At 35.8% G+C, this 72,089-nt stretch overlaps 3 protein-coding genes across 4 annotated transcripts; 2 read left to right on the plus strand and 1 right to left on the minus strand.

Moving 5' to 3' along the window:
• The first annotated feature begins 26,487 nt into the window (after positions 1-26,487).
• On the plus strand, positions 26,488-34,489 carry LOC143564698 (uncharacterized). 2 transcript variants are annotated; one of them, XM_077051895.1, is made up of 27 exons: positions 26,488-26,550; positions 26,731-26,866; positions 26,961-27,032; positions 27,115-27,186; positions 27,258-27,329; positions 27,780-27,851; positions 27,962-28,033; positions 28,119-28,190; positions 28,262-28,333; positions 28,416-28,484; positions 28,564-28,635; positions 28,739-28,810; positions 28,896-28,967; positions 29,334-29,405; positions 29,496-29,567; positions 29,653-29,724; positions 29,802-29,873; positions 29,963-30,034; positions 30,113-30,184; positions 30,267-30,338; positions 30,419-30,490; positions 30,580-30,651; positions 30,745-30,818; positions 31,729-31,860; positions 31,930-32,268; positions 32,962-33,332; positions 33,906-34,489. In XM_077051895.1, exons 2-27 carry the CDS (start codon positions 26,742-26,744, stop codon positions 34,260-34,262), a joined length of 2,835 nt encoding a protein of 944 aa, XP_076908010.1. In that variant the 5' UTR covers positions 26,488-26,550; positions 26,731-26,741; the 3' UTR covers positions 34,263-34,489. The 2 variants fall into 2 exon arrangements, with proteins under 2 accessions (XP_076908010.1, XP_076908009.1); XM_077051894.1 differs by having other exon boundaries at positions 31,729-32,268.
• Positions 34,490-36,928: 2,439 nt separating this feature from the next.
• Positions 36,929-39,928, minus strand: LOC143564696 (uncharacterized). The gene is made up of 6 exons (XM_077051892.1): positions 39,757-39,928; positions 37,990-38,136; positions 37,385-37,532; positions 37,204-37,309; positions 37,032-37,083; positions 36,929-36,942 (listed from the first exon to the last, which is right to left on the minus strand). Exons 1-6 carry the CDS (start codon positions 39,926-39,928, stop codon positions 36,929-36,931), a joined length of 639 nt encoding a protein of 212 aa, XP_076908007.1.
• Positions 39,929-48,106: 8,178 nt separating this feature from the next.
• On the plus strand, positions 48,107-48,544 carry LOC143564697 (uncharacterized). Its single transcript, XM_077051893.1, has one exon. It carries the CDS (start codon positions 48,107-48,109, stop codon positions 48,542-48,544), a length of 438 nt encoding a protein of 145 aa, XP_076908008.1.
• Positions 48,545-72,089: the final 23,545 nt, after the last annotated feature.

Here is a 72,089-nt window from a genome sequence, read left to right on the forward strand (position 1 = left end):
TTATCTAACTATTTTTCAGATAAGAGCACGTGTTAAATATGTTTATGAGAACGTGGATTGCAACGGAATATAACTTGAACTCCGTCAACCGACAAACGTGGAAGCTAACGGCTTGTTGAAGAAATAGTCTAGGGTTTCCGGATTTTTCGGGATAACAGTTGTAATCTCTTATTATATATTGAGCTGATAATATAATATCATAGGTCACACACACTCTTTCACTACTTAGCTACTAGCAATCACTGTAACACTTAGCTTTCGATATTCAATCAGCTCCAACCCTTGTAACCACTTGTTTTCGATATTAATAAACTTGACGGTGATAGTTTTCACCGTCCGGGGGTTTTTTATGCCGGCGATCATAATAATCAAGCATTAATTCGACCAAAAGTTACGTTCATAATCCTTAACCGAAGCAAATTCGACTAAGGATTAAGTTGCAAACTCTTGACCGAAACGAAAACTATTAAAATCAAGGGTTTTTTTCCCTCGTGATCATATCTTTGTGTCCAATCTATTTACCATTTAGCACCTAGCCTCACGCACTAATTTGATCAAAAGTTAGTTGTTAATTTTTGACCGAAACAATTTGGCGCCCCCCGTGGGGCAAACGGTGCTTTGATCATTATTCATTCTCAAACGAAACCCTACTCTCAATATACACAACATGTCTTCATAACCCAAGATTGTATCATCTTCTGCCGCAGCCTCAGAATCCTCAGCGAAACCTTCCATGCCTCCTCCTCCTTCTGTTGCTGTTATCCCAAAGAAACCTGACAACATTCAGAAGAAAGCTGCTACTCCAGTATTTTCGAAATCGAGACCATCCCCCCAGGATCCCGTTATGGTATCTAATAATGAACTTTTGTCTATTTATAAGCGATTACAGGAATAGATGGATCTCCAGAACAAGACCAACCAGATGCTGGTGAAGGAACTAGAAGATATCAGGAAAGCCAAGAAGCCGGCGGAAGAATTCACGCCATTAATCCCAAGATCTCTGGATTTCACTCCTCCAGGATCCTCAGGATTGGTGCGTCCAGAGTCAACCACGGCGTACAACCCTGGATCCTCGCTTTTCCAGCACTCAGGGTCCACGGGATTGTACTCATCCGGATCCCAAGGATACTTGCATGCATCCATTGCTGGGCCGTTTCAACATGCAGGATCCTCAGGATTGTCACAGCAGGGAGGATTCTCCGGTCCTTATCAACAGGCGTTATCCTCAGGATTAGCGCAGCAGGGAGGATCCTCAGGTCCTTATCAACAGGTGTTATCCTCAGGATTAGCGCAGCAGGGAGGATCTTCAGGTCCTTACCAGCAGGTGCTATCCTCAGGATTTCCATAGCAGGCAGGATTCTCAGGAGTACCTCCATCAGGATTCTTCAATCCTCAGCAACCATATGCTCAGACTCAGCAATTTGCAGGGTCCTCTGAGGTGCACCAGGGAGACTTCATCCCGATGCAGGCTAACACCTCGAACACTCCATTTGTCACTCCAGGAAATACTATGTTCGGGGATGCCAGCTACAACACCCAAACCGTTCCTCAGAATATAAATCAGGGTAACACTTTCAATACAATTCATTTTAATGCTAATCAGGGATTTTTGCAGGATGCAGGCTTAAGTTCAAGTTTAGCCCGAGAGTTACAGAAACTCAAGGACATGATATCAAACATCCCTGGCGTAATCCGTCCCATAGCTGAAGTTCCTACTGATAGCCACAAGATATCCCGGTTCGTGCCACCGATTAGCGACGTGCAGATCCCAAAACGATTTCAAACCCCAAATATGAAATTGTATGATGTCTCGACAGATCCTGAGGAACACATCGCACAATACAGAGAACGTATGGAGATCAATCCAATCCCAATGGAAATCAAGGAAGCACGTCTTTGCAAAGGGTTTGGGTCTACCTTAACCGGAGCAGCCATGAAATGGCTACTGAGTATTCCCCCTAACACTATCAATTCTTTTTCTCATTTAGTTAACATGTTTAATAACCAGTTTTCTTGCAGTAGAACTTTTGAGAAAATGACAGGTGATCTTTATAGGGTTACCCAGAATCCTGGGGAATCCTTGAGATTATATTACCAGGTTTAGTAAGGAGTCGCTGGAAATCCCGAACCTAAACCCAGCTTCAGCAGTGGAAGTTCTCAAGTTGGGGTTAGAGAAGGGCTCCTCTTTCTATGATGATCCCGTTATGACTCCATGCAGGTCATTAGATGAAGCAAGAAGCAGAGCTCTGAGGTTTATCAGGCTAGAAGACGATAAGAAAAATTCTAAGGTCGATATCCCGAAGTATGATCAGACGAACAGGAAATTCGAATCCCCGGGAAAGTCTTTTCGAGCAAAGCCTTACCACAAGCCTGATAACCCCAGGATTAATGCAGTAGATGAAGAAGATGATGAAGAATATCCTAAAATCTCTTAATATTGTTTTTCTGTTGATATTGGTGGATTAATGTGTGCCATGCAGGATTTAGGTGAAAAAGCCAGGTGGCCAAGGAAGATGGAGAAACTAGGAGCATGGAAAGACAAATCAAAATGGTGTGCCTTCCACGAAGACTTTGGGCACTTGACTGATGATTGCATTGCACTCAGAAGGGAGATCAGCTATCTTCTCAGCAAGGGCCACCTGAAAGAACTACTTGGAAAGAAGAAGGGAAGAGAGCAAGATCCCGATAAAATTCCTGAAAAGCCAACTCCTCCACCAATGGATGCAAGAACAATCATGTTTATATCCGGAGGATCCGACATCTGTGGAACCTCTTATTCTGCTACAAAGAGAAATGCTGACCAAAGAAAATTAGAAATGGCTGACAGGCCAAACAAAGACATCTATTCTAACTCAAGAGAGGATTGTATCCTTCGATGAAAGTGATAGAGCCGATGTTCAGGATCCTCATCATGATAGTTTGGTAATAACTTTATATGTGGCTAACCATTATGTACGCAGGATCCTCATAGATGGCGGAAGCTCTGTCAACATTATTCAATTAGACGTGCTGAAAAAGATGAATATTCCTGAGGATGAGATCGTCCCTAGTTCCGCAGTATTGGTTTGATTCAGTGGAGAAACTAAAAACACTATTGGGGAGATTAAGCTCCCAATATATGTCGAAGGGGTAAATAAAATGCAAAAATTTTGTGTTATTGACTGTTTATCTTGTTGCAATATTATATTAGGTAGGCCCTGGATACATGATATGAAAGCAGTTCCCTCCACTTATCACCAATGTGTAAAACTCCCAAGTCCGTGGGGAGTTATCAAAATCATGAGTGACCAACAAGACACCAAGAATTGCTACACCTCTTCCATGAAGTGTACTGCCAAACCCCAGCAGGCGTAGCAATTACAGAAGCCAGCACGAGGCGTAATGGTGGCCAGGGAAAAAGAAATTAAAGAAGTACCTCTTTATCCCGAGGATCCTGAAGCCAAAGTGCTGATAGGAACTAGCATTCCTGAGGATATTGAGTCAAAATTGCTCGATTTCCTCAAGTCAAGGCTATCAACAATTGCATGGAAATGTTTCGGTCAAAAATTAACAACTAACTTTTGATCAAATTAGTGCGTGAGGCTAGGTGCTAAATGGTAAATAGATCGGACACAAAGATATGATCACGAGGGAAAAAACCCTTGATTATAATAGTCTTAGTTTCGGTCAAGAGTTTGCAACTTAATCCTTAGTCGAATTTGCTTCGGTTAAGGATTATGAACGTAACTTTTAGTCGAATTAACGCTTGATTATTATGATCGTCGGCACAAAAAACCCCCGGACGGTGAAAACTATCACCGTCAAGTTTATTAATAATGAAATCGGTGAATACAAAGTGTTGGAGCTGATAAGTGGTCTTATCTGCAAAACAGACATATTGAAAGAAAATAAAGAAGGAGGAAGAAGGATACCCTTCTTTGTTACTCGGATTTCCACCGGCAGTACTTCCTTCTCCCTCAGCGTTAGTATCTACTCTTACTGACGGTTCTTGGACAACGCGCGGCCTACCACGACGTCCCGTACATCCTCCTCTTCCAGCAACTTTCTTAGCTCCAGCCATTCGTATTCTATAAGGAAACACAAACGTCATCACGTAAGGAACCATTTAGTACAAGGATAGTAAGGCTAACAGGTAATAATAGTGGCCAGCTGTGATTAGCTGATGACGTTACTGTCCGTGTCCTATACACTTCCCTTTATGAGTCTATTTGTGCTGGATCTAATTTCAAACAGTCAATCAAAGCAAGCAATCAATTAATCCTATCCCTAACATTCACTTACCCTTCCTTTAGAAATTAAGCTAACATTTACATTCATTATTTAACCATACACCTTACCTTTACTGAGCTTGCTTAAGTGACACATGGCATTCTTGAACTGGCATCTTCTTTCTTTGCTTACTTTAATCACATTCTCTGTTCGAGTCTAAGCATGTAGGATGCTTAAATCTCTCGAACTTTTCTCTGATACCAACTTGTAAGGCCCCGTTACCGGTAGCCCTAATTTAGTGTTGGATTTACTCATAAACGCAATTCTAAATAACAGAGTTATTTAAAACTTTCGGGGAATAACATAAAACATCAACAGTCGTTACAAACATTCATAACTTGTCTTTAAAACATAACTTAAAACATGTCTTTTAGTTCAACATTAATAAGTAAATCTTCAGATGCCAGCTTCTTTATTCATCCGCCATGTGTCTCCCTTCAAGCCAGCTGCATCATCCAACTCACCTGCGTGCATACTAAAAATCAGCTACGCTGAGTGAGTTCTAGTTAATCACATAATTTACTTTTCATACACATATACGTGCCAGAAGGTACGCATTACATACATAACATGTACTTCGTTCATCCATACACATGCTTTCATTCTTTCGTACTTTCTTTCTTTAACATACACAATACACATGTAACTAACCTTACATTATAAAGAGCATTTCGCCCTACATACCTCGGATATTATTAGGGTCTGGTACCCTTCATCCTCGGATATTATTAGGGTCCGGTCTCCCTTCATCCTCGGATATTATTAGGGTCCAGTACCCTCCATACTCGGATATTATTAGGGTCCGGTCTCCCTTCATCCTCAGATATTATTAGGGTCCGGTACCCTCCATCCTCGGATATTATTAGGGTCCGGTCACCCTTTCTTCCATACCTTCATACCATACCTGTTTTTACATGCTTTTCTTGACAATACTTGAAATCTCCAAAGAGCGTTCACGTACCGTCAACATATCATACATACATTATGCATACATCATATATATATATTCATACATGCATCTTATCTTACATCATACATATCAATCACATCTTTAGCTACCACCTGACGGTACATGCAATATCCGAAGATCGTTCACGCATCGTCAAGCAATCATCATACAAAAATCATACAAGGCATACACTTACCACTTAAGGTAAGTGTATTAACTATCACATCGAGTATGCACACAGCCCCTAAAACATAACAAGGAAGTGGGGCTAGAAACTCACCTGAAGTCGGTTACGTCTTCGTGGCCATTTTTGGATAAAACACGACCCGAAAACGCATAAAGTTTGGAACTTTAAGATTAAAACGTTCAATACACGTTTCCGTACATAGCCCTAGGTTTGTTAAGTTCGTTTCCAACGTCAAGTTTGCAACTTTACATTTCGTTTAGACCCGATTCACTTTATGATTAAGTTTCAAGGTTATCCGTTCATAAAAACGTAAACTTTAAGGATAAAAGACATACCTTTACGTGTTTTGAAGTTACGGTTTAGCTTGGTTATGAACTTTAGGTCTTGTATCTATCTTGCACTACGAGGATCTATCAAGAATCGACTTTCGTTTGGCTCAGATCTCGCTTCTTCCTCTCGGTCGTATATAGTGGTGTAGGATGTGTGTGTTTTTGAGTGTGTAAAGAATAGGATGGAAAGAAATGAGGGTTTAGGGTTTAAGGGTGGTTTAAGGGAGTATTTATACTCCTAAGGCCCATAGACCCTTAAGCCCATCTTATCCATAATCCCATCTTGATTAATCTAAGCCCATGATCTTTTATCTATTAAAGATTAACGTGAAATCGCTAAACGTAACTTTCATTAATAAACATGAAAATTATAGGGTGTTACAAAAAATTTCTAAACTATAACACGTATATTCAAACACACGATTTTACCTCCTCGCTAAGCAAAGGTATAATCAATTAAATGATTATATATATTTTGTTGTAATAGATAATATATATATATATATATAATGGTAAACTTTAAACTTTAAAGTTTTATCTATATGATATATATATATATATATTTACTAGCAGTTACTTAGTACTGATTATGTTGCATTTCTAGTTCACACGCTATTATCAAGATTCGCAACATCGACAGTAAGTCGAAGGACCGCCCCCGACGACATCTGTTGTGCCATAAATCGTGCACCGCGCCAGTGCCTTTTCTGTGAATCTTAATATTCCTTTTATAGAAATTATTCACACGCAGTTCCCACTAACCTTAGGCCATATTTCATACTCCTACGCTAGATCCATTAATCGTTGCTAATTAGAGGATAAGGATGCGAACCTATCTCTCCAGATTCTCATGATGTGTAACTCCATTAACGATGTTGTTATTTTAGCTCTTAGAACCTATCTATGGAATACATGGAATTCTAGTAACTCCCTCTTATTACTCTAGTTAGATATCCTATACCTTAGATATTTTGGTAAAGAAAAAAAATTTGAAAACTAGTGATTGGTGCTTATGCATATTCACACCTATTTAGTAGTTATTTTAGTAACTCTAAACAAGTATGATAATTTTCCATTGTCATAATCTTTTTGATGTATTGATTATTATGCGGTTGTGAATATTCCCTATATATATTCACACGCCTTCAATAATTAATAATGACATTTGTCTATTTCTGTTATTCAAAAATAATAGAAATGACAATAAACCACCCAAATTAAGACAAACACCTACCATTAAGAAGATCTAAGTTATTGACATTCTTTGAAAAATTAGTTCAATAAGTCACACAATACATTAACGTTGAAGCAACAAAGACGTAGTGCAAGTGATGACACTAGCAATAGAGCTATTATTTAAAATCCGCTAGGAAGAATAATATTGAAGGTATCTGAGATGATTCCAAGAGTTATTATAACCCAATAGTATACACTGTGTTGTACATTAGGTAAACAGGAAATTCGATAAATAGCGATAAGCAAACCCAATGCTAAACAAGGAATTCAGTAGCTGGCAATAAGCAAACCCAATGTTGTTTTGATTTTATAGATGAGCGACACATCCAAAAAGGATTGTCCAAAGTTCAAAAATTAAAATGCTAGAGGACGATCCATGGAAACCCGTAAGGATTCACTTAGTTATCATTGAATAACCATTATGTTCTTGAACTTGTCAATACTAGAGCCGAGTTAAGTTTAATCTCTAAAAGATTAGGGTTATCTCTTACTTGAAGACCAATCGACTTAGATAAAAGGGTATTCATTAAGTTTATATATGGAAAACCGCTATAGTCATTAGTGACTTTAATCTTTTGATCGAAACCCATAACCTTCGTAATAATCTATATACCTATCAAATTAGACAACCTCAATATAGACAAAGGCTAATTATCTAAAAATCATGTTGAGATCGTGGGTTTGGAAAGGCTAGTATGTTTACCACTCGCCAGTGGTGAAAATCTAGCAATCCATGGTGATCCATAAGATACCAAATTGATGATTGTTACCAAGACACCAAGCTATTTCATGAAGTATACCCCATGCCTTGAGATAAGCCTACAACTCAAGATTATGTAGAAGTTTTCCCGTAGATTTTCCTAGATAATTCCCGTCAAGACACATTAAGTTTTGACTAGATCTTGTACAAGATGACGCACCGATATCTAGATCTCCGTACAGATTGACGTCATTAGAAAAACAAAATCTATTCAAACAACTCCAGGAACTGGAACTAAACAAACTGACCATTAAAACTCAATGCCCATTATAGAGAATTGATGATCCGTTTGATTAGTTTCAAGGTTGACTCGATCTATACCCAAAGATCGATTTACCAAATAGATATCAATATAAGAAGACTTTCTAAAGGCATCATAGAAACATGATAGGGACATTATAAGTTCATAAGTCATACCGGTCAGATTGAAAAATAAGTCGTAATGTTCATGACTCTCATGAATAGGATATGCAAATCCTACCTGGATGATATAAGAATATTTACTCATAAACCAATAAAATTCATGAACAACACTTTTTGAGAATAGTTAAATATAGAAATTCTCTAAGTATGATTTTTTTGGTTTGGAAAATTCATTGTGTTGGACACATAATCAGTAAGAAAGGTATACATGTAAATATTGAAGCAATTGAGGATTTGGAGACACCAAGGTCTCCTACCGAAGTGCGAAAATTTTTAGACCTTACTGGGAATTATTGGAAATGTGTAGTTAAGATTAGCTTGACCTTTGACGACATTAACCCCAAAGGGTAAGAAATATGCCTGAAACAATAAGACAAGACGAAGCTTCTCAATCACTAAGCAAAAATTTTGTAATGCACTATCTTGCCCCTCCCAGAAGCAGCACATAGATTTGTAGTAATTTTGGATGTTTTGCGCTTAGGTATTGTATGCTTGCTTATGCAGAAAGACCAAAGATGATAGTCTATGCATCATGATAACTCAATGTGCATTATACAACTCACTTTTTAGAGCTAGGAGTTGTCGTTTTTACTCTTAAGACCTAAAGACTCCCTCTTTATGGAACAGAGTGTATGGACTACACCAACCATAAGAGTATTCTATGTATCGTAAATCAAATAGAGCTTAATATGAGACAACCCATTGAAGTAGCCTTACTCAATTATTACAATTGCGATATTTGTTACCACGATGGTAAAATGAATATTGTAGCTGATGATTGAGTAGAAAAGAAAAGCCTTCACATATATGTACGTTGGGATTAACGTTACAATCATGCCTTACAACTTAGATTAGAGATGTTCAAGGCACTGAAGAAAGAGAAATCTAAGCTGATTGAATAGAGTTTAGATGCCTCGATATGAAAATTTATGTGAATTAGTATTAGACGAACGCATAAGTGTAAATGCTCAATTCATCATAGATTTCATAAACGAAATCCCACAAATACCTAAGTAAGTACGGCACTCTCTAAGTAATAGCAAAACGATTAGTTCATTCTCTAGCCATTAGGAAAAAGATAAGATGGAGAATTGATTCCTAATGGAAAGAATGCTAGAGTAATCTTGTAAGGTAAATTGACAATGATGGTTCCGGAACATAATTGTGAATTTACAGGTGCATTTGAACACTAATATGGCTTTCTATGTCAATGATCGGGTTAACTCTCCAATAATCTATGAAATACTCGCCAACCATTGGCTTATTTCTTTAAGCAATTCTTCCAGCGTTACAATCCCACCATTGGGAGCCTTATATGGAAATATAATTTTTCAACCATCACAATACTAAGCTAAGCTAGAGGGAAGTTGAGTCTTCATTATATTGGACTCTTTCGAAATCGCCAATCGAGCTGGTCCAGTTGTGTGTAGGCTCGAATTACCTCCGATAGTCAGTAGGACAAGTGACACGTTCACGTATTAAAGGAAATGTCGATCTGACAAATCGCTAATCGTTCCTATTAACGAGAGTCCGTGTGAAATCATGATTCGATTCATAGAAGAACATGCATAAGTTATGAATGAGAGCATTCATAAGCTTAGGCGAAACTGAATCAAGTTAGTCAAAGTCAGGTGGAATTCAAAACTTGGTCCTTAGTTCACTTGAGAATGCCTACAGTAGATGAAAAGAATACACCTTCATCTATCTCTAGTAAGATCAAACTCAAGTACTACTTCCTAAATTTCGGGACGAAATTTAGGAAAGGAAGGGAGAATGTGACATCTACCAAAATTTTTAACTAATATAATCTAAATTAGCAATAAAATTTCGTCATTATGATAAAATCTTCTTTATTAGTGATATAGACGCTTCAAAGTCAACAAAAAGTGCAAAAATCGCCACGTAACGAACCTGACGTGGAATAACCTCGGGTAACAAGTCAAAAAGTAAATAAATCCTTAATAGGGCTAAATGATCTCGAAAAATTAAAATACATGTTAAAGTAGTCGAGACAATATATAGACTTAATTTTAGAATGTTCGAATCGCGAAAACTAGAAAATAAGTGTTTGAAAGCCGGTAGAGGACACCGTAAGGACCCAATGTCAACAATTTCAAAAAAATTAGTTTCTTAGGCTTGTATTATCAAGAATCCAATTTCGTTCAAAGTCTGACAAAAATTGTTAGAAACGAGATTCGTTTGATTAGCTAAAATTCGTTAGACGTTAATACGGAAACTTAAGATTATTGTTTAAACACCTACTTATTAAACCAAACCCATGTGCCATCACCCATTGTTTTCTCAAAACCAACACCCCTTTCACCCACACATGTCACTTGCGATCATTACCTAATCATTACATCTTCTAGAAACATGTGTGTTGTAATATTCCAATCCACACACCTTTCACCCCCAATGATTAACCTAATCATTACACTTATGTGTTGGCATCCCCACCATCACTCATCTTCCAACCTAATCACTTTCTTTCTCTCTATATAAGCTATGGTCAAACACCCCTAGCTCACACACAAAATCAAATTCAAATCAATATTACATACACACACACACATAATCAAGGGTATGAAGATCTAAATCAAGAACAAGAAATGATTAAGCTATTAGGAAGGAAGCACGCCACTCTCACACCACTCTTAAAACCATCTTCATCTTTCAAAAACCCTCAAATAAACAAGTATGTTATGATTAATTAATTATTAGATATGGATGTATAAGGTTTTATGTTTTTGAGATTTGTTTGAAGCTTGAAAGTTTGATAATGTGAATAATTATGTGTGTATGTGGGAGCCGTGGTTATGTATGTATGTGTAAAAGGAAGAATCAAACTCATTTACACATGCATACATACATCCTAAAGATCATACATTGATTGCTAAGCTTGATTATAAGTGTTGTTGAATCTCTTGATTGTTTGTTGTAAACTTGAATGCACTTGATGTTAGGGTTTGTTGTTAGAATGAAATTAGGATAAGTATTAATCAATAGTTTGATAATATGGACATGGATTATTGGGAAATTGTTGTTAGAGATAAACAAAACAAGAGTTTGTTCATAAGTGAAAAATTGGGGATTTTAGGATTTTAGATTAATTAGGGAATTTTGGATGGATTATTGAATCAAGGAATGATATGGAACAACAAAAATGAAAATGAATTAGGATATATGCTAGTAAACACATGAAACTATTAATTGATACTTGAAGATTTACAAAAATTGTTAAAGTTGCTAATTAAGAAAACTTTATTCAATGAAAAGTTGATTTTTTTATTTTGATATGGATACTTGGCATGAATGTGTTTGATATGTGAGGAGTTGCATACTTGAATTTAAGATAAGATGCATGATTAAAAATATGGACTAGTTAACACATTGATGGAACTAGCAAACAACTTACTAAATAAGAAAACTTTGTTGAATGATAAATTGAAAGAACAAAATTGGATAGAACACTTAGGATGCATGAAACCCTATCAAACTAATTGAATGAATTAAACTTAGAATTGTACTTAATCAAACTGGGAAGATTGAATTGGATAGAATTATCAAAAATTAAAAGTTACTATAATAGGAAACATTGTTAGTTAAACACTTAGGAAATTCATAATTTGATTGGTTAATGAACTACTTGAACTTATACGTAAATGACATGATGATTTGAACCTGGACATTTAGATATTAATATGATATTTGTTCATATAAAAATAACAAAACTTGATTAGTAACATTATTAATAAACTTAGAATATGAACTACAAACTTAAAAATTGGGTTAAACGTGTCTTGCGAAATGATTTGATCAAAACTTCAATTTATGGTGAATTATGTGTCATTATATATGTGATTAGTTCATAAGATGATTAGTGTAGACTTGTTCAACTTATTTGACTTGTCGATAACGTAAAAGGTCGAAAAATCGGTTTTTTAAACAAAACTGACACAACTCTTAGGGACTAAATTAGAACAGCCCCTAAAGTGGTAAAATACTCACATATAACATAGTTAATACATGAGAAAATGACAAGATGATAAAACTTAGTCCTAAATGGTTCGTGTCGCGAAAACCGACACGAAAACGTTAAAAAGTTGTTATTTTATGAAAATATTAACAAAAATGAAAATAAAATAATTTCACAAGTTAACTTGTAAAACTTGATTAATATATATGAAACAAGTATTTTATATGAATTACAAGTCACATTTTAAAAGAAAAACCGAAACAATTCATTTTAAGCATAAAACCGACAAAACCGACAAGAATTATGAAAAATAAAATATTAATATTTTCTTAACTTTCCAGCAACTGAAACTTAAAATATATTATATATTTTAGTTGTTTATTAATTGACTTAGTTATTTAAATAGTTAACGGGAAACCAAACTACGTGTACTCGTTAACATTATAAGAACTTAATTGCTTATGTGCTTGTGTGGACACTAGATTAAGGTTAATAAACTAATAGGATGTTATCAAAACTAAAACTAAGTTTTTATTAACGAAACGTGTACTAATATAGGACACACAAATTCTGGAACGAAAGCTACAAGCTGTCAGTTTCTCTATCGAACCCCCTCGTTTTTAACTGGAATTATTTTAATCGATGTTTAATTGTGTTTTGGGGGGGAAAGCATATTCTTCATTTCATATGTAATTCATTTGATATTGTAAAGGCATTTTATTTTACAAACCCGTGTCAAACCCGGAATGAGTCTAGTTGGCTAAATAACGATTAACTCTAGAAAAGGGGCATAGAAATATTGGTAGATCTATCGGGGTGACGCCCCCCCCCCCCATTCCAATCGCGTTGGGTTAAAAGTGGGTATATTTTGAGTCTGGTATTATCGTGTTATCAACTATGATAGTCATAAGTAATGTTGTATTCTTTGCTCGTCTACAATATCACGATTTGTTTAAGAAGTAAAATGTCTATTGTTTTGTGATGTAATGACGATAGATCATTACACACGGATTGGTGATATAATGGTGGTAGACCATTATACACTGGATATTGTGGATATAATTCGAGGTATAGTGACGATTACACACGAATTGATATCGGATATAATGACAGAAGATCATTATATGGATATTGTTTTCGATTCATATATATATATATATATATATATGGACTATTTTTATTATAAAGGGAAACTCACCAACACATCGTGTTGACCGTTATTTTAATATGCTTTTCAGGTAATTAAATGAAGTATGGAAGCTTCGCGAAGAGCTTGGGAAAATAGTGGCGTGTGTTTGAAAATAAAAATGTTGACTTTACGCTGAACTTGTAATTTGAATAAAAATCGTGTATTATGACACGTGTAATAACTCTTATGGTTAAATAAAGTTCAACTTTCATTATAAATATATACTTAAATGTGATTGGCTGGAACGGCGTCTGTCACCACCCGAAAGACTTGGTCAAAGTCTTCCGCTGTTTAAAATTAAGATTTTCGGGGTGTGACAACAATCTATTCTTTCAGGAAACCACGTGGAAATTGTTGTCCATATGCTTCAAAATTAAGTGTCTAAAATAATTAAATTGTAAGAGCATACAAAATGGAGTTCATGGGAAGCCGGGGTAAGGTGGGGGGAAAAAGGTTGGGTAGGAATACCCATAGTTATTAAATGTGATAGGCGCACTTATGGCGAACATGCTTCCCTCAGGCGCTAGGCTCAAGAAAAGTGTGGGCCTGAGAGAAAAAAAGCACACTTAAATAAAAAAATCCACAAACAAAATTTGTAATGACAAACAACACTTTATTCAAATACCAAGCATAATCCTCAACCATAGTTTCTAAAATCATATGAAAATCCAAAATAACCAAATTATTCATACTCAAAAGCAAAAAAGTCATAAAATAATATAAATAAAACGATTGTACTGTTCGTCAGCTAAAAAAACAAAACAAAAGACCATTAACACGGTGGACTAAATTAACAAAAAACAAATATTACTAACCTGATAACTGAAAACAAAAATTAACACACACACACACATATATATATATTGCTAACCTTTTTTTTTCTGGTAGGCTCTGTAATTCTTGTTATGTGATAAGAATAACCAAAATGTCGTTTATTATAAAGAGAGAGATTAAGAGTTAATTATGTTAATCCCTTGAATTTTAGGTAAGTTGTACAAGGAATTAATAAAATAAAATCAAGGTAAATAAAAAAAATCATAAAAATATACACTTGCCGATTTTTCTCCTATAATTTCGACTTAAGTCAACACAGTCGCTATTACTACGCCTCACCCTAAAATATTGCCTAGGCGCCTGGGCGATGCGTTTATACTAACTATCCTCTGGTTTGTCCCGTGTATTTTCCATGGAATCTGAAATGTACAACATGGTTTCTCTCGGTTCCATTTTTGACTAATTTTGGCCTTTAGGAATATATGAGAGAAAATGGTACGATACCATAATGTTTGGGGAAAAAAGGACAAAAATTGAGTAAAAATATTGAGGTGACATGTGAGATAAAATGGGAAAAGTGGGATGAAATGACTCTTCAAGTCACCATTCTCTAAAGAGTATAACATATTTGTTTGAGAATACTAATGATACACTGTCACCACGAACTTGGTACTCCATGATACGTTTCGAAATACCATTTAACGAAGATATAAGCTATTGTATAATGTTTTTATATATTAAAAAAACACGGTGTAGAAAGCTAATGACTTTGTTAATTTTTTTGCACAACTTATAAAAACAAACACAAATAAGTACAGAGTTAAGGATTATAAATAGCACAATCAAATTTATAGAGGTTCAAGTGAATGTTAACTAATTCACTCTACGTTCTATCCTTGATTAAGAGTTTCTTTACTAGTCACCTCCCTAAAATGGTAGCGATAACAATCGACTCACTTTTCAAAATAAGTGACCACCTTCTTCAAATAAAGGGAAAAGAACACTCCAGAAAGGTGCAAAAAATGCAAAGGGAAAGACAAAGAAAGCAAGAGTGCAATCTAGTCAACTAACCATGGAGGGCAGTCAACAAACTCATATAGGAACTCAAAAGTCAAGAGCAAAGTCAAAAGTTAAAGGCAGAGGAAAGGCTACGTGATTCAGTATCACTTTATGGATGTTTTGGTTTAAGTATGTTAGTTTGTCTAATTCTAAGATATGTCAGTAAAACTATGCATATTTTCATGTGTTATGGCTAATGTGTGCAGCTAAACTTAATTATGTTGCTGACTTTGGCTTTTTTGTTTTCATTATGTAATGGTCATGGAGATTGGTCTGCAACATTTAATGCAACAATGAATGCATAATTTTTATATATAAGTATTTGTTGTTGTATTATTATTGTAGTTTTTATGCATATCAAGTGGTCAAAATAGTGCAAAAATTGTGTGGTGTATTGCTTTCAAAATATGCAGTTTTATGCGTATTGAATTGTCAAAACAATGTGCAAAATTATTTGATTTATTTGCTGTCAAAAATTGCATTTTTTCTTTATATCGAGCTGTCAAATAGTGCTGAATTATGCGGTTTAATGCTATTAAAATAGCGCAGTTTTTCTTCATACCGAACTGTCAAAATAGTGCAGAATTGTGCTATTTATTGCTGTCAAAATATTGCAGTTTTTATGTATACCGAATTGTCAAAATAGAACAAATAAGTGTAGATTTATGCGGTTTATTTGCTGATAAAAAGTGCAATTTTTTTCATATAGAGCTGTCAAATAAGTGAAGATTTATGCGGTTTATTTGATGTTAAAATAGTGCGGTTTTTCTTATGATAAGCAGATTGATTTATCTAACAAACTTTTGAGTTTCGACTACGGTATAGATGCATACTTTCTATTCTCTTTAAATAGTTTCCATAAAAAGATGCAAGATTAGAAAGTATAAACTTCAAGACAAACGAAGCAACTTCACCCAACTTCATCATTATTAATACAACATGAATATCCATACATGCAAACAAAATAACAAAAATGGGTTGTTTGGCATTAACAACAATAAACAATAGCTTGACATTAACAACTTATATTTACATTAAAAACCATAGTTTTACAACTAAACACTAGCACTCAAACAACTAAAAACCACCATATAGCCAAGACAACAATTAGTAAACCTAAAACATATTATTTGTTCCAATTGGACTTTGACAACGAGAGTTGCTCCTTCAATTTTTTGTTCTCATTCACCAGCAGTTTTTTCATCAACTCTAAATTTTCAGTCTTCTTCAAATCTTGATACCTACTTGAACTTTCTCCCATATCATTGTACTTGTAGTTTCCTTTCTCTCTTAGCACTTTGTCAACATCTTTATTCTACATAAAGAATTTACAATCCATTATCTACTAAGAATAAACATTAGGGATATCACATTAGAAACTGACATATGACTAGTAGAATGAAAAAAGGGACTTACCGGCCAAAGAGAGAACCCATAAAATTCCTTCCTAGCTCGAGAACTTCTACTTCCAGCAACTCAAATGTGACATTTGTCATTTTCCGATTCGATTCGTATTCGCCATTGTATTTGTTTTTATTATGAAAACCGACACGTTTTGTATCCCAAAACTTTCAATAATATAAAAATGATGAATTTTATGTTACATATTTGTTTTATGGCTGTCGGATCTCAAAAACATCTTTTACAACCCTAAAAATGCCCCTAAAACGCTCAAAACGAACTTCGGGGACTATAACTACCAAAGTTGAAAATCAGATTTTTCCCTCCGCGACCTTAGCGCCGCGCTAAGGTCAAGGGCAAAGACCTTAGCGCCACACTAAGGGGCTCTGCAGCACCAATAACATTTTTTTTGTTGTTTTATGCTTGTTTGACTCCTTTTTCTCCACCCATTTGCATGCAAACACTTGAATTAAACCCCATGCATGACCCATTCAACTTAGCTTACAAATACAAACCTATTCCCTTCATTTTTCCCTGCTCATTCATCAAATCTCTCTCTCAATCTAAGATTTCTAAGGTTATTATTCAAGGTCTTGGCAGTTTGACTTTCCGAAGTCAAACTGAGTTTAATCTTACATCCTAACTAACTTCTTAGTAATTAAAGTTTGTTGTTGCAACATGTATATAATATATACCCCTTGTTTCCTTTGGCTTTCACTTCTCCGGTCACGGTCGGTTAAGGTGATACGCTACAAGGCAAGGCTACATGGAGGACTCATTATAGTCATTGATTATACTATATTTCCTTTAATTCTTACTAGTCTTGTTTAAATTATAAGTATTTTAGTTTCTAATTCATGTTAAATGAGTTCCATGGTATTGGATATGTGGTCACTAGCCTCAGTTTTATCCCGAGTTGAGAACCGAACTGAAATCGAACTCTTGTTTACAAGTTTTGTTTAAATAATTAAATAAACATGTTATATGTAAGATTTGAATATTATAACTTCAAATATCATTTTTATAGTTCTATGGTATTTGGGTATGTGGTAACCATCCTCGGTCTTATTCCGAGTCAAGGACCGAACCGAAACCGAACTAAACCGAGTTCACTCGCTTAAGACACACAAGTGTGTTTTGGGCCACCGAAACTCCTATTCTTCTTTGAAATTATATTTCAAACTAATTTTAATTATTTTCTCAACATACTTGGCATATCGAAATCCAACTTGATTTTATAACAAGTCTGGACCGGTAAAACCAAGTACTCGCTTAACGGACGTTAAGGTTCTTCACAATAGAACTATATACTTGGAAGTCTTTTTGATTTTTATTGAGTTATCTCATAACATTTATCACTTTGGAAACTTGACTTTGAGTTTGGTTAATTATCAAGACTCGAACAGACAAATCCGAACACTCGTTTAAAACCTCGTTTTGCTATTTATATAACAAAGGGTCTTGCAATAGTGCATTTTATAACCCACATAATTACTTAACATAGGTTGAGTAATATTAATGAATAGAATACCAAGACCCAGTTTCGGGTAAACTTATTTTTCAAGAAACATTTCTTTAATTTCTCAAATATTTACATTGTAAACCCTAAACTTTATTTATTTACTTTACTTTCCATATACTTTACTTTAAACCCTTTCAAGACTACCTACTAACTCAAGACCCGTTTTATCTAGGTCTTGCTAGTTAAACCGATCTCCGATTATTGACGAATCAATCATTCAAGTTACTTAGTTAACGCGAGTACTTTTTCATCCCCTGTTTTCCATCTTACGTTTTGGGGGTGACATTGCATACTTGTTCAAGTTAAATGATTTATACTTGTGTCTCAAACCACAAACTCTTTAGTATATGTTACTTAAATAAATGCTCGATTTGGTGTTATATGCTTTACATGATTACATGCTATATGTTTATTGCTTTAGGCGGGTTGGCCTATATGAAACTATTAAGTATGATCATACGCTCCCCTAACTAGCTTAATTGCTTGTAGCATAGGGCAACTATTATCCGAGTATATTTGGTTGTTACCATATAGAAAGGTGTCTCAAACTATTTACTATTTGCATATCTAAATTGTTGCTATTATTATTGTTCCATATACGAGTTGTGGATTTCATCTATTATATGCTTATTGTTCAAAACTATGAAAATTGTCACCAACATTCGTGTTGAGAAAGTTTATTTTATGCAATGTTACAGTTTTATTATTTGGTTGATTTGGAGACTTAACTATTATCTTGTGACCACTTAGGTTATTAGACATAAATGAACAATTTATTTGTTTGACTATTTATTTGGTTATTTGTATGAACAATGTTGTCTTATTTATGATATTATGAATTTAAATGAGTTGTTTAAATATTTTCACTTAATAGTGTCGTTGTGCAATGGGCAATCGGTCGTGCTCCGACGTTTCCGTCGCTTTTGGTCGGGGTGTGACATCGAAGGATTACAAGCTTTTCATGATTGCAGGATACATTTCCATCTAAATCAACTTGAAAGATTCTCGGGTTCTTGTGTGAGCTACGTGCAGAAGATGAAGATGACCTCATAGTGATTCAAATTTTAGGGTTTCAATTGGATGCATTAAAAGAAATTGTTTACTAATCGATCAAATGTGTTGTGTTTGCTAAATTAAAATTAGGGCTCACATTTTATAAATTGTTCTTTGTGCCTGGTTAATTCACGTAATACTAATCAAAAATAATAAAAAATCCATGTAAGCGGGTCCACGTCAGCAAAAACTAACGAGATCTAACCCCGTTAGTGAAAAGCTTGTTGTCGGCCAATAGTTTGAAAGTTGGGACTGTTGTGGTATATTTTCAAAATTTGGCTCAGCGCCGACCAACGGTTTAAAGTTGATTATTAAAATCCAATAAACCTAATTTTTAAACAACATATTTTTCAAGAGAACCTATTCACCATTTTAATTTTATACACATTATCGAACCTATTCACCCTTTATGAGGAAGAAGAGAGGAAAATACAAGAGGAGAGAGAAAGCGATGGTGGTGACGTGAAGGGAATGGAGGACGAAAGTGTTTTTTTTTCTCTTATGCAAAGCTCATGCTCGCTGTGTCCCCTCTAATTAAAAGGATATTGTTTCATCGTCCCGCAACACCACTCCCTTTCTCCCTTAATTTAACTAATAATATCAAAACACATTATTAAATAATAATAATAATAATAATCTAACTATATTATTAAAGCAATAGACTTTAAGCCCACTTCCTCTCTTCCTATTAGTTGTTAATTATAGTTTCCATGTATATGAATCACTTCTCTAATTTTCATCTCAATAAAATAAATCAATAATAAATTAAATAAAATCAAATTAATTCTATTTAATTATTCTCTTTCATTTTTGATTTAATCTTTAATCTCCAATCTTTTATAATTATCTTTCAACTTACTAATTATAATTCATAATTAATTACAAATAATAGTTATCTTTTAAAATTAATATAATTTTTTAATTTTGATTGATTTCATTCACAAATTTGAATTTCTTTGGTTGATATAATATCTTTTTGTCGTTCTCAAATTTCATAATGAATTAATTTTTCAATTTTTTGTTTTAGATAATAGATAATTTAGATAGTTAATTGATATTTCATCAATAGGATTAAATATATATATAGAATACGCATTTAAATATAATTTTTTCTAATATTATATTTTTGAAAATTTATGAATTTTTTTAATTTTGATTGATTTCATTCACATAATTATGCTTCCCACCATCTTTAATGTAATTTAGATAATACATAATTTAGATAATTAATTGATAATTTATCAATAGGAGTCAATATACAGAGGTTACAAGATTCAATATACAAAGATTATCAATTTCACTTTAGTATACTTGGTTCTAATATTATATTTATGAAAATTTATGAATTTCACTAATTGACTTATACAAATATTAAATTTTAGGAATTTAGGATTGAATTACCCATTTGATTCAAGAAATCTTTAATTATGAAATTTCTATATTTTATTTAATTATTGTTTATTTTTTGATTAACCATACTTAAGGTTTACTATAAATACGAATCTTTAATTACGGATGTTGACCCATTTACTATTAACTATTTAGTTATTGTTGACCCATTTACTATAAATACAGAGTTCCTCTATTTAGCATCATCAAAATTATTTAATTATGGAAGTTGTATATTTTAATTAATTTTTGTAATTCATTTTATTAAGGATTTGATGATTAAGGAATTGATTAAGCCCTTTTAAGGTTTACTATAAATAAGCAGTTGACCCGTTGACTGGTGCTAAATAGAGGAATTCTGAGTTGTAAACAATTTACTTTTAAATATTCTAATTGATAATATATTGTAATGGATAATTGATTTTCAATTATATTAAAATTGTGTTATTAGTAATAAATAAAAACCAATTCGTGTTAAATTGTTAGAATTGTGTTAATATTAATAATATAATTTTATATATTAGATATACGCTATTATAATTGATGATTAATTATATTATTGTAAATTAAACCTAATTGACTAAAATTTTCAAATAACAATATAGATATACCCTAAAATTTTCAAAATTCATTAATCCTAATTGCCTAATTTTCGATCTTAATTTAGGTTTAATTTGAATTCCCTAACTTTTTGTTTCTAATTAATTCTCTATATACATTCCTTCTATAATCCATTCTACCAAAGTTCAATCCGTATAAATACTTGTCTTTCATAGGGTAATTCGTACAATATCAAACCCGCTTTAGCAAAAACGATTATATTTGTTTCCAAGGTTTATAATTTTTCTTCTGTTTATATCCTCCATGATTATTTTTACTTTTTGGCTTAAAATTGTTATTGTTCAGATATTAATGTTTTGTTTATTTTTTATTTCTCACCATAGCAAGATGGAGCCAACAAATATCACAATGTTGAACCAACTTAATGTTCTTAACAGTGAGTGTGTCCTCAAAGTGTATTGGCGTCTGAAGGGAAATTCAAAGCCCGAGGAGGATTAGTCGATCGAAATGATTGTGCAAGACGAAATGGTATTCTTACACATTCTTAATTTTTCTATATCATTCATACAATTTTTAACTAATGTTAATATTAATGTTTCAGGGTAATAGAATTCAAGCCTATGTACGGAAGTCTTGCATTCCCAAGCATGATGTTTTATATCAATTACAATTATTTTTGTTTTGTGTTTTTGTTTGTATTTATATTAATAATTATATGATTTTTTCTTATAATCTCTTGAGGTTATATATCAAAATCGAAGATTCAATGGAGATCTTCACTATTTCGTTTTTCCGGTAACGCGATTCAAATTTTTCGGTTGTAAATTCTAGCATCTTTTTTACATTTTTTCATATGATTCAAATCTTCCATAATTTGGAATTTATAATTATGTGATATTAATATTTAATTTTATCATTTCAGATTATTGTCCCCAACTTGATATAGCTAATTAATTTCATGGATTGAGGATTGTTTGATAAGATGCCTTTTATTTTTGTTTAATATTAATATATATTTCTGTTAGTATTCATGTATTTATTTATTTTTCACAATTTATGTAATTCAATTGATTATTATATAATCCAGATTTTAAATTTAGTTGATTATTCTATAAGACATTAAATTATCTATAGTAAGATAATCAATCTTATATCGTTGTTGGTCAAAATCCAATTAATTTACCAATGTCAACGCAATTTAAAACGTTATTATACTTTCCAATATTATCTTACGTTACATTTTTAGATTTATACACATTTAATATGGAATTTTAGAACCGATTTTCCCCATTCAAATATCATATATATATATATATATCAAAATTCAATTCTCATCATTTATATGAAATTTACAAAAATATATTATAGAGTTTGAATTTCACCATTTGTTAAAAAATATATTTGTCAAATCCAATTTAATATATTTTCATGATTTTCATTATTGGTCAATTTTTATTTAATATATTTTCATGATTTTAATTACGTAAATACAATAATAAACTTTCCATGATTTTCATTTATTTTCACATTTTCATGATTTTTATTATAGGTCAAATTCTACTTAAAAGTTTCTTGTATTAAGTGAAGTTCTTATGGTGTTTTAAAAATTTATATTATCTACATACTATTTCCTATTAGTATTAAATGTATTTTATTAATATAACCGTCTATTAAGCACAACAAATTTATACCATATTAAATACGCAATTTGAAAATTTTAAAAGATGTTTATAGTTTTCAATCTCATCAAACTTTACATTTACCTTTTATTTATTTTAACTATATATTATTTATTTAGTCAACTTAAAAAAATGTAAAGTTTTTTGAACTTTGAATTCTAAAAAAATATTTAATACAATTGATTATGAAAATTAATTCAGATTCCTTAATAAGTTACGAAATTTGACTATCAATATAGTCTGAAGTATACCAAATTTAGATCATATTAAATACGGAAATTGATAAATTTAAAATATTTTTTTATAGTTTCTAATCGCAACTATCAATATTAATGTCTTCAATCTCAACAAACTTTTAATCTTATACCATATGACCAAAATGATATAATCATAACTAATGATGCTATATTTTGCCAACTTCAAAACCATTTATACTTTCTATATATGTAAATCGTTTGACTTTAAGCTTTTACAATATATGTTGACCACTAATTAATTTATTAGTTATGAGTTATGACGTTTCTTTAAAATCAATTTTGGAAGAAATTTATGACACAATTAGACGTTTTACTTTTTCAAAAATTCTTAAAACGGGCTTTTTTTTCAGATTTTTCAAACGTTTACGTACTACATATAATAATTTTTAACTTTTATTATATTTTTCATTTGTAGAGAAAGTTCATGTCTTAAATTCCTATGACTCAGCTGTCAGTCGTGTGTTTATCAATGATTATTTGTTTGAAATTAAAGATTACAAAAACCTGTATTATAAAAAACTATGATACTCATTAATTATACACACACACACATATTGTTTATATTTGTTGTCAAATTAGTTATGCAAAATGTGTATAAGACAATACATTTTTATCTTGATTTCATTAGAGTATTATGTTTTAATTAGTATGTGTTATTTGTACTCATGGTATAATTTGTAAACATGTTATAAATTTTCATTTATCTCTAATTGTCTTTGTATGTTTTTGTATTCGAATTAAAATATAAATGCTACGTCTTGTAATTAATGTAAAATGTTCTCTCTCTCTTTTTTTTTTAATTTGACATCCACATTTCTTTAAACTTATAATAGATACATATATATGATTTTATAGTTTCCAATATCATCAAACTTTACATTTTATTTATGTGTAAATGTAAATAATTTCTAAACTCAAGATTTATGCCTTAAATAAAACCCACATATTTTCGATAACCAATTCTAAATATTCTAAACATATATATATGTTTGAATCCAGCAAAATAAACTTTAGTTATGTTTATTTTGTGTCACTGTATTATAACCATAGTCCTCAAAGTTTTATGTCATTTTAATAATTTTATAAACGCTTAAAACTTTAAAACTGTAACTCAAAGGTAAATTTTATAAATCAATGGTCAAACATTTCATAATGTGTAAAATTACTACGATTGAAACTTATTATTTTTAAAAGGATTTTCAGTTTTAAATTTTAAACTTTTAAATTTAACTGGATAAACATTCCATAATGTCTAAATGTACCATGATTAAAAATTCATTATTACTAAAAAGATATCCAATTTTAAATTTTAAAATTTACAATAACGTAAATATTTTTTACAATCTGGTCAAACAATCCATAATAAACCTATTAATGTAATTATGATATTAATTATTTTAATTATTATTAGAATTCAAGAACATACTAAATCATCTCATTTACATTATATAAATCTTAAGGTTGAAAACCCTAACCATTATAATCTCTCTCTCTGTGTTTCGGATTACTATCTCCATCATCGCCAATTCCGGTAAGGGAGATTAATTATTTTCTGGTAAGGTTTAATTTGATACTCTAATAGTTGATTCTCATATTATTTATTATTTCACTAACAATTCTTTTTTTCCCCTTTTTGTTTGTATTGATTTTAATTATTATATAATTTTCTTATAATCTCTTTAGGTTCCATATCAAAATAAAAAATTCAACGGAGATGTTGAACTATTACGGTTTTCCGGTAAGGTATTATGAAAAATACTATAATACCAGATGGGTTATTAGCATCTTGAGTTGAAGTCATAACAAGTTCAAGTCAATATTAGAGTGTATACAAGTTATGGCTCTATGAATCGTTAAACAAGTCATATAAGCCAATTGATGTTTCTAAGTGTTTAGTTATTAGCTATTAAAACAACCAATTTGTTCTTTTTTATATTAATCTTTGACAACAACGAAATGCTACAAATTAAAGTATAAACCTTGTATAAAAGGAAGTATTTAGGGAGTTGTTAATATTAAATTCATGATACTTTTGTTAAATAAATAGTTAGATTGTATAGACTTTTGTTCGTGTTTATTTTAAATTACACTTCAATAAGTTCTTCCTACATTTTGTCAAAGTGAAAGGTACTTAAACTATAAAAACACGAGGCTCACAGTTGGATGTCAATCCTCACATGTTAAAGAGATAAAATAATTTGCGAATTAATTATTGGATATAGGTGAAGGGAATGTTGGGGGTGGGGGTTCAAATGACGACAAATGAATGTACAAATTATCGATGGTCTTCTAATTAACAATTCATTATATCCAGTATATAATTTAATAGACTTTGTGTATCCTTCGATTTTAGACAAGTTCAATGAACTTACTTTTAAGAACGGGCGATATTGTGAGTTAAAATTATTTGTGTTTATTATACGAATAATATAATATTCAAATATATAATCAAATTTCTTTACGTGACGAATTTTCTATTTTCCACCCGTGTACTACACGGGTTAGTAACCTAGTAATAATAATCTAACTATATTATTAAAACAACACCATTTTTACATGTGTCATTCAACTTGACCCTTCACATAGACTGCCAAATGTATAAGTTTTTATTTTTACAATTTCTATTTTATGAATGATAAAATAAAAAATATGTAGTTGTTGTTGGTGGGAATCGAACTCATTACATTGCTTTTAAAATGTTTGCGCCTTACCAACTAAACTATGATGAATTGATGGTAACTTTCTCTTTTTCTTAATTAGTAAAGATTAACAATCTTCCATTTTGATTTCTAATATAAATACAAATTATTCATACTAATCTATGTATTTTAGAAAAAATATTATATCTTATAAATTCATAAGCTATGTTATTATTTATATTATTAAATTTAATTATTTTTTGTATTTTTTTTATCCACCCGTATATCACACGGACTATATTCTGCTAACGAAATGAAGTAGAAGATCGATGGGAATGGGAATAAAATCCGAGTGTAGGGAGCGCGTGAGAGAATGACAAATGTAGGCAGTAGTAAGGGGAAACGGCAGTACGATCATGAGTGACGGCTGCTGCCACTTTTCTTCTTTTCTTTTCATTTACTAACGTCCATTCACCGCCGTTTACTCCTCTCTCTCTCTCTCTCTCTCTCTCTCCCCGCCATTAACACACTCTACCTACTCTATAATAATAATAATACATCCTCCTCATGACAGACAGTTCACGCCAAACGCCTGCTCCCTCTAAATTCTTAACTCTCTCTCTCTCTCTCTCTCTCTCTCTCTCTCCCACCTTCACACGCACGCATACAGTGTGACTCTTACTATCTATCTATCATGCCCTGAGGGACTCATTTGCACCTCATTTCATTTTTATTATTATTATTATTATTATTATTACTACTACTCTTCTTCTTCTTCTTGTCCAAGCTTTCTTTCTTTCATCAACTATGGTGGTGAAAAAGGAGTTTTTTGTTTGTGCTCTTTTTACGGTGGTTCTCCTGCCTTTGTTTCCGTCTTCCATCTCTATCACTGACGAAGGTATGCGTGTGTGTGTGTGTTCTCACCTTTTTATAAAATCTAGTTTATCATCATTATACTAACATACCAACAGCTGACTCCCCATTTTACAACACCAACTCTCAAAACATTTTCATAATTTCGAAACTATATATATATATATTTAAACTGTCTCTCTGTATTTTGAAATTTGTGGTGCAGGGAAATCGTTAATGGCGATTAAGGCGTCGTTTAGCAACGTCGTGAATGCGTTGTTGGATTGGGATGAAGATCATGACGACCTGTGTTCATGGAGAGGGGTTTTGTGTAATAATATCAGCACTACTGTGGTTGCTTTGTATGTTATTATGTTTCATTTCATTTCATAAATTATTATTATTATTATTATTATTATTATTATTATTATTATATTTGTTTTTTTTTTTAATTAGGAATTTGTCAAATCTGAACCTAGGTGGTGAAATTTCACCAGCTATTGGGGATTTGAGGAATTTACTCTCTCTGTACGTTACGTTTCTAACCTTTTATTTATTTAATAATAATAATAATAATCTGTATTCATGGTTTCATTTGAATGTTGAACAGGGATTTGCAAGGGAACAAGCTCACCGGACAAATCCCCGATGAAATCGGGAGCTGTGTTAACCTCGTGCTGCTGTAAGCCGACCCGCGTTCTTTATTATGTGTTTAACTAAACATTGATTACTATTATTATTTTGAATTTGCAGTGACTTATCGGATAATCTGCTTTACGGGGACATACCCTTTTCCATCTCGAAGCTCAAACGCCTCGAATTATTGTGAGTTTATCCTACTGCATAGTCACACTTAAAAGATGAACATTGAAAACACACCCTTGTTGGCTCGTTTACAAACAAAGCTCAGCAGGATTAACTCGTTTATCTATCTTACCAAGCTGAAATGTCAACCTCATTAAAAGCTCGTAAATTTTATATTTTTACGCATGTTGAAAACTTGAGATATACAAAAACAGAGTTAATATTTTTAAGTTTTTAACATGCACATAATGCAGGATCTATGATTTATTTACTGTAATTTGGGTTATACTTTTGAATTATAATTTATTTAAAATAAAATGAAAAATGGGCTTTTATAAAACAGCCAAGTGTGCAAGCCTACGAGCCAAGCTTACCTTGGCTTGGGCTAGGCTCGTTTACAAACTGGGCTGACTTGTCTCGGTTCGTTTAAAAAGGAGCCAATTACGATAATCAGAATCTCCATGAAAACAGGAATCTGAAGAACAATCAAATCACAGGCCCCATTCCTTCAACACTGACTCAAATTCCCAACCTTAAGACACTGTAAGCTGTATTCATCCTTTTTGTTTTCCTATGAAGGGTGTCTTTTTCCCAATAATCTGATGACCTTTATTAAACGTGCGGTTTTGCTTTTGTTATTTTGATTTTTGTAGTGATTTGGCACAAAACCAGCTGACTGGTGAGATTTCAAGGTTAATTTACTGGAATGAAGTGTTGCAGTATCTGTGAGTATTATTATTAAAACATGGTTAAATCGGACACACTTTTTAACGATTTAATCTAAAGTGTCATGTGACATTGTATGTGTAGTGGTTTGCGAGGCAATTCATTAACTGGGACTCTGTCTGCTGATATGTGCCAGTTAACGGGCCTTTGGTATTTGTATGTATTCCCAACTTATTAAACGCGCTTTAAATTCTGGCTCGTTTATTAAAAATTATGGTTTTATTTAGTGATGTTCGCGGTAACAACTTGACTGGCACAATCCCAGATAGCATTGGTAACTGTACCAGTTTTGAGATACTGTAAGTTTCATATTTGCTAATGTGTAAGTTGTTTATATATGTATGTATATGCATATCCATACTAAAATTGTTTGATCTGCAGAGATATATCTTATAATCAGATTACCGGTGAAATTCCATACAATATCGGGTTTCTTCAAGTGGCAACCTTGTAAATATCTGTCTTTTTGTGGTTATTATAACATGTTACATATTTATACTTTGTCTAATTTTACCTTGTTATATTTTAGGTCACTTCAAGGTAACAAGTTGACTGGAAAAATCCCAGAAGTCATTGGTCTTATGCAAGCACTTGCTGTTTTGTAAGGATTTCCATTATTATTATTATTATTTAAAGAAAAACATTTTTTTTTCTTTATTATGTGACTAATACTTTAAATCTTTGACGATTTACTTACTTTTTAGGGATCTAAGTGAGAATGAATTAGTCGGACCAATCCCGCCAATCTTTGGCAACTTATCATTCACAGGCAAATTGTAAGTATTGCTTTAAGTGTCTCATACTTGATTACCCGTCTCGCATGTTTGATTTCTTTGTTTACACGTTTGTGCACGCTTACAGGTATCTTCATGGGAACCACCTCACAGGACCAATTCCACCCGAGCTTGGGAATATGACAAAGCTTAGTTATCTGTAAATATAAATCCAAAATCCTCCGTCTTAAAATTTTAAAGAGAACTACACAAACGATCCCTAATGTTTGATCATATTGCTTGTGGGTCCCCACATTTCAAAGAATTGCAAATCCTAGTCAAACATTTGTGAGATGGCTGCACATTTAGTCCTCACCATTAGTTCCAGTTAGTTTAACATAACAGTGATGTCATGAGTGATGTAATGTGTCGTTTTAAAAAATGTTTGGGCCAAGATAACAATTTTTAAAAATTTGGGGGACCAAACTTGGATATATGGTCGGTCAAACCACAGGGGCCATTTGTGCAATATGGTCAAAAACCTTATATACCATATGAACAAAACTGGATGAATGTTTTTTTTCAGGCAGTTGAACAATAATCAGTTGACGGGTGGGATTCCTGCTGAACTTGGAAATTTGGATCAACTTTTTGAATTGTGAGTTCACAATCCAGAATCTTTTTTCCTACTGTTTAAAAAAATAAAATTTGTTTGATTTGTTTGATAATGGATTCATTTTTTTCCTAGGAATCTTGCACTCAACAACCTTGAAGGGCCCATTCCTGAGCAGATTAGTTCTTGCACCGCTTTAAATCAACTGTAAGTCTAATTATGTTTATTATCATTGTCTTGTACTGTTTTCAATATTTTGTTTTTTATACTCATTCAATCATTTTCCTTGCAGCAATGTGCATGGAAACTTTCTTAATGGCTCTATTCCTTCGGGATTTCGCAATCTAGAGAGCTTAACTTACCTGTATGTCTTATCTCATATTTGTTATAAGCGATATTAGTTATTATCATGGGTTTATACACTTAACGTATTTACTACAGGAATCTTTCATCAAACAAATTTAAGGGAAGTATACCATTTCAGCTCGGAAGAATAATCAATCTAGATACATTGTAAGTTCGTGTTTAAACTTTAAATCACGTCATGTTTATATATTTTTATATATTGTAGTCTTATGAATTAAAATGTTAATTTTTTGAAGGGATCTTTCAAGCAATGAGTTCTCGGGATCAGTTCCCGCATCTATCGGGGATTTGGAGCATCTGTTGACCCTGTGAGCCATCTATTATATCGTAATAAATTTCATAATCAAGTATTCCTGAATTTAATTTAATTTCTATTTAATTAATAGGAATTTAAGCCGAAATCACCTTCAGGGTCCAATACCTCAAGAATTTGGAGATCTAAGAAGTGTTCAAATCTTGTAAGTTTCCTTGATCATTTTCTTTCCCAGTTTGACTTCCTTTGACCATACTGTTATCTCTTAACTAACTTTTGTTTTTTAGTGACATGTCATTTAACAAACTCCATGGTGCCATACCGATCGAAATGGGCCAGTTACAAAATGTTATCTCTCTGTAAGTTGATTTTCTTCATGTTTTCCGCATCTAACAGTTCATCTAACTTTTAGAATTTATATTAATAATATTACTTGCAGATTCTTGAACAATAACGACCTTAACGGGGAAATTCCAAACCAATTATCCAACTGTTTCAGTTTAGTTAACCTGTAAGTTTTTACTTTTTGTCCTTTTGAATCTGTACTTACTAATTATTCTAATTCTATATATTAAATGATAATCATGTCACATGCATCAGAAATGTTTCTTACAACAACATTTCTGGGGTCGTGCCGCCTGCTAAAATCTTTTCTCGGTTTCCACCCGATAGGTAATGTTTTATAATTTTTTAGTTTTTCCATTACATTTGAATTTACTTTATTTAGTTATTCTAATGCTGTTTGTTATAAATGCTATTTTCCAGCTTTCTTGGAAATCCATTATTATGTGGGAACTGGTTTGGTTCCATATGCGACCCGCATTCACCGAAACAAAGAGGTATTATTTGAATCTTAATTAATCTTAAACCAATCTTACTAACGTGAATTAAAACAGCAACTTTTTTTTTTACTGTCGCAGCTATATTTGATTTTTAATTTAATATGAAATTGGCCTTAGTTAATTACTTAATTGTATTACAACTGTAAATTTTTTTACTGCTACAGCTGTAATCTTTATTTAATTTTCAACCAAGGATAACAAAATGAATTAAAGCTGTAATTTTTTTAACTATTGCAGCTATATTTATATCTTAATTTTAATCTCAAATTAACCTTAATAAATAAAGTGAATCAAGTATTATTATTTTCTCTGCTACAGCTATATATTAAATCTTAATTTAATCTGAAATTAACCTTAATGACTCTTTTTTATTGCTGCAGCTATATTTAAATCTAATCTTAACCCAACCTTAATTATGTTAATTAAAGCTGTAATTTTTTTATTATTGCTGAAACTGTATTTAAATCTTAATAATCTGAAGGCCCATAATTAGGCGTATAAGGTTGTAATTTTCTTACCACTGCAGCTATGTTTATATCTTAATAATCTGAAATTAGCCTATGTTTAATTCTTATTGATTTGAAATAAACCTTAATTAAGTGATTAAAGCTGTAATATATTTTTTACTGCTGCAGCTATATATAAATCATAATTTGATTTGAAATAAAATTAACCTAGGTTAAATTAACTTTAAAATTGAGTGATCTAACTCTTAAGACTATAACATACATTTTAACCGCTGCTGCTATATTAACTCATAATTTAGTTTAAAACAACCTTAAAAAAGTTGATGAAAGCTGTAATTTTTTTTACTGTTCAGCTATAGTGCTATGCTTAAATCTTAGGTTAACATTAAACCAACCTTAATATATTGAATTAATGATCTTGTAATTTTATTCTGTTGCAGTTATATTTTCAAAAACGGCAGTTGTTTGCATGACATTAGGCTTCGTAGTCCTCATTGCCATGGTGGCGTTAACAATATTAAGAACGAGCAAACCGAAACAATATACGAAAGAATCAAGCAAGGGATTACAAGGTTTCCATTCAAATATCTTAACTAACATTATAAGTAACTTTTCAAAATATCTAACTAACATTCATGTAGGCCCGCCGAAACTTGTGGTTCTTCACATGGACATGGCGATTCACACATACGATGATATTTTGAGAATAACCGAGAATTTCAATGAAAAATATATAATTGGATATGGTTCTTCGAGCACGGTTTACAAATGTGCGTTAAAAAATTCCCGACCTATTGCGATTAAGCGGCTTTACACACAATACCAGCATAACTTTCAAGAGTTTGAAACTGAGCTTGAAACGGTTGGAAGCATTAGGCATAGAAATCTTGTGAGTCTGCATGGTTATTCACTTTCACCGACTGGAAACTTACTGTTTTATGATTACATGCCAAATGGGTCTCTTTGGGATCTTCTTCATGGTGAGTAAAACGGTCTTGAATTTAGTTGGGCTGGGTAACGGGCCAAAAAGTTTCTGTGATTAGGGATGGCAACTTTTGACATGTCTCGAACACATGAAAATGATCAGGTTTTAACGCGTATGCCGTATCTAGCCCATTTAAGGAACGAGTCTTGTTCATTTTGCCTGTTTTAACCTGTTTAGTTAAACAGGTCTACCCGTTTCGTTAATGACCAGTTTAGCTACACGGGTCGTCGGGTTGACTACTTTAACTGCTTTAACCTGTTTTAACCCATATATTTTCTTTTTACAACCAAAGGCTTACAACTTGATTGTTAGCGCTACACGTTTAGATAAATGTGTTAAACAAGTAGTGTTGGGTTATAAGATTTTAAGTGTATGCGGGTTAGGGTTGGTACATTTGCATGAATAAAAACGGGTTGGCTTCCCATTTGAAAAATATGTTGTGATAGGGTTTGACTTGTTTAGCTAAACGGGTTGTCCTTGGGCTGACCTGCCTAACCAGTTCAGTTAGCAGGCCGACCTCCGTTTAGCCCAAAATTTTTAAAAACTACCATACCAATTATCATGTTTACAACTTGATTATTACGGTTTGTGTTTGGTTGACTTGTTTAGCTCGTTTAGATAAACAGCTCGACCCACAACTTGCCAACCCAAAACGACATCGGTGTAATGTGATTCATGTTTATGGCAGGACCATCAAAGAAGGTTAAACTTGATTGGGAATCCCGTCACAAGATCGCGGTGGGGGCCGCACAAGGACTTGCTTATCTTCACCATGATTGCAACCCGAGAATCATTCACCGAGATGTCAAATCATCAAATATTTTGCTAGACGAGAATTTTGAAGCTCATCTTTCTGATTTTGGCATTGCGAAGTTCCTCCCAACCGCTAAAACATATGCATCGACTTATGTTCTCGGGACCATTGGTTACATCGACCCAGAATATGCCCGGACCTCTCGGCTTACTGAAAAATCAGATGTCTATAGTTTTGGTATCGTTCTGTTGGAGCTGTTAACAGGAAGAAAGGCGGTTGATAACGAGTCCAACTTGCATCAACTGGTACCAACTAAATTCTTTCTGCTTTTGTTTTTAATTGAGGTTGCTGCTTAACGTTCCTGGTTGTAAATTGGTTGATTGTTACCCGCAACGCGTTTGACATGCGTAAATAAATGGGTTAAACTGGTTGTCTTCGGCTTAGGTTTGATCTTTTTTTTGTCAAAAAGATTAACCCTAACTTGAATTCATTGAAATTCGCATAACTCGAATACAACTCGTTTAGTCCATTTAACTAAACATGCCAATCGGTTTGGCAGGTACTAAGCAAGTTGTAAGCGTGTAAATCAAGTTGATGGATTGTAAAAGAAATGGGTTAAACGGGTCATAAATGGGGGTTAGTGGGTCGACCTGTTTACCTAAACGGGTCCCGTTCGTGACCCGTTTTTTAAAAGGGTTAGATGTACAACCCAAAATATGTTTATTTTCCTGTATTTATTTTGGTATTGTGTTTTGGGTAGTATCTGTAATTGACATTCCCTAGTTTAAAATCCAAATCTAATTTTATGGCCCGACCTGTCCTGTTTAGACAAAGAAGTTCTCAACCGAGTCCGTGTTGACTAGTTACCAATCATGCAGATATTATCAAAGGCGGATGATAATACGATAATGGAAGCGGTTGATCCGGAAGTTTCTGTTACATGCATGGATTTATCTCACGTTAAAAAGACGTTCCAACTAGCGTTATTATGCACAAGGTGTCACCCTTCTGAAAGGCCCACAATGCATGAAGTTGCAGGGATTCTACAGTCTTTACTGCCAGCTGGCAAAAAGCCGAGTGTGGGTGGTGAGAAGACGGGATATACAGAATACGTGTCAGGAAAGGAGCTTCATTCTCAGCCGCCACATCAGCAGCAGCACATCGATAATGACAATTCATCTGATGCTCAGTGGTTTTTCAGGTTCCGTGAACTTGTGTCCAATAACACGTTTTAGGATACGGTTTCCTGGTAAAACTTGTTTTTGGGACACATGTAGAATTATGTTTTGTGCTTTGGAGAAACCTAGCGTAGTTTGAGATTAGGATTATGTTTGTTCGTCTTAAATATTAATATATTTATGTAGTTAGACCTTTTGTATGGCATCCCATGAATCTAGGGTCTTAGTACTTTTGAACAATATGTTTTTTGTTTGGTTTGTTTTGGCCCGTTAGGGTTTTGTTCAAGTCTTCTAACGGGTTGGTTGGTTGTTTAGATAATGCCAGTGTCCCATGAATCTCCGGACAGTTGTTGGCAGTAGACGTGCACAAATCGGGTTCACCTTGAAAACCCGAACCGGTTCGGAACCGGTTTTTTTCAAACCGGGTAGAAAATGACACCGGTTCCAGTCAGAAACCGGTTCGGTTCCCGACCTGAACCGATGCCCAGAAATGCAAACTTTTAGGAACCGGGTAGGGTTGGAACCGGAACCGGTTTTTACGTAAAAACCGGTTCCACCGGTTTTTTTTGAAATTTAAATATTATAGCCGTTAGGAACCGGTTCCAACGGCTATATAGCCGTTTTTGACCGTTGGAACCGGTTTTTTAACTACAAATAGGTTATTTTCTTACTATAAATAGCAAGGTTTGTTTGTGTACTTGTTAAAACACTTTCAAAACTATAAAACACACTCCAAACCACAATTAACCTTAAACCGACAACAAATGGCAACTAATGATGACGTTGTTATGGTGATCGAAACAACAAGATGCCCCGATTTTTGGGTTCATTACTATTTGTGTCTCATGACCGACTCACATGAGTTGGCACGTTGCAAATATTGCTCGAAGTTTCTTAAAGCAGAGTCCAACTCGACATTACGAAAACATACGAATAAGTATTGTCGAGAGAAAAGAAGTTTGGAAGCTAAAAAAACGGAAGTGGGAGAGTCGTCCGGCTTTACAACCCAAAAATAAGTATTCCCGGATTAAAACGACAGACTTTGTTTTTTATGTTTTAGTTGTTATGTTTAGTATCGTTTAGGTTTTAATAATGTTTGTAACAGTTATTTTTTAAATAAATAAAATGTTCGTCATTAAAAAAGTAACAAAAATTAATCATGAGTAACAAAAGTAATTATAATAAAACAAATCAAAACTAAATATTAGTTGAACAAGTTACAAATAATTTTACCAAAACAAATAATTACAACTCTTCTTCGTCTTCATTCTCGTCTTCACCCTCGTCTTCGTTATCGGAAGAAACCCCGTCCTCTGCCTCCTCATCATGAATATTACCGTTAGAACCGGTTCCAACGGATCTATTGTCTCAAAAACCGGTTCCAACGGCTATATTACCGTTGGAACCGGTTCCAACGGCTAATTGGTGTCTAAAAAACCGGTTCCAACGGCTATATTACCGTTGGAACCGGTTCCAACGGCTAGTTTGACTTTTGTTTGACCCTTCAAAAAAAACCCGTCGGAACCGGTTTTTCCAGGTACGAACCGAACCGGTTCCAATTAAGAACCGGGTAGGAACCGGGTTGGAACTGATACTGACATACAAATAGGAGAACCGGGTACGATTTTCGGGTACAAAAATACCCAAACCGGGTATTGTACCAACCGGGTTGGAACTGGAACCGGTTCCGGTTCGGTTCCACCGGTTAGGTTCCGGAACCGGTTTTTTTGTGCACGTCTAGTTGGCAGTTGAATGAAAACCCGCATATGGCGGTTATCATGTAACAGGTCATCTCAACCATCATGTCTATCTCTGGCTTGTTTTTTTGTGCACGTCTAGTTTGTTTATATAGGATGGATTGGAACCTTTTTATCTATAACTGGTTAAATCACGATTCACCTTCCATTTGCAAGTTTCAATCGTCGTTCTTTGCTTGTTTGTTTGATTATCAATAAATATGGTATGCAAGAAAGCTAACATGAGTCAGAAAACATAGGGCCGTCACAGAACAAAAACACTTAATTGAACACAAAAGATCATGTGTAAGAGCATCTAATTATAGAAATGTAGATGCATTTTGGGATCTATATCTCTGGCTTTGGTAACCAAGCTTTCCTATATATGACGATGAACTAATGCTAAAGATTCCGTCTTACGTTAGTGTTTTTTTTTCTGTACTTGGAAGTCCAAATAAGAAAGAATTTGTGCGCATTGCGTGTCTATCTTCATTCTGAATAATTTTCAAACAACCTTCGTTGCAACCTCGATTATCCAAGCTCCTGCACTAATAGCAAAAAACAACTCAAGATCATTTAAACAACCAGATAATAACAGAGTTTGTTTTCCTTGGCGTGTTCTCATAGTTAACCAAAAAAAAATGTTACCTTTTTAAACAATTCTTTTGGTAGCAAGCAAGAACTGTGTTTTGCATTCAGTGTAAACCGGCCGCCATATATAAGTGAATATATAGACGCTTGAAGATAACTTTGTGAAGTCGTTTCCAAATTGTCAGTAGTGCAAGCTTTTACATATTCAGTTGTTGAATTGAGTTGGATTTATTCTGGGACCTAAATTTCAACAAAATAGCAGTTACTTATTTGCTATTTGTACAACTGCATACAACTTAAGTAGCAAAAATGTATATACCTTTGAGTTCTCTCTTGTGTTACCAATGCAGGTTTTTTTTAGGAATACTAGCTTTAACTCGAAAATTTCAGCTGCGTTCATACTTTGCAGCCTGTGGAAAAAAAAAACGTTTATTTCACTGAATATATGCACGAGTTTTGTTTTTTAAATTCTATTATGACAAGTAAACATAAGTTTTACCTTCTTTGGCAATCTTGTGCAAAAACAAAGCCCTGTGCTTCAATTGTGCAACCTAATTACCAAACAAAAAAAAATATAATCACAATTCACAACATTCAGTCTCTTTTACAATAAGCATGGTTTAAACATACTCAACGAAAATTCATAAATGGATGACTTGAAGCATGCACACCTTACTCAAATAACCGAATTCTAGCTTCTGCCTTTTGGTGGTTTGGTTTTGACTTCGGATAGGAGACCGTAACTTCTCACCTGCAATAACTAATGGCTTCTGCAGCCTAAGAGTTTATAAATGGAAAACATAATACATGAAATGAAATGAAAGATTACAGAAATGAACCTAGTTTAACAACCTTCCACAACCGCCGCCCGAATGTATGTCAGACCGTCTATTTTGCTTGGCCAAATGGCTAGCCGTAGGTTTCATGAACGATAAGTTGACCGAGGACTTTGACTTAGTTTTCATTTTATCTTGAGGAGTTTGACTATGATGCTTCTCACCTAATGAACAAGGAAAACCAAAACAAAAACAGAAAAAAATCATACTTGCCTCATAAAATTGTATCTTCAATCATTGAAGTGCCAAAAATATTTAAACTTGATAAAGAGCTAAACAAACACCACTAAAACACCGTCCACTATATGGGTGTATGACAGAAAGAAAATGATAACATGACCATATTTTAGTCATGTCATATAGTTCGTATGATGTGACAACTGACAACTCCAGTTTGTACGGTTAATTTGCTAATCATACAACCTGCATGAAGTGATAGACACACTGGCATACACTTTTAGGTAGTGTTTGTATAACACCCCCTTTTAATATAGAAATTAAGAAGCCCATACACATGGGTGGTCCCGCGTATTAAACACTTGCACATGTATTAAACTTTTTAATGTGTTATTTAAGTATCTGATAATCGATTAATACCACGAAAAATAGTAAGTGTCATACCTTTGACTTCTCGTGAGGCAGCTTTATAATCATTGTCACAATCTGAATTGCTAGATGTGCTAATAGCTTCTTTTTTTAAGGATCTGCTTTTGTAAGGTTTCCTAGGAATGGATTTGGCTGCCTTCAACTTCATCTTCAAAATAAAAGCTGAGATAAAATAAATGGGCATGTTAGAGCAAATCAACAAGTGTCACTTTGCTTGTTAGATAAAATTAATAAACATTTTAACGCCATAATATTTTTCGAAACAAATATAACAAAATAGGGGTGTGCATGGTCGGTTTTGAGCTCAACTGAACCAAAATCCAAAATTTCAGTTTTTGAGTGCGTTTGGTTTGGGTTTTTCGGTTATGTCGGTTGGGCTTGAAAATTTTGAGCAGAAAAAACTTTTTGGCAAAAAATAAAATAAAATGAATTTAGGCTTAAATAGTTTTGTTAGTTAATCATAATATATATATAAAGCATGAGTGAGGGACCACTTAAATTTTAAGAGGTACCAAACTCAATGTTTTATGTATTATACAAAATGCATAAAAAATATAAAATCAAGGGTAATAAAGTCTTTTCATTTCTTTAAAATATACTTATAACTTTGGTCCCTCAACTTCACTACTTTTTTTTGTAAATTTAGATAATAGTTACACATATGCCCCCTAATTCAAAACCAACCACCCCTCGACTTTTTAACAGCTATATCTTTTCACACGTTAATCTTTTCTTAAAATAACTACATCATAAAAAACGTGTATTTTATTCTCCTTAATTTGAGTATGGTATTGCTATAGTTTTTTAGTTTTAAAAAGTTAACATGTTACGTGATTACCGTGTAAAACTGGTAACAGGTCGAGTCGGTTTAGCTTGGGTCATTTGTAAAAGTGGATTAGGGTCAGAACAAGTCGATACAAGAAAAATGGTTAATTTGGTTTGGGTTCGAGTAGATAGGGGCCAAGTTAGACCGATGTCGAGTCGGAACGGGTTTAGGGCCAAAATCGGTTGGTTTACAAAAGTAATTTATTTGAAATTACTGTATATTTCGGGTTTGCTTCTAAATTTTCGTCACCGGTTACGCAGATGTGTTGTTTACATGTACCGAGGCCGATAAACGCGTGTTCTGCACCACGTAACGCACATAACCAAATCTTGGTAAGCGCTCAACATAGCGCCCTGCACCGGTAATCGTTATGAATTACACGCATGGTGTTGCTTAAGCATGTTTTAATGTCAGTAACGTGCATTCCGAGCCGGTTACGCGTGTTCAATCTTCGATTACACGCAACTGGCTTTGCACGAGTTACGTGTCAAATCTCGGGCTACGTGCACACTGTCATCAGATGACGTGTGTACTGACACATACTATAGGTTCAATGTCGAGTTACGAGCACACCCCGCTGCATTGCGCGAGCACTCAGCTAGTATATATATATATATTTGGCTAAAATCTATATTAAATTTTACATAAAACTTCGAAAAAAAGAAAGAAATTTAGTTTGGATTTTTTTTTGTTTTAGTTACATGCAAATCCAAAACGGAACCAAAAGTTCGGATTTTACAAACACATAAAACCAAACTGTAAATTTGTGTTTCGGTTGCGATTTTTCGGTTTATTACAAACGCACCCTAAAATCAACTATTATCAATTTGCATAAGTTCTTTCATGATTTATGAATGAAACCATTCGCAATCAAATCCGTTTATCAATCAAAAATCACAACTGAAACACCAAAAAAAAAAAAAAAGCGACAACAACCGAATGATCGAACGGCTTACGTGACGGTGGATATTCACGAGCGTATCGGAACCAGTTTTCCGCTTCTTCGGCCTCCGACTCCGTTTCGCCTTTAGAAAAGTCATAATAATGAGAAGCATCAAACTCGTATTCAGAATCAATATCTTCCGAGAACGAGGGGTCGCCTCCGACCAACTCCTCCGTGATTCCCATCTCGGGTTCAAAAGGGAATCAACGGCGGGCGGTGCAGAAGGTTGAGTTTGAGAGAGAACTCCGATTGATTTGAAACCACCGAGTGTGGAATTACAGAGAGGTGGATATTCATATTCATATTATTAGATAACAAAATATTACGAACCGCGAATTATTAGCGACGGTTGAAAATTAGCGACCACAATCTCCCCTTTCTAACAGAATTTTGAAATAATGTGGTGCGGGTCCAACCATATTAAAATATACTATACATTCATTTATATACCGGTAAGGTGCCCGCGCGATGTAACGGGATACGCATGAATGTCAGTACATTCCTCGCAACAGTACGCGCATATCCCGATGATGGTATGTGCGTAACGTGACATCAAACACGTAACTGGTGTCGGTAAACGCGTCACACAACGCCTACATGCGAGTAATCTGGCGCGCGTAAACAAGGTCATCCACGTAACTAATGCCTGAACGCGCGTAACCGGTAAAGAAAATCAAGAAGCAAAAATGAAATGTACAGTAATTTCAAGTAGACCACTTTTTAACCCCACCCGTTTTGACGCGAAACTCATTTCAACCCAACATCGTTTTAATCCAAAGCTCGTTTTGACCTGGTCTCTTTTTACCTGAACCCATCGAGAACCGAACCAAATTAACCATTTTTTGTATCGACATGTTCTGACTATAATTTGTTATGACCCATGAGCCGAACATGTCCGACCTTTTGCCAGTACTGATTAATAATCACGTAACATGTTTATTTTTTAAAATTAATAAACTATAGCAATATGATTCTCAAATTAAAGATAATAAAATGATTGTTTTTATAGTGTAATTATTTTTAAAAAAATATTAACGTGTGAAAAAATTATGGTTGTTTAAAAGTCGTGGGGGGTAATTTGTTTAGAATAAGAGGTAAAAGTGTAAGTATTATATAAATTAACAAAACTTATTGAAGTTAAAGGATTAAAATTGTAATTTATTGATCGTAGTAGTTCGCCAACCTCTCTAACTAATATATGATACAATTGAACTTCACGGAACGGCCAAAGGAGCTTCGCTCGGTTTTTGACAAAGTTGAAGTTAACATCTAAAAACAAAAGTGCCCTTAACATATTTTATAATTTGATGGATCATGTGTTGTACAAGTTGCATTATAGGTTGAACCTCTTAAAAATGAAGATGTCCTTACCATACTTTTTATATATAGTATAGATATAGATACAAATTTATAACTCGTTTAATTGAACATGTTGGTACAAAATGACATGTTTTTCCCAATTAATTAAATATGTTCGTAACTACAACAAGATGAAAAAAATAAAAAAACATTTTTGAATTAATTCTAGCTTTCGTTCATGTGATTTGGCGAAAATTTATGTTCCGGTTCATAGATTTGTTTTGCCAACAATCTTATTTGGTTTTCATTATTGTCATTTTAGTATCTGAGACTAACATCATTACATTCTATGGTTAAATGGAAAAACATAATTTCCGTTTTACTATCAGTACAACTCTGGAAACGAGGTTTTGTCAAATTGTATGAACACAAAATATTAATTTAATCGATATATTATAAACTTAACCCGTCTGACCCATTTATTACATCTTTTTGTATTCAGTGACTACTTGATTACAATCACAGAACAGTTGACTCGTTATTATAAATGAGTTGATGTATTTAAGTGTGTTTAGGCATGATTGATATATTTAATACAATTAGGTAGCGTCTGTTATGCAGTAATGACAGATGGAATGGAATGATTCATTAGGTGGGAATGAAATAAGAGGTGTTTGGTTGCACAATGGAATGGAATCATCCATTACACATGGAATCTCATTCCATCAAAACCATTCATTCCTACCCCCTTATTTTTTCTCATTCCATTCCTCCTTCAACCTACTTTTTCAACAACACCATCATCTAACAACAACCACCGCCGCCGCCACCACCACCACTACCATAGCCACCACCATTATCTGATCACCACCACCGTCGCCGCCACCACCACCTGACCGCCACCGTCGCCATCACCACCTACACCACCACCACCTTACCACCCAAGCTACCACCGCCACCGTCATCGCCATAACCACAACAACCATTGTCCCCGTCGCCACCCGACCATAACCGCCACCACCACTATCACTGCCTGGCCGCCACCACCGTCATCACCACCCTACCACCGCCATCACTACTAATGCTACCATCGCTTGACCCCCCCTTCATTCCATTCCTTTCAACCAAACATACCCTTAGATATATATAAGTCAGATTCTAGTTGATCAGTTTAACCCGTTAACATGATACAATTGTTGCCTCCATTAAAAACGATTTAGATAAGAAAATTTAAGTGGACTTTTAAAATGAGAAAATCATCTTCAGAGGTGGCGGCGTAAGACTTGGAACAATAATAGAAATGAAGATGTGATTAATTAGTTTTCATTTTTTAAGGGGATTAAGAGGAAAAATATATGACAATTACGTCGTGTAATAAGTAAAGATAGTTTAAACGATGATAATGTAAAAGCTCTTACGTTCTGATTCGCTAGCCTCTCAAATCCCATTTTTTAAGGGGTGAAGTCTAAGGTGCAGGGACACCCTTTTTTAAAGTAAATGCACGAGAGTAGATAACTTGCTAGGACACAGCGAGCCAAAGGGCCTAAGCCCTTCACCTCAAAGATCACTAATTGCCCCTCAAAGGTCGAGAAAGTAAATATAGTAAACTAACCAGCTTGAGTGAAGGTTATTATTCAAAATAAAATGATTTTTAGTAGCTAAACAAGCGTGGCATCGAGTGATTTCACACCTTAAGGGTCCATATTGCATATATCAAGTTATATTATATGTTAATACCGCTGTTTCACATATATTCATTCGAACAGTTTCTAATTTGAGTTGATATGTCTGTTAACACGTGCGTTAAATGTTTAAAGACGTTAAAAGGCTGTCTATAAGCATCATCTCCTACTCATACACCCATGTGAGTGGTATAATATTTTTTAATTGGCGGGGCCCAAGCCCATATTTTTGAGTACTGTGAGGTACGTTTAGTGGCACCTAGCACAAAATGTAAATCTTAAATACTTATTGTTCGAGGTAACCGTATGATACTTCCGTACTTTGTTGGGCCTTTATCATACTTGATAAAGTACCCTTTGCTACCATTGTATCATCTTAGGATACCAAATATATTATTTGTTAATCGTGGCTTGGAATATTTGAAGAGGCAAAGACAAAGAGGGAGCAATTAGTTTTTTTTTTAACTCAATTATGATGTTAGCGTATGTATCACGTGTGTGGTGTTGGCGGGTCAAGCCAAACAATTATTCGTGTCAAAGACATCAGGCCTGTGGAGGTAGGGTACCAGATAGAAACACCAGGAAACTAAGTCCTCCGCGAAGCAGAAGGTTCCCACCCGCGAATATTCACCCGCATGAAGAAAACTCTCCGTAGTAAGACACGTATCTGCTATGGAGGAAAGACTTGTCAAGTTATGTGAAAATAAACATAGCAGAAGACTCGTCGTGACAAGGCATAAACGGACATGTGGCAAGGAAAAGACCAACCATTGGTTAAGGATCCTGGCACTTTGTATGAACGCACGTTGGACCAATGAGGAAAGGCGAACGCGGTTCCTGCTCATGACAAATAATCCTATACACCAGACTGTCCAACCAATCAGGAACCATTATCATGCACAACCATGAAAATAGAAAGTTCTATTGAGTGGGACAGCTGGCCCAATCCTTCTTCTTCCATTCAACCATATATACAACGTGAGGATTAACGGTAAAATGATCCACTCTCTCACTTTCCGATAAGAATATTCATTACTTACCATACCGATTCTCACGCCGGATGTGGTTACGAGAAGACCCCATATTCCCTTTCTAGTAACAAGCTCACGGTGTTCGGTTTTGCAGGTCACCACAGTCGGAGTTCTAAACCATTGTCTGTTTCCACTGGGAAATACTAAGCCGAACCTATCTAGGATTGGTCTTGGTATTTATCCAACTTCGGTCGAGATATTAGGTTAAGCCTACCAAGGGTTAACTTAGTGTTTCTTCATTGGCGCTATCCGTATCGGCTAGAACTGAAAAACTTCGTAAAAAAGCGTTATGAGTTCCGACAGACCTCCTCCTATGACACCTCAGTCTTCCAACAGCGTAGGACCCAACCAAGATGGGTCCCTGGAAGGAAAATTGAGGCAACGAGAAGATTATTTTGAGATTGAACAACCACAATAAGACGCGTCCTTCCGATTCGCAGACCATTTTCCTCGTCAGAAAAGTCCGTTGTGATGGAATACGAAGAAGAATACCCTGTAATGTGGTTTAAGAAAGAACAAGAAAGAATCAGCACGGAGTTTGAGAAGAAGTTGGAGCAGAAAATGAGAAAACATGCAAAAAGTATAACCTCACGGGTTATTGTTTTCTCAGTAAATGACCAAGAATCATCAGACGATGATAGACATCTCCGACGCTGCGGGAGCGAAAGACCAGGGAGCCACAAAGACCAGTCGAAAAAACAAGGCAAAATCTGGGAACAGTCTCCTAACCTGAGCCGAGTAGCTAGGTCAAGAAACACTTGAGAATCGAGAAAGAAGCGTTGAGGACAGGAGCGGAAGTGATGGAGAAAGCCCTGAACCAAGAGATCAAACGCAGGGGAAAAACACTTAAACTACTACCCGGACGCTGACGTAGATTTCTCCAACCCTCATAGGCCAAAAGACTTCGCTGAAAAATCAAAGTTCGTAATTATATCGCTGAAGCTCTACTACCTTCAAACTCGAAGCTACCATCCGCGGTAGGGAAATACGACAGGATGTCAGATCCAAGTGACCACCTGTAAAGCTTTATAGCATCCGGAGGGGTGGCGGGCTGAACACTGCCCATTTGGTGCCACATTTTTTCCCTAACCCTTCATGGTGCAGCCAGAGAATGGTTTGAAAGACTCCCGGAAGGTCCAATCACAAGCTTCAAAGACTTGATCGCAAAGTTTTCCCAACACTTTAGGCAACAACGAAGACATACACGTGACCCCGCTGATATATTAATCGTGTTCTGCCAAGACAATGAATCCATCGAGGATTTCATTACACAGTATAACACTGAAGGTCTCAAGATAGGAGGAGTAAGCTATGACATGATGAGGGAAGGCTTCCACCAAGGAGTGCAGAGTGACGACCTTATTAGATGCTTATCAGGAAGAAATGACATGCCAAAGTCATGGGATGCCCTCATGTCAGCGACCAAAGTCTACGCAGATACCGAAAAATCCTTGGGTGGATGGGATATTTCCGGTATGACACCAAGAGTGAACCCAAAGGATATGAAGGTAACAAAAGAGACAAGGGGTTAATATGGTCTAGAATCCAACCCTCGGAGAAAGTGTCATCACCCCAGCCACGAGGCCGCTAATAGGGGAAAGATAAAATGACCGAAATCACGGGTACAAGAACATAACACAGACGACTGCACAAACTTAAACAAAGAAAATGAAGACGCACTAAAGTCCGGGAAGCTCGAACATTTGGTCCTAGAGGCCAGGAAAAATGCCAGGAATCAAGGGGTAGGCAAGGATGAAGGTCCTCCAAGTAAACTGATAAAGAATCTGAATACCCACATGACATAAGGCGGAAAACCCAAAGGGGCCAAAAGGCAAACACCAAGTAGTGAAGCCTGGAAAGAAGAGCCTGGCGATTTTTCGCGAATCAAGGGAGGTCCATACTTGAAACAACCATTGATAATCGCCGCGTTGATCGGGAATTATCGAAGCACTTACATATTCATAGACTAAGGCATTACTTCAGACATAATGTACCAACAATGTTTTGATCAGCTAGACGCAGATAATAAAGCAAGGTTAGACCGGTCAACGCACCTGTGTCTTGGTTCTCGAACGAAGTCACACATTCGCTAGGGAAACTGAAGTTCCCAATAACATTAAGCTACGAGAAACATTCGAGGACCGAAGATGTATAATTTCTAGTGTTGCCAGTAAATCCCAAGCACGATGTGATTCTTGGAAGTGAAGCAATAGGGGATTTTAATGCAACCCCATCCACCGCACACGACATAATGGGCGTCCCCACACCAATAGGGATAGAATTAATAAAGACAAATAAAGATTGCCTGGTCACGGAAGGATCAAAACCCCAAAAGCACAGAAAACGACCAACAACGTGGAACCCAAATATGGACGCTAAATGCTAAATTCCCAGATCAAACGATCACCATTGGACCTAACCTATCCAACAATGTGAATTCGCACCTGAAACATTTATTGTTAAATAACATAGATGTGTTCGCACGAAAGTCGACCAGCATGGTAGGAGTTCCGCGAAGAATAGCGGAACACACTTTGAAAGTCAACCCAACGTGCACACTAGTTGTTCATAAGAGACAAAAATCCCAAGCAAAGGAATGCAATGAACGATCAAGTGCATGAGTTGTTGAAGGCAGTAATTATAAGTGAAATACAGTACCCAACATGGGTGGCAAACCCGATGATGGTACCCAAAAGCAAAGGAGCATGGTGAATGTGTATTTGAGTACAAAGACTTAAACAAGGTTTGCCCCAAAGATTGCTACCCACTTCCCGAAATAGACTTAAAAGTGGGCGCAGTTGCTCAATATCGTTTCAAATGCTTTTTTTGGATGCATTCAAGGGATACCATGAGATCCATATGGCGGAGAAAGATCAAGACAAAACAGCTTTCCGCACAGACAAAGGCACATTTTGTTACAAAATGATGCCCTGTGGATTGAAAAATACGGGAGCCACATATCAACGCCTGATGGATGGACAGTTCAGTGAACATATTGGGAACAATCTCGAAGTATATATGGATGACCTAATCATTAAAAACCTGAAAGAGGATCAAACACTTCGAGACATCGAAGACACTTTTCAAAAGCTACGGAAGATAAGCATGAATTTAAACCCAAGTAAATGCTTATTCGAAATGGAAGAAGGCAAGTTCCTCGGAGTTATAGTAACGAAAGATGGGTTTAAAGCCAATAACGAGAAAGTGCAAGAAATCTCCCACATGCCGTCACAAAAATCGCTGAAAGAAGTCCAAACCCTGAAAGGAGGTTGGTAGATATGAACAGGTTCTTAGGGAACCATGCAACCAAATCATTCCCTTTTGTAGCAACATTGAGATATTGTCTAAAAAAGCCGCAATTCCAATGGACGCCAGAAGCAGAACAAGCTTTATAAGAGGTGAAGAAATGTTTGATGCAGTTACCAACGCTGTCTGCACCGCGGAAGGGTGAAGAATTAACCATGTACTTATCCTCATAAGCCAGAGCAATCCTACTAGTGGACCGAGAAAAAATTCAGACACAGATTTACTAGGTTAGCAGAACTCTAATAGATGAGGAAACAAGGTACTCCATAATGAAAATAGTGGTTTTAGCGTTGGTATACGCTTCAAGAAGCCTCTACAGATAATTCCATGACCATCCACTCAATGTGCCGATGAATTATAAAATTCACAATGTGCTTCGCAAACCAGAACACTCAGGCTGACAGGCAAAATGGGTCATTGAGCTAGGAGAACACACTATTCAATACAACCCTAGACCAACAATCAAAGGTCAGGTGCTGGCAGATTTCATTGCGGAAGTGCCATCCGAGAAAGAATATGAGTGTAAAGCGGAAGAAGAGCCAACCACAATACTATAAGAAAGTGAAGCTTGGATGTTGTTCACAGACGGAGCATTCAATGATGAAGAATCCGTGGCAAACTTGAAACTGGTAAGCCCCGGGAAGCAAGAATTCATGTACGCCATCCGTTTGGACTTCAAAAGTACCAATAACCAAGAGGAGTACGAAGCCTTCCTAGTCGGCCTATGCATAACCAGCAAATTTGGCGCACAACACGTCGAAGCACACGTCAACTCAATGCTCATAGCCAGTCAAGTCAATGGCTCATACGAAGCAAATTATGAAGTCATGGCATCGTACCTAGAACATGCCAAATAGCTGATCCAGAAATTCAAAACGTGCGGAGTGAAACACATCAAGTGGAGCGAGAACAAGTCCGCAGACACATTGAATAAATTGGCAGCCACGAGTTTCGAACACCTAGCAAAAGAAGTGCGAGTGGAAACTCTAGCGGAACCATCGATACCGCCAAGACAAGTGTGCATTACGCAAACCCCTAAAGAATCATGGATGGCCCCGATCAAGGCATACCTCGCAGAGGGAATCCTTCTGCAGCAGAGGGCGGAAGCCCAAAAATAAGGCACAAAGCCTTACAGTACCAGCTGAGAGACGAAATTCTATACAGAAGGTCATTCTTAGGCCCGCTGCTCCTCCGCGTTGATGCGGAAGATGCCAGTTATCTGATCCAGGAAATCCATGAAGAGATTTGTGGATTACACGCGGGACCAAGAATGGTAGTAGCAAAGATCACTAATACGGGCTACTATTGGCCCGACATACACATGCGTGTCGTGAAAGAGTTGCGGAAGTGCGACTCGTGCCAATGGCATGCATCCAACACACTTCGACCCAAGAACGATTTGATCCCAGTCTCTTCCGCGAGGCCATTTCAAAAGTGGGCCATCAATATTATGGACCATTCCCCGAAGCCCCAAGAAGAGTGAAGTTCTTGGTAGTCGCAATCGATTATTTCACAAAGTGGGTCAAGGCCAAACCTTTGGCATCCATTAGGATAAGGGTAGTAGGGCTTGATCCAAGCCTAAGTGATCCGATATATTTGCGCCACGTAGGCGTTGACGTGGAACGTGATCAAGCCCCTGGATCAAGCCCTAGAGGGTGTGGTGGTTTAGGTGATCCGGGGCCTGATCCAGTTTTTTTTATTAACACATTAACATAAAATAATACACCCCAATCTCTCTGAATATTTTGCTTATAACTCCACTCAACCTTCACCATCTTAAATCCTTGTCTCTTTTCTACCTGAATAAATACAACACACACAAAACATAACACCATCACCGCCTTCCGCCACCGTAGCCTCACTTCAATAATAATGAAGATTTTAAATATTACATTAGTCTAACAATAATGTCTTTCTCTTACAAACCCACCACCGTCCTCCGCTGTGGTTCCTCCTCCGACGACCAACCACCGATCACACCACTACCACCGATCACCAGACCACCGCCGTTGTCTCTCAAACTCACACTTTATTTGGCCTTTCAACGGCTATTTTTTTGATTTTCCCCACACTCCAACAGCTATAAATCCCCGGGGTCAGCTCCACGCCAGCCAGCCGCACCCGTCGTCCTTGTAAAGGTGTAGTGGTGTGCGCGGCGGCCACATCGACCACGCCCGGCCAGCCGCGCCCCACTACCCTCAGTCTTAGCTTAGTCACCATTACAAAATTCATTTGGAATTTATCATATGCTGTTTCGATTTACCGCAAACGATGGTCAATGACAATGGTACCCGGTTCGCAGACAAAAGCCTCCATGAATGGATCACGGATCTACATATAAAGTAAGTATTCACATCGGTGGCACATCCGCAGGGTAATGGCCAAGTCGAAAGAGCCAACCATACAATTTTAGAAGGAATCAAGTCCTGATTAGGACTGAAACGAGCCGGATGGATTGACGAATTGCCATACATCCTATGAGTATATAGGACCCTAAAAAAGACAAGCCACGAAGAGACCTTGTTCAGTCACACCTATGGGATTGAGGCAATGATACCCGAAGAAAATGGACTTCCATCCGCGAGAGTACTGTTAGTTGAAGAAGACAACGACACAGAACTACGACTAAACCTAGATCTGCTTGAAGAAAGAAGAGAGCTAGCAACAATAAAAGAAGAAAATACAAATGCCAACTCGAAAAGTATTACAATAACAACGTCAAGGAAAGCACTTTCAAAATAAGGAAGTACGTGTTTCGCAATAGATAAGCATCTAACGCCGAAGCCCCTGAAAAGTTAGCACCTAAATGGGAAGGTCCTTACAGGATCTCCTAGATACTAGGAAAAAGAGGCTTACTCCTTAGAAAAACTAGACGGGTCACTAATACCGAGAACATGGAACGCGGCACTATTGCGAAAATGTTATTTTTATGAAGTTAACGTACTAAACGGGCCGAGGGCCTGATTTGCTAAAAGTAGTCAAATAATTATTAACCAAATTATGCTAATCTAGACACTAAGTAATACTCTAGACTTTTTAAACTCGACTAACTACTGACCGGCAAGTGAACCAATCGACTCTAGTATAGCTAAGTAAGTTCGGATATCGAACCCACGAGACTCTTTAAATTACGTATATTAACTAATTAATTAACTCGACTAACTGACACGACTATTTGTTTATTATTATTAAGCGGGGGGGGGGGGGGTTGTTAATGTCAGGTCCAAGACGGATCTTTCAATATGATATCAATGGATCTTGATGTTGGTGCGGAAATCCAACACAAGATGATTCAAGAATCAATAACAATAACACGAAGAACACCAAGTAATGCTTCAAAACACACGTTCTTATAACTTCGGCTGCTTAAGCACAATACAATACTCGTTCACAATAATAAGGTGAACGGCCAAATAACACGCAAAACTCAACAACCCCAAAACCCTATACAAGTGATCTATATATATAGAGTAACCAACTAGCTAGCCTAACAAGAACCCAAAGCCCACCGAGATCCATAAGGATCTCGGTTTACATATGTAGCCCAACATCAACTCCAACTAAGTACAAACCATTAAGTCTAGGACCAACAATCTCCCCCTTGGTTCACCTTTGTCCAAGATCCAAAATCTTTCATCTTCTTATAGTGTTTAGTATCCCCGGACTTCCGTTTAACCCACCACATGTTCTTTTCAGCATTAAAACCCCATGACACGACTCCAGAGCGATCACCATATTTATCTGAAAATCCCTTTGGAAAGGTGACAACGAACCTGTCTGGATGATCGGATGATTCATCATTTTGATTGGAGTTCTTCATCACAAGAAGCCTTTTCTGAATGCGATCTGATTTCCCTTTTGTCATTGGAGGAGCAGACATATATTTTTCCAGCATCTCAGATTTATCTATGTTGATAGTTGGGCGACCGCTGGAACTGCCACCTTGATTCACATCAGGTATCTTAGAAGTTACATCATCACTGCTCTTGAATTCATCTCCAAACTTCTGAACAAGCTTTTGTTGGAGGTCTAGATATATGGCAGTTAATTCTCCCATACTAGACTGAAGCTCTTTAATCTTGGAGTCTTTATCAGTGTTACTCACTTCAAGTTCTTGAATACTGATGTCTTTGACAACTGAGTCCTGTTTGAGTTCAAAAACTCGACGTTGCAGAGCTTGTACATCAACAGGAGAATATTCAAGAATAACCCCCTTTCCTTTATTTTTCAAATAAGTTTCTTGCATGGCGAGAATTTGAGCAAGCTTCTCAGAGGCAATAGAACTTGACTGACCCTGATTAGTTGGGTCAGATGATCCAGAGGGAGCATCAGTATATGGAATATAGGCCTCATCAGTATGTGGAATGTCTGCCTCAAAATCAAACTCACGAGCAATGTCATCAAAAATTTGATCTTGAGTTTGAGGCTCAGCTATGGATAGACTGGGATCAACATGAGTCTCAGGAGCAGTCGACTCAAGCTAATGTGGTTGTTGCCGTGGGCTTGTTTTCGTTATTGGTGTTGTTGTCGCATCTTCATTGACTAGCACGCCAGGTCTCAGATCTTTCTTCCTTCGTTTACGTGGAGTGAGATCCGCGGCTGGTTTTTTAGGGATATCTTCATCATCTTCATTCACAGTGGCTGCTTGAGGAGGCTTCAAGGCAGTCGACTGTAGTAATTCTTTAAAAATCTAAAATTCTTTTAGTTGCTCAGTAGTCGGAGCACTACCCATTTCACGGTGTTCTGTCTCTTCTTCTTCATCATCAGAGATCTCAAGTGTAGCAGCACGCCTTTGAGCTGGCGCTACATGCTCTTCAGCAATTTGAGCTATGATCGGTACAGTCTCTGTTTCAGAAAATCGACCAAATTTAACGAGTTCGTGAAGACCTTGGTAGACAACTTTAGCCCCTTTTCTTGACTGTTTCATCAACCCAAAGGTGTTGGATCCCATCGACTTCATATCCAGTGTCTTGATAGATCTAACAAGGTCAGTGTTGTTTTAATCAAAGATCATCTGTAGAAACCGCGGATACATAAGAAACATCTCATTCTTCATTCCCTTCAGATTGCTCATCATCTCATCAAGAACAAACTTGGAATAGTTGAAATTCCAATCCATGATCAGAGCAACCACAGCCGACATCTGCGTGTGACTAATCTCATCAGAACCTCCCTTTCGTCCCGACACACACGTAAAGAAAGTGTGTATTAGAAATCTCCAGTACGAGTGGAAAAGCTTCTTGATCGCTGGAGGATAGGATCCCTCGTATCCCATTCTTGTAAGAACCTCGGAGACAACAGCAGTCGGGTATTCCGTTGGGTAATCAGGTTGATCCCCAAAAAAAAACCTCCCGTATGATGGCCTCTGTGATGACGACATGCTTCTTTTTCACTTTGGAGTCAATAGACACAACTCCACCTGGTCCTTGCTGGTTGATCAAAGCATTGTTCTAAAAGTCTGTGATCATTTTCTTGCAAATTACAGGATTTTCTCGTAAGGCGTGAGAAATTCTGCAAGTATTGAGGCTAACTATCATGGACTTGAACTCCTTATGTGTTGGAGGGGGATTAAATAAATATCCAGCTATATTATGAGTGTCAACGAACTTTAAAGGAGCTTGATCAGCCATAACTGCAACAAGCGAGTCAAGTTAGTGCGTATTCAACAAGCTTAAGGACACAATTTTAATTATTTCAAACATCAAGGGCTAAGTGTGACAGAAACCATATTAAAAAGGACCATAAATAAAAAAAATAAGAGTATTATAATAGATTTCGGTCCAGGAGTGAGTTTTCTGTCCAAAGAGGGAGATTTCGGTCAATTATTATAGTTTTCGGTCCAGTGATACGTTCTCTGTCCAGTCCTACCGAAAACAAGAGTTTTCGGTCAGGGAAGAAGGATCTCAGTCAACGAAAGTCAACTGAGAACCCTTATGAGATTTCGGTCAAACACGCTGACACCAGAAATCCTTTGTATTCCCTTTTGAAATATGTGCCATCTTCTCCAAGAGGTCCCCCATTAAACGTACAATAAAGCTATTGAGTCCATGATAGTAAACCCTAACACTTTCCAATCGAGATTTCAATCAATGATCGAACAACTCATGATCCCACATTCATCTATCAGATCCGTCTATTTATCTATCCATCAATCCTTGAGAACACGGTTCATTGAGTCTCACAAAGACATTCAACTTGAGCCTGGGTTCATTACCTATGAGTCAAACAAAACGAACACCAATGGAAGCTTAGTGTGAATGGTTAAGTAGAGAAGGGTTTTCGACCAGATGGCTTGAGAGAGAAATTGATTTTGAATGTGAATGTGATGAAAGCAATAATGGTGCTTAAAAACCCTTTTATACTTCAACCCACGTGGGCTGAGAACCCATGAGGATTCAAACTAGATGAGCCCAAACATAGAACAAGCCCAAATTCACGTTCTAATAACCATTAGACAAAATTTAAGTCCAAGCCAATTTAATCACATTAAAGACAGCCCAGTTTAAACACAAGTTTCGAGGAGAGTAATTTCGAGATAAAACAAATAGAACAAAAATATAAAAATAAATAAAAATGAAAAAAAATAAAAAAATTAACACAAAATACCAATGCTTTTGAATTTTGCAAATTTGGGATCAAATTTCAGTTTTTATCGAAACGGCGCCTTTTGTGAAAAGATCCAAACATGAAATCATTTTGTTTAAGATGCTGTCACAAGGATTAATGTTCAACATTATTATGACGTAAAGAAACAGGTTGATAGCAGGTATAACAAACTTAGCATGGTTTTCATTGTATCAGTGATAAGAGTTAGGTTCAGTTCAGCATAAAGCTTAGATGGACATCACTTATGGACCTATGAGGCCTCCCATCTCTTCTCAAGGCGTATTTGGCTTTCCTCAGATCACCCCAATTTGACTCCAACCCCCTAGTGCTTGATCAAAATTTTTAAGAAAACGGTAAAACTTTGGACCTTAAGCCTATTTAAGGATAACAACAAAGGTTATATATGTACTTAACTTTTTTTAACATAATAATAACAATAGCAAGCGCCTGTAAGTCCCGAATCTGGATCACAGACAACCCAATATTTTTGGTGATCAAGACACTAATGGGCTCGTGTATGACTGGGTAATTACTTTTCTGCCAATCATTCGGAAAGATGTATGTGGAGACATGCACATGTCTTCAAAATGACACCCCACAGTAAGTTCAACATATTTAGTTTATATCACTTCTACTTTTACGCATCATGGAAAGCTACCATACAAATCAAAGACTGTTCTAGAGCCTTTTAAGATTAATAAGTTCACCCGTTAGGCACACAAAAACAATTTATCTATCATTTTCCAAAGGTTGGATCAATTTTCATTTGAAAATATTTGAAGCTTCTAAACGCTGTTAACTGAATACTCATATCATTTCCCAGAGAGTTGCAGAAAACACACATGTTAAGAACTCAGTCACCCCGGTCACTCTTATGTTTTCAGGTACTATCCCATATGACCACTAGTGGTTAACATGACCGAAACACATATGAGAATACGTGTCCTTACAACTTGGAATTACCGACATAATTATAAGTGAAAGAATTCAAAAAATAAAAAACAGATCACAATCGCCCTAGATGATTTCAGTCTTTAGATAAATGGTTATCCCGTGAGTCTACAAGTAGATCACCGGACCAAACATATACACGTATATGTTCTTCAACCTTTAGCAACCAACATAATTTTAAGCGAGAGTGAATCTTGAAAAGCGTAATCAAAACCTCTTTTTTTTTAAATGATGAACACGCACACACACTATTTTTGGCTTTTTGATTTTTCTCCCCCTATATTTGTACAGATTTAGAAAATGTGTACAAGTTTACACCCAAAAAGACTCAATCCTCAAAATGAAGTATTTTAAGAAAACTCATAAGCACATTAAATTTGCCTGTACCGACCGGTTTTGTAAATAAGTCCGCCACATTATTATCAGTGTGAACAAGATGAATCAATTTTCGGTCATAACAGTCACGAATAAAATGAATGATATCTATGTGCATGGTTTTAGAGTGTTGAACCAGATTCTTAACAATTGCAATGGAAGCATCATTATCACAAATATAGGGGTGTCAAGAAATTCTAAACCGTAATCTAGCCGTTGGTTTTGCATCCAGATAAGTTGTGAGCAGCAAACTGATGCAACAACATACTCCTACTCGACAGTCGAAGTGGACACCGTTTGTTGTTTCTTACACTTCCATGAAATGAGACAATCTCCTAAAAACTGGCATCTGGCAGATGTGGATTTCCTGTCAATGTCATCTCCACCATAATTGCTATCAGCGAAAGCATAAAGATCAAATTCTGAGTTTTTGGGATACCAAAGACCTAACTTCGGTTGTCCCTTCAGATATCTAAAAATACATTTAACAACAATTAAATGAGAGAGTTTAGGATTCGCCTTGAAACGAGCACATTGGCAGATTGCAAACATGATGTCAGGACGACTGGCGGTGAGATACATCAGGGAACTAATCATCGATTGATAGTAAGTTTGATCTACGGGACTCCCTTCCGGATTAGATGTCAGAAGTGGTCTCTCTGCATAGGAGTGGTGGCACTCTTAAAATACTGAAACTTAAAGTTTGCAAGCATATATTCAACATATTTCCCTTGATGCAGCAAAATTCCCGTCGAGCTCTGACGAACCTGCAACCCCAAAAATGTTGTCATCTCTCCCAACGAACTCATCTTAAATCTTTTCTTCATTACTCCTTCAAATTCTGCACACAGTTTTAAGGAACAAGGTTTGATCAATGGTCCCTCGCTTGTAGCAATGATCCAGAAGGTGTGCTGTCAACGTAGCATACCATGCCCGAGAATCCTGATGAAGCCCATACAATTCCTTGTCTTAATTGTAGACGTGATTTGGTTTCTTGGAATCCATGAAACACGGTGGCTGATCCACGTAGATCTCTTCGTTGACTTCACCAGTTCCTGAAAAGGAATTGTATGGGCTTCATCAGGCTCCTCGGGCATGGTATGCTACGTTGACAACACATCTTTTGGATCATGGCTACAAGCAAGGGACCATTGATCAAACCTTGTTCCTGAAAACTTTCATAAAAGATTTGATTCTAGTCCAGATTTATGTGGATGACATTATTTTTGGATCCACCAGTGCTGAGCTGTGTGCAGAATTTGAAGGTGTAATGAAGAAAAGATTTGATATGAGTTCGTTGGGAGAGATGCAACATTTTTGGGGTTCCAGGTTCGTCAAAGCTCGACGAGAATTTTGCTGCATCAAGGGAAATATGTTGAATATATGCTTGCATAATTTGAGTTTCAGGATTCTAAGATTGCCACCACTCCTATGGCAGAGCGACCACTTCTGACATCTGATCCAGAAGGGAGTCCCGTGGATCAAACTTACTACCGATCGATGATCGAGTCCCTGATGTATCTCACCGCCAGTCGTCTTGACATCATGTTTGCAGTCTGCCAATGTGCTCGTTTCCAGGATAATCCTTAAAAAAAATAGTGTGTGTGCGTGTTCATCATTTAAAAAAAAGAGGTTTTGATTACGCTTTTCAAGATTCACTCTCGCTTAAAATTATGTCGGTTGCTCAAGGTTGAAGAACATATACGTGTATATGTTTGGTCTGGTGATATACTTGTAGACTCACATGATAGCCATTTATCTAAAGACTAAAAGCATCTGGGGGGATTGTGATGTGTTTTTTGTGTTTTGAATTCTTTCACTTAAAATTATGTCGGTAATTCCAAGTTGTAAGGACACGTATTCTCATATGTGTTTTGGTCCTGTTAACCACTAGTGGTCATACGTGATAGCCATTTACCTAAAAACTGAAGAGTGACTGGGTGACTAAGTTCTTAACATGTGTGTTTTCTGCAACTCTCTGGGAAATGATATGACTATTCAGTTAACAGCTTTTAGAAGCTTCAAATATTTTCAAATTAAAATTGATCCAACCTTAGGAAAATGATAGATAAATTGTTTTTGTGTGCCTAACGGGTGAAGTTATTTAGCTTAAAAGGCTCTAGAACAGTCTTTGATTTGTATGGTAGCTTTCCATGATGCGTAAAAGTAGAAGAGATATAAACTAAATATGCTGAACTTACTGTGGAGTGCCATTTTGAAGACATGTGCATGTCTCCACATACATCTCTCTGAATGATAGGCAGAAAAGCAATTACCCAGTCATACACGAGCCCGTTAGTGTCTTGATTACCAAAAATATTGGGCTATCTTACTGTAGTGATCCGGATTTGGGACTTACAGGCGCTTGTTATTGTTATTATTATGTTAAAAAAAGTTAAGTACGTATATAACCTTTGCTGTACCTTCAATAGGTTTAAGGTCCAAAGTTTTACTGCTTTCTTAAAAATTTTGATCAAGCACTAAGGGGTTGGAGTCAAATTTGGGTGATATGGGGAAAGCCAAATACGCCTTGAGAAGATATAGGAGACATCACAGGTCCATAAGTGATATCCATCTAAGCTTTATGCCGAACTAAACATAACTCATATCACTGATACGATGAATATCATTCTAAGTTTGTTATACATGCTATCACCTTGTTTCTTTATGTCATAATAACGTTGAACATGAATCCTTGTGAAATCATCTTAAAAAATATGATTTCAGGTTCGGATCTTTTCACAAAAGGCGGCGTTTCCATAAAAACTGAAATGTGATCCCAAATTTGCAAAATTCAAAAGGATTGGTATTTCGTGTAAAATTTTTATTATTTTTTTGTAATTTTTATTTATTTTTTATATTTTTGTTCTATTTTTTTTATCTCGAAATTACTGTCCTCGAAACTTGTGTTCAAACTGGGCTGTCTTTAATGTGATTAAATTGGCTTGGACTTAAATTTTGTCTACTGGTTATTGGAACTTGAATTTGGGCTTGTTCTATGTTTGGGATCATCTAGTTTGAATCCTCATGGGTTCTCGTCACACGTGGGTTGAAGTATAAAAGGGTTTTAAGCACCATTATTGCTTTCATCACATTCACATTAAAAATCTGTTTCTCTCTCAAGCCATATGGCCGAAAACCCTTCTCCGCTTAACCATTCATGCTAAGCTTCCATTGGTGTTCGTTTTGTTTGACTCACAGGTAATGAACCCAGGCTCAAGTTGAATGTCTTTGTGAGACACTGAGACTCTATGAACCGTGTTCTCAAGTATTGATGTATAGATAAATAGACGGATCTGATAGATGAATGTGGGATCATGAGTTGTTCGATCGTTGATTGAAATCTCGATTAGGAAGTGTTAGGGTTAACTATTAGGGACTCAAAAGCTTTATTGTAGGTTTAATGGGGATTTCGGCCCTCTTGGAGAAAATGGCACATATTTCAAGTGGGAATACAAAGGGTTTTCTGGTGTCAGCGTGTTTGACCGAAACCTCATAAGGGTTCTCGGTTGACTTTCGTTGTCCGAGATCCTTCTTTCCTGACCAAAAACTCTTGTTTTCGGTAGGACTGGACAGAGAACGTATCACTGGACCGAAAACTATAATAATTGACCGAAATCTCCCCCTTTGGACACAAAACTAACTCCTGGACCGAAATCTATTATAATACTGTTATTGATTTTATTTATGGTCCTTTTTAATATGGTTTCTGTCACACTTAGCCCTTGATGTTTGAAATAATTAAAATTGTGTCCTTAAGCTTGTTGAATACACACTAACTTGACTCGTTTGTTGCAGTAATAGCTGATCAAGCTCCTTTAAAGTTGGTTGACACTTATAATATAGATGGACATTTGTTTGATCCCCCTCCAGCACACAAGGAGTTCAATTAGATGATAGTTGTCCTCAATACTTGCAGAATTTCACATGCCTTACGAGAAAATACTGCCATTTGCAAGAAAATGAGCACAGACTTTTGGAACAATACTTTGTTAACTAGCGAGGACTAGGTGGAGTTGTGTCTATTGACTCCAAAGTGCAAAATAATCAGGTCGTCATCACCGAGGCCATTGTACGTGAGGTTCTTTTATTTGGTTATCAACCTGATTACCCAAAGGAATACCCAACTGCTGCTATCTCCGAGGTTCTTACAAGAATGGGATACGAGGGATCCTATCCTCCAGCGATCAAGAAGCTTTTCCACCCATACTGGAGATTTATAATACACACTTTCTTTACGTGTGTGTCGGGACGAAAGGGAGGTTCCGATGAGATTAGCCACATGCAGATGTCGGCTGTGGTTGCTCTGATCATGGATTGGAATTTCAACTATTCCAAGTTTGTTCTCGATGAGATGATGAGCAATCTGAAGGAAATAAAGAAAGAGATGTTTCTTATGTATCCACGGTTTCTACAGATGATCTTTGATTCACACTACACTGACCTCGTTAGATCTGTCGAGACACTGGATATGAAGTCGATGGGACCCAACACCTTTGGGTTGATGAAACAGCCAAGAAAAGCAGCTAAATGAAACATTTCGGGTTTTCCGTTCCCTTTCGGTTTTGTAATCATTACCCGACCCGGGTTCGGGTTAGGGTGTTTTATCAATAAAGTTCGTTATTGTTTAATATTTTATTTATTTATTTATTTTATTTGATTATAACTATGTTTCATGTACAAAATTAACCCCTCAACTAACTTTAATTCACTTTTGAACCATCAACCTTAGATTGAGGACCTGAATGCAAATAATATTCAACCTCGTTCCCTCCTTCTTCTTCCTCTCCCACCACCGACGACGCACCCCCCCTCCTTTCTTGGACCATAATTCACAGGTTAAACCAAGTAATTAATATTGCCAAATCAATTGATGACCAAAAACACGTTACACCGACACTCTATTCATGGTAGACGTTAACGAATTGACAGCTAATATACCAAAACGAACCGCGGTTGACCTCGTCCTTAAAACTCTATATAAACTCGCTTATAACTCAATTAAATCGTACCACATCATCCTCTCACCAGCGCAAACCTAAGCCCTAAACCCATTTTGGTTTACACTATCATCCCGTCACTCAAATTACCCCTCTTTTGGCCGCAACTTGTTGGATCAATTTCACCGTCTCACCAAACGTTATAATTCAATTGAAAGGTAAGGTCAGAATCGCGATATGTCGATGGACAATAGCTCCAACATTGTTTGATCGATCAAGGACCAGATTATCCAATTGGATAATCTAGGGTTCATGCCCCTTTTTATTCATGTTGATATATTTTGGAGTCTGCGAGTTTAACATCTTGTGATGTTGGCTCAACTGGTTGGTGCAATACATAACAAAGACTGGGTCGTGGGTTCGAACCCAACCCAGCCGGTTTTGGATTTTTTTTATTTAATTGTTTAAATATTATCGTTTACCCAAACAAACATTTAGTTATTATAAAACCGACAACCTTAAGTCATGTTCTCGTCATCTAAGACCCGGTTTTTGTTATTTTTTATTTTAAAGATTTTTATGCATTTTTTTATATTAATATATGGTTATAACATTTTATAAACGTAAATTTGATAAACCGAACCTTTAGACTTGTTGTTTTTCTCCATAAAATCTTTTATATATATATGTATGAATGAATATTATAACTCGTTTATCCAAATCGTGTTCGTTTTAAAGGTTCATATTCATCTTAGTTTTCCGACTTTTATATCACTTTATAAAATATCTATTTTTTTATTAATATAAAGGAAGCAAACATAAATAATAATAGTAGTAGTAAAAATAATAATAATAATACTAATAATAATAACAACAACAACAACATTAATAAATATAATAATACTCTTATAATTAACGAGAATGTATATAGTAATATTTTAATGTTACACAACCATATCGAATCTCAAAACCCGTCATAAATCTTAGTATTTCGCTATGAGTATATTTAATTCTTGTTATCATTATCATCTAGGAATATTTGTCGGCGAACTTCGAGGAGCTTGACCGCTTTCCTTCTGATTCTTTTATTATCTCGTCCTCACTTAGTCACTTGTTAAGGTAAGTAAATTTACATCCCCCTTTTTACCGCTTTACAAAATTTGGGGGCGTTATGCGTTCAAAATCAACTTATTGTTTTCACTACAATTCCGTTATATGCATAATTGTAATTGCTCGATTAGTTGTTATGTGCGAATATGACTATGTGTTTATTTTATGGTTCGTTGTATATCATCCTCATCCTCATCCTCTTTAGTATGATCATACGCCGTCAGAGTAAACCCTTATCTATATGATTCGGTTGAAAAGACAACTTTTATTTATTGTTACACTAATTGTAGTGATTTACGATTATCGTATGGAATTGTCATTTTATTATTACATATACTCAAAACCATGGTTTACTTGCTCAACTTTATGTTGACAAATATATATATTTTCACGCATGGCGCATGTAGCTGTCTTGGATGATTTCAACAATGTCGAAGTAGATGATACCATAGGTTGCTCGATGATTTGAAGAATATTAGTATATTTTAAGTTTAATCATGTTGAAAGTTTTGTTTGAGAATAATGAATGATTGTGCTTTGATGTATGGTTTAATGGAAAGAATAATTTAGATATTGGCACGTGTAATTACATAGTGTCTTCTGAGCTATGGTACAATCAATGTCGCACCCCGGCATGTTCCGCCGTAGGTTAGGGTGTGACAGATTGGTATCAGAGACGAAGGCTATAAGATAGGTGGTTAGACGTAACGACCTAGTAGCATGCTTAGGGTCCCCATACGTGTTCCTATACGTGCACCCCACTTGTTTAATTTTTTGTACATAGCTTAGCATATTTATATTGTTCATCATATACAACTGTACACAAAAGCATACACCTAATCCGAGGCTATGCCTCACTCTCAAAATTGTTTTCAAAACTTTAGGACGATTTTAAAAATAGGAAATTCCTTAAGAAATTCCGCCTTTTCACTCCCCTCTCCTTGAGGAAGATTCGTGTGACGGATATGTAGTAAACTGTATGAGTGACACACTTGTTTACCAAACACTTGACACCAAGGCTTGCGAGCCTAAGGAAGTGCAATGCGCATAAATCTCAATCAACCTCGAGACCCGGTTGCCTTCCTGGAGTGTTCGGTAAGGGTGTGAAACTTATTAAGCCAAAGCATATTACACCAAACGAAACCGAATCTACCACCCTCATTGTATCAAATGTGGTCATGTGACGATCACACTCTTGAACTTCTAACCGAATTCACAGTGATTCGTGGCTAAACTCGGTTTTTACCGTATTGTGTTTTGTTGAACTGATGGATGAAGTATGTAAATACGGGGTGATTCCCGAATTACTTTAACCGTCTACCTCAACACCCCCCAATTAGATTTTAAATGATTTATTTAAGTTTTCAATGTTTTTCATTTAGTTGGAAGGACCCATGGTGGTTCATGAAGCCCTAACCAAAAAATGAATCCATTTACATTTTAAGGTATGTTTTCATAATATTATAAATGACAAGACTTGTATAATAACAACTTTCCCTAAGTAATGAAAACCTAACCTCAAACTACTATTATAATATACGAGTATCAATTTACATCAAACACTTATTTACTAAATCACTTTTGAATTAAGATCTATTAATTCGACCTATTCTTACACTTAGAAAAATTTTTTTTCGTCCACATAGTTAGTTACAAATTCCTCATTCATTGAGACTTGACTATCACGAGTCAATCAAACAATTTACACTCTATTATTGAGTTGATCTACTGTAAGTCCCAAATCTGGATCACTACAATTATGATATCAATAAACAAGTATTGGTGCGGAAATCCAATACTTGGTGACTCAAGAACACACTCAAACACAAACACGTAAAACGAGATTGCTTCAAAACACACGTATGTCGATTATACGTCGGGTGCTTAAGCACGATTACAACTCGTCTAATATGCACTTAGACGACCAAAACAACACAAGTGAATGAACAACCAAACCCTATACAATGCATATTCTATATATAGGGAACCAAACACCTAGCCCAATAATTAACCACTAGCCCACCGAGATCCTAAAGGGATCTCGGTTTACATAGTTTCCCGTAGCCCGAGCCCAACATACATGTTAAACCCAAGAACAATTAGACTAAGTACAAACCAAACAAAACTAGGCCCAAAATCTCCCCCTTGATTTGTAGCTTGGTCTTTTAATCATGCTCCATGTAGTCAATATCAATATCTTTCAATGCGCCAGCCCAAAACCTGCATCTGATAATAGAAGCGACCATACCAGTGAATTCTTTAGCAGCCGTTTCAAAGATCGGATCAGCAATTATCTGAAATGTACTGAGGGTCTTGATGTCCTCTTCTCCAAACTTTAGTAAGTCTATTGGATCAACAAATCTATACTGCCCTTTTCCTTTCTCCAACTTGACAACAACTGTGGCAGTTAAGCTATCATACATCCAGCACCTCATGTTGTCCAAAGTGCCATATGGAATTGCTTCAGGTACAGGAATACGAGTGACCTTGTCTGTAGCAGGCCACATAACGTTGACCATTGTTTTCCCTGTCTTTGGATCCTGGACCCCCTTTGCTTTCTTCAGAAAGGACTCTCCAGTTTTCATATTTGGAAAGCCTCTGTCGACTTGACTTCTCAGAAAATTCCAAAAATCTGTACCACGTTTATGATTAGTTGGGTTGGTGAAGGGAGAGTTTATCAGGTCACTTAGATCCACCTTCGTCCAAGATCCAAAATTTTTCATCTTCTTGTAATACTCAGTGGTCCTGGACTTCCTCTTAACCCACCACATGTTCTTATCAGCATCAAAACCCCATGACACAACTCCCGAACGATCGCCATATTTTTCTGAGAAGCCTTTAGGGAAACTGACAATGAATCTGTCTGGATGATCTGATGATTGGACATTTTGATTTGAGTTCTTCATTACCAGCAACCTTTTCTGAATTCTATCGGACTTTTTTTTGGAGATTGGTGGTGCGTCCATATATTGTTTCAGTGTCTCAGACTCATCAATGTTCTCTACAGGGCGAGTAGTAGAGTTGCCACCTTGATCAACGTTGGAAGTTTTAGAGGCCATATCATCATTGCCTTTAAACTCATCTCCAAACTTCTGAAACAGTTTTTGTTGGAGGTCAAGATACAAAGCCGTTAATTCTCCCATGTTGGACTGTAGTTCTTTAATCTTGGTATCTTTATCAAAGTTACCTGCTTCCAGCTCTTGAATACGGACATTTTTAACAACTGAATCTTGTTCGAGCTCAAAAACTCGACGTTGGAGAGCTTGCACATCAACTGGAGCATCTTCTAACACAATGCCCTTGCCTTTATTCTGCATAAATTTTTCTTGCATGGAAAGAACTTGGGCAACTTTATCAGAAACACTTGAACTTGACTGGCCTTGTTTTTCTGGGCCTGATGAACTGGAGGGAGCAACATTGATCAGTGCATCAGCCTCACCGGTGTGAGGAATATCCGACTAAAAATCAAAATTACGAACAAAGTCATCAAACGCCTGATCTTGAATCAGTGTCTCAGCAGTGGGTGCACTTGGTTCAACATGGGTTTCTGGAGCATGAGATTCTGGTTGGTGAGTTTGTTGTTGTGGGCTAGTGGTCGCAATAGATGTTGGTGTTGGTGTTGTGGTTGTTTCATCTTCACTAACCAGCATGCCAGGCCTCGGATCTTTCTTTCTTCCTTTGCGTGGAGCGAGGTCGGCGGCTGGATCTTCAGTAATCTCTTCTTCAATGATTTCAGCAGCTGTTTGAGGAGGATTCAAAGCAGTTGACTGAAGTTGCTCTTTAAATCTTTCAAAATCTTCTAACTCGTGGGCACTCGGAGCAGTCTCCAAGTTACGATGTTCCGTCTCTTCATTTTCATCATCCGAGATCTCAAAGGTCGCACACGTGGTTAAGCTGGTGCCACATACTCATCAGCAACCTGAGCTACAATTGGTTCAACCTCTACTTCAGAAAATCGCCCGAATTTTACCAGAGCATTGAGACCTTGATATACAATCTTGGATCCATTTCGGGACTGTTTCATTAACCCAAAGGTGTTGGGTCCTATTGACTTCATATCCAAAGTATCAACAGACTTGACGAGATCGGTGTAATGAGAATCGAAGATCATCTGAAAAAATCTTGGATACATAAGGAAGATCTCTTTCTTCTTCCCTTTCAGATTGCTCATCATTTCATTGAAAACAAACTTGGAATAATTGTAATTTCAATCCATGATCAGAGCAGTGACAGCAGACATCTGGATATGGCTTATCTCGTAAGAACCCCCGTTTCTACTGGACACGCATGTGAAAAACGTGTGAATAAAGAACCTCCAATACGAGTGAAATATCTTCTTGATTGCCGAAGGATAAGTACCCTCGTAACCCATTCTGGTGAGGATCTCAGTAACGTCAGCAATGAAATATTCTGTCGGGTAATCACGTTGATCACCAAACAGCAACACCTCTCTGATGATAGCCTCGGTGATACTAACTGGCTTCTTTTGAACTTTGGAGTCTATAGACACGACTCCATCTTGCCCTCGTTGGTTGATTGAGGCATTTTTCCAAAACTCCGTGATCATCTTCTTGCATTTAACAGGATTTTCTCGTAGTGCGTGAGAAATCTTGCACATGTTGAGACCGACAAGACTTGAATTCTTTGTGAGCTAGTGGTGGATCATATAGGTGTCCAGCAATATTGTGCGTATCAACAAACTTTAATGAAGCCAGATCAGCCATTTTTGCACCAAACATATCAAGTTAGTGGATATATAAACTCATTGTTAATGTTCAAAAGAAGTTCAAGAATTATAAGTGTATTTGGGCCATAAAGTTGGAAGCAGGCCCAAAAAATCATTTGATGGCCCAAGAGAGCATAACAGCAATACTGATTAAGCCCAAGTGTCAATTTTAAGCCCAGATGTGAATATCTCGGACAACAAAGTGTGTTTTTGGTCAACAGTCTACAAAAGTCAACCGAGAACAAGAGTTCTCGGTCAATATTTAACCAAGGACAAGAGTTCTCGGTCAATATTTAACCGAGAACAGGAGTTCTCGGTCAAGTCGAGGTGATCTCGGTCAACGAAAGTCAACCGAGAACACCTTGACAGCTGTTGACAGAAAACCCTTTGGTTTCCTTCTTGGAAAGAGTGTCATCTTCTTCAAGTGGCCAAGATCTCCATTTAACCTGAAAAAATCCATTAAGCTTGTAACCGAAAACCTCCATTAACCCTAAGAAATCAACCGACAAACTAATCACAGATCCTAATGACCCCAAATTCTGATTAATCTATCATCCATAGATTAGTCCATAGTATTCGGCAATTCATGTGTCAAACCCTAGAAGAACACAAGCCTCATAAAAGTTAGACCAAGTCCTTTTCGCTCATTTACCTATAAGATAAACAATGAGCACCAACAAGTTTATAGGGTTAATCAAACTTATGCAAGAAGGCTTTCGGTTGCTAGAGAAAGTGGAGAGAGATGAAGGAGTAAAGAGGTAAATGTGAAAAAGTAGAAGATAAAAGGTTTTGGGATTTTACTTATACCCCAACCCAACATGGGCCGAGACCCCACAATGGGCTCAAAAACATTCAGTTAGCCCAGATTCAAGAAAACCAAAAAATGGGCAGCCCAACACCCTTCTAAAAAACCCATATTAAAAGCAAACTCAGTTAATTCAAACGTTTCGAGGAGAGTAGATTCGAGATAAAGATGAAATAGAATAAAAGAATTAGACAAATTAAAAAAACATTAACATTAACATACAAAGGAACTCCCTTGAATTTTATAAAATCAGGATCAAATTTCAGTTTTAATAAAAACGTCGCCATTTTATGAAAAGATCCAAACATGGAATCATATCGTTTAAGTGGCTGTCACTAGGATTCATGTTCAGCGTTATTATGACATGAAGTGACAGGTTGATATAAGATATAACATACTTAGCATGATTTTCATTGCATCAGTGATATGAGTTAGGTTCAGTTCAACATAAAGCTTAGATGGATATCACTCATGGACCTTTGATGCCTTCTATCTCTTCTCAAAGCGTATTTGGCTTTCCCCAGATCACCCCAATTTGAATCCAACCCCCTAGTGCTTGATCAAAAGATTTTATATATGCAAACAAACAAGAACTTTAAGCTTTAAGGTTGAACGTTGGACTTACAAGCCAGTGAACTGACAAGCCTTTCATTCAAGACATGACAGGACTTACTTGTGTGCCCTCATCTTTGTAGTTCTAGTTTGACCCACTAAGCTTTTAAAATAAATATTTTAATAGGATAAAATAAACTCAAACAACACCTTTTTTTTGCAACTTAATAATAATAATAACTTAACAACACGATATTTTTGGTGATCAAGACACTAACGGGCTCGTGTATGACTGGGTAATTGCTTTTCTGCCTATCCTTCAGAGAGATGTATATGAAGACATGCACATTTCTTCAAAATGACTCTCCACAGTAAGTTTAGCAAGTTTAGTTTATATCACTTCAACTTTTACACATCATGGAAAGCTACCATACAAATCAATGACTGTTCTAGAGCCTTTTAAGCTTAATAACTTCACCCGTTAGGCACACAAAAACAATTTATCTATCACTTTCCAAAGGTTGGATCAATTTTCATTTGAAAATATTTTGAAGCTTCTAAAAATCTGTTAACTGAATAATAATATCACTTCCCATGGAGTTACATAAAACACACGTGTTAAGAATTCAGTCACCCCGGTCACTTTTAAGCTTTTAGGTAAATGGCTATCCTGTATGACCACAAGTGGTTAATCGGACCAAACATGTATGAAGATACAAGTCCTTCCATCTCAGAGTTACCGACATAGTTTTAAGTGAAAGAACACAAAACACAAAACACATCATAATCGCCTCGGGTGCTTTCAGTCGTTGGGTAAATGGCTAACCTGTGAACTACAAGTAGAACACCAGACCAACCGTATACAAGTATATGTCCTTACAACTTGAGAAACCGACATAATTTTAAGCGAGAATGAATCCGAAAAATAACACAATTTTTGAATTTTTAATTAATTTTTTTAATAATATTTTAGAATTTTTAATTATTTTTTTTAATAATAAAAACAACGCACACACACTATTTTTGTTTTTTCTCCCCCTAAATTTGTGCAAAAATAAGAAAATATGTACAAATTATACCCAAAAAGACTCAATCCTCAAAACGAAGCATTTTAAGAAAACCCACAAGCACATTAAATTTTGCTGTTCCGACCGGTTTTGTAAATAAGTCCACCACATTGTTGTCAGTGTGTACTTGTTCAAGGTGAATCAATTTTCGATCGAAACAGTCACGAATAAAATGAATTTTAATAGCGTGAGTAGTCATAAGTAATAACAAGACAATAAGAGCTACGAGATAAACTCAAGACATGGACAGGCCCAAAAAGGTCCATATGAAGCAGTTGAAAACAGATGAAATAGAATTAATCAACTTCGGCTTGTGAGATTTTCGATGATGTTTACCGAAAGCACAAGCCACACATTTTTCAATAGTTACAAAATCCTTAATGGGTAGACCACGTACCAAACCATTTTTAGCAAGACGATTAAGGTTTTTAGAATTTTCATGACCAAGACGACGATTCCATAGCATGGCGTTATGTTCTGACACTTTTGAAAACAAACAAGTTATTTCATCAGGAACATTTTTGTTCATGTCGATCACATAAGCATTATATTTTCGTTGTGATCGAACAAGATTCCAGTCTTTTGGTATAATTATGACAGGTTTCAAAATCAGACACTCTTTCTTAGTAAAATAAGTTGAAAAATCTTTGTCACAGATTTGTGACACGCTCAATAACTATGCTTCAATTCTGGAACAAAATTAACATTTTCAAATTTTAGAACATCGTTACTTACAGTACCCTTTTGAGTGATCTTTCCCTTTTCTCCTCCCGTAAAGTACACATACCCACCATTAAATGTCCGAATGTCGTGAAGTTGGGTAATGTCCCCGGTCATATGCCTGGAACAACCACTATCAACATACCAAGGTCTAATGATATTCCTCCATAGCTGTCCCTGCACAAAGCGCGAGATTAGTTAGATTTTGGTACCCAGTCCATAGTTACACTGGGTGACCCTGACTCATCTACAATTGTCACGCCATGACATTTCCTTTTGATCGTCAAACATAGATTTTGTAGATGCTTTTGCCGGAGGTTTAGGCAACCATTTATGTCTGTATGACTTGACATTATAAGTGCGAATGATTATCATAACCTCCGGTGTTTTGGATTTGGAAGAAGACGAATTTGTCCTTTCCTCCTGTTTTGGTTTAGACTTAGTGTTTATATTTGAATTTGAAACACCTTTTATAACCCTTTCACGAAACATGTTAGGTTTGGTCTGATGAGGACTAAACCTGCCAGATTTGTTTCGATTCCAGTCATCGTCAGAGGGACTAGCCTGATTGTACCTGAATCTCTGCCTGTACGAGTTATGAGGCATATAAGGCATGTTCCTTTGATAAAATCCATAATAAGGGACATATGGACGATGTGGACAATATCTGGCAATATGACCAGGAGTGTCATAGTTAAAACAGGTTTGACGTTTTATGTGGAAATCATTTTGGGCAACTCCTCGTCTGGACTGGTTGTGCGGACCATCTTGCTTAGAATTGCGAGAACCCCTTTTTGCTTCATTAAGCTTTTCACCTTGTTTGTCATTAGAGCATCCCTCTTTGCCAAATTTAGGAGCAACGTACTTTTTAAAATTTTTTGAATTTTTAGTTTTATTAGAAACCACATTATTAGAGTTCAAAGTTTCAACCGAATCAACCACATAAGAATCCTTGCTCTTTAAAACAGATCCCACACAAATAGTCGGAATAACAGAATAGGAAGTTTTAAAGAAACATCAGAAACAATGTCATTATCAAATTCAAAACAAGGGTCGTCATCCTCATCAGTCCATTCATTCACAATTACTTTTTCTACACATGAAGTGGACACATTAGAATCGTTCATATCTGGAGAAGATGGACCAGCATTCACAGAACTGGTTCCATCACCTTTGTCTTGTTTACCATACTTCATGTCCTTTACTGATGTGCTAGAAACAGTCAATTAAATATTAACTAAACTAAACAAGTGATAAAAACTAGACTTAAGACTCAACTACACAAAACACCAGCAAGTGAACCGGTCAAATTGTACTAAAGCTAAGTAAGTCTGGAATATCGAACCCACAAGACTCTATAAATTACGTTAATTAATTAATTAGACTCGACTTACGACACGACTATTTATTATTAATGTTTAAAGGGGGGTTTTAAACTAAGATTAAACTAAGAAAGTAAATAAACAAACAAACTAGAAAACAAGCAATTAATAACGAGATCAAAACCAATCAGAGAAGGAATCTACCTAGGTAAGAATCCCATGTATCAACAATCATCAAGCAATGGACAAATAAAATGATATGGAAACTGATTTCTGAACATATTCATCTAACAAACCCTAAAGAACCCTTGATCACATCAAGTAAAACCCTAAAGAATGAATATTAGATTATTAAGCAATCAGTTGGATTGATTTCCTTACGGTTATCAAATAGGGTTAATTAATAGCATCTAAAGCAAGCAATCTTACGAAACACTAAACCCTAGATAACTTGATAAGCTAAACACGGCATCATGAACAAGGATCAACACAATAAGCAAGAATATTGTCACTATCTATCCTAGCATGCAATTGACCAAGACACATGAATAACTTGTCACCTTACAGCTATTGGAATTTAGCAGAACATTCAAAACCCTAACCAACTATCAACAAGCTTCTATGATCTAATGGGCCCATTCAATCACAATAATCAAAACACCAAGTAATGATTAAACATAAACCCTAAATCTAAAGAACAAAATCAAGAGATAAAAGATTTATGTGAAGCTATAATTAACAATCAATCAAGATAATAAACATTCATATGCATCATGAAAGCAAAATCAAGTCTTTTACTATTAAAATAACAAAACCATAATCAAAACATTAGTCCAAAGCAAAAATCATGCATCAAACATGTTCATCAAACCTAGGTAGACATAAAGTCTAGCGTAGAATCATTATTGAAAACAATCCTAAACAAGTTTTAAAAATAAAGAGGAAAGACATGACAAATAATGAACAAGGAACGAAAGTTAGAGCGATAAAACCCTTTGCAATTGATCCTTGAACACCTCTGCGAAAGCCTTCTTGATCCTCCTTGATTCCTAGCTCCAAAACTCCTTCAAACCCTTGGTTTTGCTCTCAAAAACGGCTGGAAAAATAGCTTCATTTGTTTAGGTTTATAACCTTTTTTATATATAAAAACGAGCTGTGCCTTGAATAAGCAAAAACGGATGACCAGTAGCCCCTAGGCGCCGCGCGACCGGGCCTGGCCTCCCCCGTCGCGCGGCGCGGCGTGCCTAAGGAAGACCAACGAAATTTCTTTGTTATTTGTTGCTTATTTATGTTAGATCTCTTCCTTGACTCTCAATCAACGCTAAGTAACTTCTAGAACTTCTTTTCTTTATCTTTCAAGCCATCATCTACGTGAAAACAAATCGAAACTCTAAGTGGATTAATCATGTAATCAATAACGAGCAAAACGAACTTAAACTTCGCATGAAAAGATAGAAAGAATTAAGTTTAACATGCAAGACACCAAAAGATATAAAACACGTAAACATATAATAAACTTGACTTAAAACCTAAATTAATAAAAGATGAACTAAACACGAACTAAACCGAACTTAAAACATTAAAGAAACACAACTTTACACGAGATTCGAGATGTATAAATAGATGTATATCATTTACCTTTTTCTCCTGTTCTTTGGTAACAGGGATAGGGACATAATTGTGGTTGTAGGGTGGGGGAACTTGACTGAATCCTATTCCCTCACCTTCATTTTCTTTCCACCACAATTGATTTTCAATCATTGAGTGGACAACTTTACTGGAACCATCGAACTTTTTAAAGTCTAGTTCAGCCCTTTCAAATTTACTATTTAGATTCAAAATTTCTAACTTGGA

This window comes from Bidens hawaiensis, unplaced genomic scaffold (genome assembly GCF_021521415.1).
Source record: "Bidens hawaiensis isolate Kalapana, Puna unplaced genomic scaffold, B.hawaiensis_p1.1 tig00022148_1, whole genome shotgun sequence".
Lineage (NCBI taxonomy): Eukaryota > Viridiplantae > Streptophyta > Magnoliopsida > Asterales > Asteraceae > Bidens > Bidens hawaiensis.

Bases quoted from the DNA above. Each gene is read 5' to 3' on its own strand.
- LOC143564698 (XM_077051894.1), top strand. From the start codon at position 26,742: ATGGCGATTAAGGCGTCGTTTAGCAACGTCGTGAATGCGTTGTTGGAT. The intron at 28,485-28,563 runs GTAAATATCTGT...GTTATATTTTAG, and splicing joins TTTCTTCAAGTGGCAACCTT to GTCACTTCAAGGTAACAAGT. The intron at 28,636-28,738 runs GTAAGGATTTCC...CTTACTTTTTAG, and splicing joins ATGCAAGCACTTGCTGTTTT to GGATCTAAGTGAGAATGAAT.
- LOC143564696 (XM_077051892.1), bottom strand. From the start codon at position 39,928: ATGGGAATCACGGAGGAGTTGGTCGGAGGCGACCCCTCGTTCTCGGAA. The intron at 38,137-39,756 runs GTAAGCCGTTCG...ATTTTATCTCAG, and splicing joins TCGTGAATATCCACCGTCAC to CTTTTATTTTGAAGATGAAG. The intron at 37,310-37,384 runs GTTGTTAAACTA...ATAAACTCTTAG, and splicing joins TCGGGCGGCGGTTGTGGAAG to GCTGCAGAAGCCATTAGTTA.
- LOC143564697 (XM_077051893.1), top strand. From the start codon at position 48,107: ATGGATGGCCCCGATCAAGGCATACCTCGCAGAGGGAATCCTTCTGCA.